Source organism: Artemia sp. Qi Xiang Cuo, chromosome 7 (assembly GCF_049724085.1).
Source record: "Artemia sp. Qi Xiang Cuo chromosome 7, ASM4972408v1, whole genome shotgun sequence".
NCBI classification, from domain to species: domain Eukaryota; kingdom Metazoa; phylum Arthropoda; class Branchiopoda; order Anostraca; family Artemiidae; genus Artemia; species Artemia sp. Qi Xiang Cuo.
The window spans coordinates 42,111,964-42,184,052 of record NC_142800.1 but is presented as its reverse complement, the minus strand read 5'-3'; the positions used below and the strand labels follow the sequence as shown (position 1 = coordinate 42,184,052).

The window sequence follows — 72,089 nt, the reverse complement described above, 5'->3', positions numbered from 1 at the left end:
AATTACTGCTAGTGCTCACCAATGGTCCATTAATAAATACATTAATTTGTTTGAACAGATTGTGATCTGGTTGGAAAACAGCTCTTAAGTTGTCTGATTCCGCTAACACATAGCTCATAACTAGTTGGTTTTGGACATGGAGGATTGTCTAAGTCATAATAACTCTTGAATTAGGTGCTACAGGAACTGTTTCTCTCAAAGTGAAATTCGATGAGTCTAGTTAAAGCCCTATGCTAATCTTGCCAGAGGGGGATAACCATTGGGATATATTGAATATTTCATGATTTAATTTTCCAAGCGGATGATACTCCTGAATCTCTGCTGTAGTCAACTCGCAGTCAGTATCATCACCTGATCGATATTGCTAGCGCAATGACTGTCCTCCCAACTCATTGCATGCCTTTGGTATCATTATCATAAATTGTTCTTAGCTTGCATAGTTGGATAAATTATTGCTAGTGCTCACCAATGTTCCATAAATTAATACATTAATTTGTTTGAACAGATTGTGTAGAATACAGTTTTCGTAGGAGAGACCATCGGTAACAGTTGGAGTTGTATTATCTGACTTTTCCTTCACCGCAACATTTAAATCAATAAATGTCGATGACAAATCAATGAAATAGTCTTCATTGGAAAATATTTGAAAGTGTATATTTTCCGAGAGGGGTTGCTGGGGGTGAAATGGTTCATAGTAGCCATACTTGACACTGACATCAATATTTTCAGCATTGAATATATTCAACGAAGAACTGATTGATGGATATGATGCCTTGAGGCGGAGATAAGTCATCTTAAGAGAAGAAATCCTTCTTTGATCTAACAGTCTTTTTCTTTTTCTTCTTCTGCTTATTGATGGTCTTTGCTTACTTCTTCAAAGTCATCGTTGATATCTTTCGCTTCCTACCTGGGTTGACACTGATGAGCGAATGACGTGAACGCATTCATTTCAACCCCCCTTTTTATGTTGAGATTTTAGTTCCTCGACTGATGCTCTTGCTGACGATCTGGTATTATCTTAAACACCCTCCGTGAAGTTCATAACTGAGCCCCCGTTTTGTGGTTTTAAGGTAGCGAAGTATGATGCATTTGCTACAGGATATTTTATGGCAGAAGGTAATCGAAAGTAAAACAGCATGGAAATACTGCTACCAGAACCATAACCAGATATTGCAGAACGCTGCTGATAATATTAAAAGCCATTGATAAATTGGTGTGGAATCCAAGCACCAACATAGCATTCGATATCGGGACAGACGAATGGATTTATTATATTGTTTATTTTAGGAGATGATGTTACCGACGATGGGTCAAAAATGACATGTAATTAATGCTAATCCTTTTGTTATTGATAGAGGATCACCTAATTCATTTCTTAGTGTTAATTGACAAAGTTCCAAATACGAAGCGTTTACAGGGACATACTGAAGATGCTTTATATTATAGTGATGAAGAAGTTCATGAGTTGTTTTTCGTTCAAGAACACGTAGAAGGGGGAGATTGGAATTACCAACTCTCGGTGTTCCCACAAAGGATGTATACAGAGATATACAAGAGTCAGAAGTAAAACTAGGTGGATAATTAGCAAAAATTACTTGATCAATCCCGTAAACGGTGCCAGCATTTTTCCCATTGATCATATTCTGATTAAAGCCAAGAACGTCTCTCAGATTATCATTGAGAATAATTATTTCAGTGTCAACAGGTGAGGTAATGTAAATCATATCGTCTTCCAATGAATAATTAAATTGAAATGTAGCATTCATGTAAGATAAGATGTTTCTATTGACTCTATGCTAGAAATCTATCATATCATCGAATTCAATATTTTTAAACTTGAAAAGTGGTTGTTCATTAGATTTAGGTGATTCAACCCATCTATTGTAGACTAAGAGTGACCAATCGAATGGTATAACTTTTATATCATACACACGATCCTTTCTCAGGATGTCAGAGGTATTTTTGAGAATAGAGTCGACAAGAGCCACTTCATACGCACCGTCAAATTTGACGGCGGGGGAGAGTTTTGTCCAAAAATCACTCGTCTTCTTCAAGTCGTTGTAGAGAGGATCGGAAACGTTGGACATTAATGTTACACAGAAATCATTGGGCATTGTCAGTATCTTCAACACTGATCCAATAATCAAAATCAGAGTTGTATCCTAACCACCGAACAAGTAACTGTTTCCTACCCCTGCGAGTACGAGTCTTTAATATCTTTTCAATTTGATAGATTTCACTATTATTTTTAACTTTTTGTAGTTCATAGTCAAAAAAACCGCCGAGAATCTCTTAATCTTTGGTATCATGCAAACGATAAGTTATGGCTTTAGTGTCTAGGATTTTTGCCTCTTTAGAAAGTTCTGTGGACCAAAAGTAATTCCCCTTTTCAAAAACATTAGTTGTTCTATTAATTCGAACAGTATCACCAACATTGAATTTATTTTTCTTCTTGACAATTGTTTCATTGGAATATTGTTTAAGAAAGGTGTCAATTGTATCATGATCAGAATGATGAACTTCCGCTGGGGTTGAGTTGGACAATGATCGATGAGGTCGTTGATTATAGATCAACATGATTTTATCTAAATCATGAATAACAGCCGGTGTATTTTTCAATGTACAATATCTTGAAATTAAAAGTCGAATAGTTCTTATCAATCGTTCGGCCAATGCAGCCTTTATAGGACTATGACTATGATAGAGCAGTGTACTATATTTCACTAGTACTTTTGCAACATGGGGATTTTAACAAATTCATTACCACGATCCGTTTGAATTTTTTTATACGAATCCTGTTCGAGAATACTTTCTATAGCCTGAGCAACTTCAACGCCTCTCTTCGAGCGCAATGGAATTGCATATGCATAACGACTATAAACACTGATTGCAAGTAGAATGTACTTGTACGGTGTATTGTGACGTTGTTGAATCTCATTTAGAGTTAGGAGTTCTGCTTGCATTATATGAAATGGGAAAAAGGCTTTAGATTTTCGATAATGATTAGCACGAAGTCTATGATTTCTATGCAGAGTATAACTTGATTCATTTTGTAGATGGTCTTGTACACTTTTAGTTTGAACACCAATGACTTTGGAAAGAGTGGCAGGGGAACTTAAATTCCCCGCATCACCAATATTTTCATAAACACCTTTCAGAACTTAAACACGTAGTGTAATGTTCTCGTCTCACGTACATGTTAGTTCCGGTTTGCAATGGGGGTGGAAACGACTTAAAACTCTATCATTTTTTTCTAGCTGTCAGTGGTATATACTTCCTCTTAACCGTTTTCAGGTTTCCACTAGGCTTCGTAGTACCTTCAAAGATTTATATAAAACCTTCTTCTTCTTCTTCTTCTTCTTCCTCTTTGTATTTTAATGGTGATGATGTTGTTGTTGTTGATGCATGTTCGTTTAATTTTTTTAGAATTTGTCTATTGCTAATCAGACTTTTGGGGAAGTTTAATGTACTTAGAAAGTTGGATAGATGAGCGTCAAATGATAATAGTCCTTTACGGTTTGTAACCATATCATAGATTAAATCAAGTAGATTATAGCTCTTACCCTGAATTATAATCGATTTCCCATTGCCATCAACTTGAATAAGATCTTGACCACTTTCCATCAGATAGGTTAGGAGTCGTTTAATTTGTTCCCGATAATAGTGCGGCCTTAGAGTTACTAATTTCGACACAAATGAATCCAAATACTTGTTCTTTAATTGTGTTCCAGCAGCAGCAGCAGCAGCAGCAGCAGAATCCTGAGGAGATGATTATTTTTTGTGATCAATACCACTGGCCTTCGCACGATAGGGCTCTCTTTATCCACTCGGCGAAGTGCATCTTGAAGTAAAAGCAGTTTTTTATCATCCTCAATATTCTCGTTGTCAATGAATTTAGTCAGATTGTTCTCAAAGTGTTCCACGGGTGAGAGAGCGAGTTCTATTGGAGTCAATTTATAGGGTTTTGCCAGTCTCTCTCTCTCTAGAGAAAACTGTTTACAAGTCCTGTAATTATTGGCAGTAAAAGTGTGAAAAAGCTACCGCCCGCCTGAAGAAGACGTTTCTTTTAAAATTCTTTCCTTTCTTTTTAGAGGCCAATGTACGTACAATAGAACGATGTTGCTTTGCATGTTGCTTAACTATTTCTGGTAGTTGAACATTACCCTCGGTCAAATTTAAACAAAGTTCAGATATTAAATTAATGAAATCATTGTCAATACCATGTTTGAGTACGGCTTTCCTAAGCGAGGGTTTTGAAGTGCTTAGAACTGAAAATGGATGTCCTTTTTCACGTAGTTTCTTCAATGTCATGATAGTAACTAATAGCATATTTTAGTGTTCACGGTGAGATATACTGTAATTTCATTGTCGAAATTATCTGTGACTACACGCAGATCCTCGGGTGTTTTTTGATTAAGATCTAATAGGATGCAGCCGTAGGGCTTATTAGTTGCCTGATTGTATGCTGAGAGCAGAAATTTAGGGGCGCCGGCGTATATCTGTTTATTTACTAAAATTAAACAAAAAAATGGGTTTTAATTTCTATAAAGCAGTGAATACAAAACACTTAATTAAACAAAAATACTCCGAATATCGGCTCTACATCCGGGAGCCTTTCTCAACGGAAAAACAAAAAAATTTTCTTACATCAACATACAAAACATACTAAACAAACAAAAGAAAAAATATAAATAAATAGGAAAAGAAAACTCATACATTAAATAAACAATTCCATTCACTAAGCATTCGATTTTGTTTATACGCCAGTGAATGGAATTGTTTATTTAATATGTGAGTTTTCTTTTCCTATTTACTTATATTTTTTCTTTTGTTTGTTTAGTATGTTTTTTATGTTGATGTAAGAAATTTTTTTGTTTTTCCGTTGAGAAAGGCTCCCGGATGTCGAGCCGAAATATTCGTAGTATTTTTGTTTAATTAAGTGTATTGTATTCACTGCATTATAGAAATTAAAACCCGCTTTTTGTTTAATTTTTTTGTAAATGGAAAAGCAGTGTGGTCTAAGAAATTATTTATATCTGTTTATTGAGAGTTATTATTGAGCTAGAATCGCTAACAACTCTGTATATGATATAGTAGGTGCAATTCAATGCAAGTGTTCCCATACATTTTCTCTGATGAAAGATATTGTGTAGAACCAGAGTAACGGAAATCTGTTCATGATGAGAGCGAACAGTGAACAGTTGTAGCATTTCCTGAGACCATTGTTCAATAGATTCAGCCAGATCGTCAATAATCAGCCAAGAGTTTGGTTCAATAATGCTGAAAACATCAAATCCCGGTATGAATTGTGTCTGAACCACCCCCATCTTGCCAATTGCTTTTATTTTATCGTATGACTCCTGCCAAATACTGTAACAATAGTAAATTTTTTTCGGCTTTTTCACAAACATTTTATCACAATTTTTAAACATTTTAGGTAAGAGTGTTGTTTTGCCTGACATTGACGGTCCACACAGAAACGATCTGAATGGTGTTTTAAATTGATACATGTACCAATCAACACTTCACCTGGACAACTTACTGTAGACTATAGCTGTCCAATGACAAAATAATTTCCCTTTTACTCGTCCGTTCAAGAATGATAAGAAGACGAATGAAGAATCATATTTTCTTCTCTTGTAAACGCATAAAAAAGTAACAACACTGAAAAAATACTACATTGAACACATGAAAGCATATTAAACATGAAAAAATACACTTTTTTTAAATTGATTTATAATCAAAATACAACATTTAAATAGGCACTAGAAAAAACACTTTAATAAATACACTTTTTTTTATTTATTTATAAAAAATACAACATTTATTAGAATATGCACACACACTCTTAAATTAATAATATCACTTTTATTTACAGTATTTTAAATTTAGTATGGAGTCCCCTGGGGGTAGCAGCTGCGGCGGCCGGGGAGCGGGATCCGCTGCGGCGGGCCGGGAAGCGCCGCGAGAAGTGCCGCGGGCCGGGGGCGGGGCTGGCATTAAATAATGGAAATTGCTCTGCCTTGCACACACACATACAAATTGAAAATTGTTTGCGATAAAAAAGAATTTAAAAACCTCCATTACCCAAAAAAAACCTCGCACTCAATTTATACTTTTTAAATGAATTTAAGTTGATTTTTGTAGACCGAGTGGTTTTCTGTACTCTACACATTAAACTCGGTCTGGAATTAAATAATGAACGTGTGGTAGTACCTTCACACCATCCTCAAATATATAGACTTTATTTGTTATGGCCAACATGGCGATTTTATCTACTCTAACTTTATAGTTTTAAATATTAAAGAGCGAATCGCCATGAATCTCGCTCTTGCGACTAAACTAGGTTCCACAAAGTTTCTATACACATTCATGTCAAAATTATTTTTTACAAAGTGTTTAGGTACCCCCTTGCAAACTTTTTTGATATCCTTATTGTGCATTTCCACACAGTATACCTTCGGCCCAGGAAACACGCCACTGGATATGAGATCGCTACCTGTTTCAGATTTTAACATTAACAATTGATTTGGGGCCTGGCGTTTCACTAGCTCTGGATAGCGGGATTCATCCCAATTAGTGTAGTCCATTCGTGAGCTAATGTATTCGCCATTTTCTAAATAATTCAATAGATTTTCAGTTTTGACTTTTAACAGGAGTGAATCAGTGTCCCCGTAATACACTTGATTTTGTCCCTCAATCGGCCATTGCACCTTGCAAACATCAAAATAAGATAACAACATTAATTTTTTAGATATTTCAGTTACTGCACTCCCGACTTCAACATATCTGTTTAATATCATGTTTCTGTTCTTGCGGTAAAGGAGCACTATATTAGAGTCTATGAGTGTAAACGATGAGAAGTTTGGATCCGCAATGATTGGAGCACAATCTTTGGGATTGGTTACAATGTCACATCGACTTCTGTTTCGCACGCTTTCGCACATTTTACCGAAAGCTGAGTTCAAAATTAGTTTATAGACTTTTTTTCAACTTTCGTTTTCTCTTGTGAACGCTTACTGACAAAGGTGTCAATAAACGTTTTCATGTTATTCTTTTGATCAAATTAAAGGGCTCTATGAATCATTGTGACTATGAAACAATTGGACACCATTCATTTCTATAGTAAAAGATGAACGACAATATTCTGTTTTCGGATGAGGTCGACAAATAGTTTTGTTTTTAAGGTGCCCAGTGCATAACCCCTTCCTCTACTAAAGGTAAATTGTAGGGGCTCAGAGAGTCCCTACCCAGCGGTCTTTTTATGCACGGAAAAACAAAGTCTTTTACCGAGTCATGGATTTCCATGGGTATTTCACCGTCAATTTAAAAAAACCACCCCTGTGCCCCATTCTCCTCAACACTAGCAATGTCGGGGAAATTCAAAGCACAAGGATTGTCAAGCCATTTATAATTGCCTCACGTCAAACAGTAGTGAGACATTGCCGATGGGTAAAGATAATTCATATCCAATAAAACTGCGTCCGAGTTTTCATCGGTGTGCTGTCCGGTCGGATCAGTTTTTATGATACGGTCCCCGTGAAAAACATACCCACCTCTCAATGATCTCTCTACAAACAGATGCTGATCCACATTGGCGATCAGACCTATTTCTTCTTTGCTGATTTTAAGTATCAAGTCCATCACCAGATGAGGAGTGGAAAAATAATAACCTAAATCCAACCCAAATTCCCCATAGATTTTATTCTTTTTTTGCACCCGATGTCCAGAAGAGTGAGTACGTCACTGGCCAAGTATAGTTTACAATAATCCCACCCATTTTTACATCTGTCCTTTGCCCAAACCCTCTTAGAAAATTCGTAGTCGCTAGTGGTACACTCACTCTCAGTAAGAAATTGTAAAAAGCTTCAATGGGCGGTAATTACACCTAATCTAGCCTCGAGACAGAATTGTAATAATCATATGGATATAGACCCTTACACTTTAATAAATCATACATTTCATCATCGGGAAGCGCTGTTTTAGGAGGGGGAAGTTATCAAAATTGTCACTTTTCTGTACCTGAATCAATTGACTTAAAGATTTGGGGAAGAAGCTGAAAGAGTCTAAAAGACTCTAAAAGCTGAAAGAGTTTTATTCAGGCACGTATTACCCTTGTCAACTGTTTTCCACATGAATTCTAGCAGCAGTAGCTTCTCTGATGATTTGGGTATGATATTATATGAAACAAAACCATCTATCCATGCGTCATCTACAACTCCATCCTTGGCAATGCGGGCCAACGCCGGTAGAACAAACTTTAAGTCGTAATTGGAATTGTGTATAAAAACAGGTACGAAATATTGCTGTCTAACGTTTAAATTGCACGACTGATGTGCTACCCCTCTAAAATGACTCCCCCCGATGTAATTTTCTGCCACAAATGATCGAGGTTGATCACCTTCCTCCTCCCTCCATTCCCAACCCCATCATCAAATTCTCCCTTACAAACCCAACCCATTTTACGACTTATAAGGAAAAGACTGTTATCTGGTGATAGGAGTAAAAGATATTTTGTATAATGAAGGCGCGAAATGACACCGTTTGCTGTTTTGATTAGACTGGTTAATACCGAGCACATGGAGTCTTTACCGTCACCCAACATCTCAACTAGAAAGAGTACTTGCATAGCTGTTCGGAAATTTTATTGCGCAATAGCTTGAAGGACCCCTATGGACTTATGCATTTCGCCAAATTTAGGACTGCCCAATTCGCACTTGCCTGACGGTCCCGGCTTAACATTTCAAGCGATCTGATTGCCCGGCGAGAGCGCGTTCTAGAAAGTTTTAAAACTTAAGATCGCTCTATCTCCGCTTACCGTCTCCACAGCCTGGTATCCATGACGTTTACAGTGTTTCATGTGATGCTTTAACTTTAAATCAGTCCAAAGAGAGGCATTTTGGACAGTAATAACGTACACCCCAACATTTTTTACCCTCATATAGAACCCTACTAATATCGGTAATTGGATCAAAATATCCAATTGAATCAGGCTCTGTGGATGGAGTGTATAGAAGCCACACCCGTCGTTCCACTGATTCAATTGAAGGAGCCCGCGCAGGATATAATGCCCATTTCTTGTCGGAACGGTGGCCCTCGTTAATCTTGATTTCATACTGCAAAACCGTGACAGCAATCTTTAAATATGCGTTACCCTGTTCAAAAATATCTATTCCTTTTAGTGTCACGGGAAATTGACCATTTAAACAATTAAAATCTACGATTGGGAACTCTGAACCCTCCCAACCATTAACTGCTAATTCACCTAACTTTTTCTTAGAGGTACCTTTTTGAATAGCTTTATATGTTACAATTAAAAATACGTTCTTGAAACACTGTAGCCTCGTATCGAAACAGATTTTTTATATCCCCCAACACCCTTCTTAATCTGAATGATTTTTAAATTCAATTGCCCTCTCCCCAGCCCCGCCTCTTAAAATAAAATACTTTTTAAATCTACAAATATTAACATTTAAACTTTTAATAAATAAAACCACCGACCCACTACCCCCCTCGTTAAAATTTTCCCACTTAGTTTGAATGCTATTAACCCAATTTAGAAAAACCTCCCCATAATTTTATAAATGCGGGCGAATTGCCAACATCTCTGTGTGCAAGTATTTGGAATAGAGCTCGCTCGCATGTTCATTAAAAAAACTTTTTTAGTGCTATTTATGCTTTTAAACTGACCCCACACCCACACCCCCATCTGTTGTTCAAGAAGGGCTCGAATCTTATTAGTACATAAATGTGTAATTGACAGGGGATCTGTTATTATATCCCCCGACACTAGAGCGTTAAATGGATCAGAGGATTTGGCGCTGTAGGCCTTTGTGTGGTGAAAGGCAGAGTTGGAAAGAAAAAAATCTGGAAGAGGGGGTACTTGTGTTGTTGTTGTTGTTGTTGTTATATCGTTACTACTACTACTACTGCCTGTATCATTAACCAGAATGGTGGGGGTGACATAGAATTGTCAATAGCACCACCCCCAGTCTGTTCAATTGCATTGCAGGGAGGTGGCATGAAGTCCCCTAAGTCAGTTAGTGTGTATTCCAGGGTATTTGGGGATAGCTGATCAAGCCAGCCTGTATTGTCTTCTGACGCAATTTCTTTATGAGGACCCGGTTCAGATGTACTACTAAAATAGCTTAAATGCTTTCGCATAAATCTATCTGTCCATTCCGGGTCCTCCACCATGTCAATGTCACAAGTTAAATCGTCTAGGCTAGCCATGTCCCCAAAACAATCATTTAGAAAACCCCTATGCCACTCCATATTGTCTAGAACTAATGTAGGTTCATCTATAAACTCCATTGGTGGTGCTAGGATTGGTTCAGCTCCACTAAAAGCTGATGTTTCATGACCCAATGAACATGGCGCTTCTAATTCATTAATGTATAGAAAAAAGGTTTATTTTCTATGTGAAATAACCATTATTTTATAAAGTTGAAAAACCTTGTTCATTTTTCACCCCACCCACAAAACTCAATTCCTCCTAACATTATTTAACTAAATACTTGCCACCACCCTCAGAAAGATCAGAAAGACGCAATACCCTATTTATGCTGAAGCATTTCTAGTCGTATGTTTACCAGGATATTGAATAAGTACCCTTTTTCATCCCACCCACAAAAATCAATTTCTCCTAACATTATTTAAACTAAATACTTGCCCCCACCCCCACCTCCCAAAGTTCCGAAAGACGCAATACCCATAATTATGTTGAAGCATTTCTAGTCGTATGTTTACCAGGATATTGAATAAGAACCATTTTTCACCCCATCCTCAAAACTCAATTTCCCCCTCCTAGCATTATTTAAGTAAATACTTGCCTCCATCCCCCCTCCCCAGAAAGTTCAGAGAGCCGCAATATCCGATTTATGCTGAAGCATTTCTAGTCGTATGTTTACCAGGATATTGAATAAGTATCATTTTTCACACAACCCTCAAAACTCAATTTCCCCCATCCTAGCATTATTTAACTAAATACTTGCCCCCACTCCCGCCCCAAAAAGTTCAGAAAGACGCAAAACCCTATTTATACTGATGACATTTAATAGGTAGCATTTTTCACCACCACCTCAAAGCTAAATTCCATCTAGCATTATTTCATTAAATACTTGTCTCCATCCCCTCCCCGGACAGTTCAGAAAGATGTAATACCCATATTTATGCTGAAGCATTTCTAGTCGTATGTCTAGCAGGATATTGAATAAGTACTATTTTTCACCCCACCCATAAAACTCAATTCCTCCTAGCTTTATTTTAAGTAAATATTTGTCTCCACCCCCTCCCCCAGAAAATTCAAAAAGAAGCAAAAGAGTGTTTTCTTTGACAATAAAAAAAAAACTACATTATATTTAGTTATATCTGATGGGGGGCAGAGAAATTTAAAACAATGGTTAGGGGAGTGGGATTAATATTTTAATATCTCTGACATACACTCTTAGAGTGTTGAAAAGAAAAGACTAAAAAAAGTTGGAAAGAATTAGGTAGATATTCCTATAATCAGAAAGAAGGTAGAGATAAAATATCTATATTTCTCAATTCAGACTTCACTGGTATGCCTGAAGCCCCCGGCAAAGCATGAAGGGTATTGGCCTCACTATCTTGAGCATACGAGGATGATTTAGTATGAGCAGCTAACTACTCTCTCTTGAATTTCCTGCCAGGTTGCATAGAGGTTTGCGCAGAGCGGATACTGGCATGAGAGAGTCCTAGTATTAAAATTTGTGTGGTCATTAGCTGGCCCAGAGCATTTGTAATGAAACCAGAATATTTGATGATGAAAGGTCTTGTAGCTTGCATCAATGTGGTATTGTTCCATCTTACTGTCTTTTGAGGGGGAGAGGAATTGTATGAATCCTCCTCCTTAAAAAAGAAGAAAATTTAGTGTGGAAAAACGATTTCCCTTCTTACACAAGAAAAAATGAAGATATTTATGCACACTTTCAACTAACTACGGCTAAGTTTGTTAAAGGCGAGCTATTTTCTTGCGAAAGCACAAAAAAAGCAGATAGAAATGCTCATTGTTCCTTTAGTAGCCACGCAATTAGACTAAAAATGCGAGCTAAAATCCAAATTAATACAAAACTTAAAATTTTTCCCAAGAAAATATATTTGAATACGATTTGGCTGTATATCAATTCTGAGTTTAATCTACTTTCTTTAATTAGCAACTTCCCTAATGATATAACTCAATGAATATCCATAGATATCCAAAATTATTATAAAACTTAAATTTCTTTCCAAGAAAATGTTTTGAATACGATATGACTGCGTATCAATTCTGTGTTTCTGGATAGAATTACACAATGCCCGTCTTAATAACCAACTTTTTGTTTTCATAAGTCATATAAGACGCTCTTGAAGTCTGGTTCCAAAAACGACCCTTTTTGTAATTATAAACACAGGTGGTTTCAGACCGGAAAAAGATTTTTGATAATGGGAAAAAGGATATATTTTGAAGGAAAGAACTATTTCTAAAGAATGAATTAAACTTGTAAACAGAGGGGTGGGGGAGATGGGGTTTACATAAGTGAAAAAGAGCATATTTTACGTGTTCTATTGACTATAATCTTCACATTGTAGAGTTTGTATTGTTGGGGGAGGGCTATGCCCCCCTGAAATTTGAACTTACTGAAGAGATGGTAAAATTATTCTGTTTGGAAATAAATTATGAAATTTACTAAGCTGTACTCACATTATAAATCGAAGTAGGCATAACTTCAACGTCAATAATATTTAGTGTATTATCCATGGTATGTTAAAACATTATGGAAATTTAATCGTAATGCATGGCCATTATATACAAAATCTCAAGGACTAATGTAAATCACTACTTTTTAGTTGAACCCAATCACCAATCAACTTACCGTATATTGAGCAACCTCCGCTGTCTCTGATTGGCCATAAAAAACGGATGTTGCCTCAAAAACCACTCTGGTTGTGTTATATAATTTCGACTATACTCTCAAAACATGTTGGACCACTTTATAGGTTGCCAGCTTTTTTTTAAATGTGCACGTGAAGCTACGCTGCACATTCTTGTACAGTTGATATCAATAACAAAAACCCAGTCTGGTTGTCTTATACAACCTTGACTATAGTTTCAAAACGTGTTCGATCACTTTATAGGTAAAGGTTTGCCAGCTTTTTTAAAATGTCCACGTGTAACCACACTGTATATTCTTGTAGGCGTGAATGTATGGTTGAATGTATGGTTGAAACGTATAGATACGTTACTACTCTACTGCCCTTTTTAATAGTCGAAAGTGATTGGAAGGCTTCAAATTTTTAAAGTAAAGATCGATGTGGGTATAATGCATTATTTTTTTGTTGTTGTTGTTGTTTAGACCAGGGCACTTCGTATTTAAGAATTTGTCGTAGGAACTTTGAAAAGGTCTCATTCGATTGAAAATAGAAAGGGCTGATGCCCTTTTTAATAGTCGAAAGTTATTAGAGGGAAACAAATCCCCCTCCCACGCCTTCCCAAGGCCAGAACATAATTTGTACTTTATTGAAAAAATGCAAAGGAACGTGCATTGTCAGTTTAATGTACATATACTGATATTTAGTAATCAAAATGTTAGTATTTTTTTATTTATTAAAGTTATAAAAGCAAAAACATTTATAATTTTTTCAGGTTTATGGGATCAAAACCCCTATGCCTTCCCAAGGCCAGAACATAATTTCTATTTTACTAAAAAAAACACAAATCAATTCGCATTGTCAGTTTAATATGCATATACTGATATTTAGCCATCAAAAATTTGATATTATTTCATTTATTAAAGTTATAAAAGTAAAAACATTTATATTTTTCAGTAAAGTACAAATTTTGTTCTGGCCTTGGAAAGGCATAGGGGTTTTGAGCCCAACTTATGTTAATTTCTGCTCGTTTTGAGTCTGACTAGGATATTTATTGTAATTTTTGTTCATTTTGGGTAACATTTATTTATCGATACTGATCTTTGGTAGTTTCACGCTTGGTAGATTATTTGATTTTATTTTTGGCAATTTTTTGTTTAATGGAGTTCTTTACTTTTCTTTGAAAAACTTATTTCGTGGGAAAAGTTTTTTAATTAATCAATTTAAATCGCCATTCAGATCCTTTCTTTGCGGACCGTCCATGTCTGGCAAAATAACCCTATTAGAGAAAATAATTCAAAATCATGATAAAATGTTCTTAGAGAATCCGAAAAATATCTATTATTGCAATAGTGTATGGAAAGAATCCTATGACAAAATAAAGAATATTGCACCAAGCATGAAATACATAAAAGGACTTGACGTGTTTAGTAGTATTGCACCAAACTCGTGGTTGATCATTGAGGATTTGGCTGAATCTATTGAAAAATGGTCTTAGGAAATGTTATAATTATTCAGAATCCAGTCACTCTCTGAAAAAGTTTTCGTAACTGTCTTTTCTCATAATCTATTTCATACAGAGTCAAGGTACGAATATATTTCCTATGACTTATACTTACTATATTATCTATAGAGTCGTTCGCGATTCAATTTCTCTTAAAACTCTAAACAAACAAATCTATCCTGGCGAGCAAAAATTTTACTTTTCGCGTACAATCAAGCAACTAATAAACCATATGGATACATTCTATTTGATCTGAATCAAAACACGCCCAAAGACTTGCATGTAGTTACTGATATTTTCGATAATGAAAGTGTACCTCATGAACAAATTTGTTATAAAAGACTCATGCAATACATATTCACAAAATCAACAGGGGATCCCATCACGGAGTCTCAAAATAAAACTATATCTCTGTTTGTTAAAAAATTGATTTTGTTGCTGTCGGCTAATGTTCTAAAATCATTACAAAGAAAGGAGCAAAGGGAAGCACCCAATTTCCATAGCTATGAGAGAGCTATTATTTTTTAGGTGACAACGACTGTAATATTCGTCTACCGTAGTCCCAAACACTAAAAAAATTCTTTAATCTCAAACAGAAATGGTTAGTAAAATAAGATGGCAGCGCTCTTAGACACATAGAAAAAATGCCCCTTTTTTGGGTGTCCGATTTCTTATCTAATGGTCTAACAAAATATTTTGGGAATGGGGGCAAGGAACTGTCCGATTTCTTAATCAATTTTAGATTTTAATCTAACTTCAATTTTAAATTACCTGCTTGGTTCCTTGAACGGGGATTTCCACTTAAAAACAGAAACATCGCTTGAAGACATAAAAGCTTTGAGGAATAACTTCAGACAGCCTTCTCATACACCCACTGTTATACTCAACTTGAGCTCACGGACTGTTTGATCTGGCTCAAGGACAAAAGAACACCATCCTTTATGGTCCCAGACAAGGAGCCTTCCAAAATGTAATATCACCTTCGTAAGCCACAGGTCCATACTTTCCGTAAAGGCTGCAGTGGTAAGCTACGGTGCGCACTTTACATAAGACACTTTTTTCTTCCTCGCAATAAACTAAAATTAAGCGTAGGGGTAAAAGCAGGACAAAAACAAAGTGTTACTCTCGACAAAATTACCAGAAAAATAGCATTGATATTGCTCCCATACTCTTAAAAGGGTGGCTAGTCACTCGCAATTTACGGAAAACTAAAGAGGTTTGAAAGGATGAGATCTTAATGAAAACTGTTTTGACAAACATTTGGTCTGTTTTAAACATTAAAAGTAAATGGTAAATCCTGAAACCAGAATGAACTTATTGAAATAGACGTTGAACTTCTCCAGCACAACTGACTGCATTTTGGAGTAAACTGAACTGATCTCCTGCATCACCAACATATATATTGCAAAAGAAGTTGGGCCTAGAAGAATAAATATTGGAAAATAACATTTCAATGGATGTACATACAAAAGACTCAGCTCCAAAGAAGGGGTTAGTATTAATGCCAGATTATATCTCTAGAAATTGGTCTAGCAAGATTCTAATTTGGCGAATAAACTTTCCGAAAACGTGCACGGAGAAAAATTTAAAAGCACAAAACTTGACAATAGGATATTTAAGTTTTGCAGCTTATTAGGTAGAATAAAATTTTAATAGATGAAATGCAAAATTAAGGACAATGTAAAGCCGATGCAGTAGATTTCGTTTAAATCTAAAAATTGAATGTAACTATACTATAAGATGGTTTTAAAATCCCAGAAAATAGGGTGTTTGTGGCAAAAGAGCGACTTTTATAGGATCAGGAGGTATTATATCAACCCATTATAGTCCATAAGTGTAGCCAGGACTAATCAATCATGGAAAGAGGAAGTACCCTATTAAAATATATATATAGTAAAATATTTAATGACGATTTTACGGGGGGAGGGGCGACGAGATGATGGTAAACTTTACCCTTAAGCACAATATGTGGTATGCATTGAATTTCCCATAAAAAATTCTACAAATAAATATCTTGGAAGCCATATAATGTACCTACACATTTTCCCTTCAGTGATAATTTGTCTTAAGAAAAACGATAATAACACGACCCATTGGTGGAATTTAGCTCCATGGACAGGGGAGGGTATTAGAAGAAAAACATTGATTTGTCGAAAGGTCATCCAAACTATTCTAAATAGTTGGAACCTAGAAAAAGAAGCAAGGTTTTTTGTGGAAAATACCACAGTGAAAGGTTCTAGACATTTGAACATTTGAGTAAAGTAAAAGTAAAGTAAAGATATCGATTTTCTATAAAACGTTATAATAACCGTGACATATGGGTTACAATCATTTTGGAAGTAAAATAGATGACTGTCTATCGGAAACAAAACAACAACTAAAGACCAAAATAAAACCCTAGCTAAAACTTATTAGAACTTGTTCTAATAAAGCTATATATTAGATTAATGTAAATACTTTGAAACCCCGACCCCTCCACCATCTGAGAAGTTTTATCAGGTATAAACCATATAAGACACAAATACAAGCCTAGATCTCATTTTCCCCTAAGTTAAGGTTGAGATTTGATCACTCATTACTACTACTACTACTACTAACAACTCACCGCAGCACCAAGCCGCCTGAGGCCAACACAGCTACGCACACTCCTCCTTCATTGAATGAAAATACCTAAGATAATTTTTATAAGGCTCCTTTCCTTCTCTTCATACAATTCAAATGATTATAGAAACTGAAAATTTATAGCTATAATTGTAACTTATGCTTTAGACAAAGTTTGATTGACGTCAAACACTCCCTTTCAGTTGATCCCCTGATTGCTATATTTTTGGTACAAATCCCCCAACTCCACAGAGGGTACGTTCGTTCCAGATCCTCAAAACACACAAGTAACGCAATATTTGTTACATCTCATTAAGTTTAGTGGAGATCAACCAACATCAGCTTGTAGATATCTATATGACCAGAATTTAAGCACCCCTAACGGAAGTTTCTGCCTATTTTCGACAAAAGCTGTTGCATCCGATAAAATATTCTGGTAGGTGTTATGATCACAAGAATTCAGCGCCCCCTTCCAGTTCCTCCGTACCCTAAAAAGGTGAAATTATGTCCAAACCCTGAAAACCATAAACGAAACACTAGCTTTTATTTCCACCCTAGTGTGATTGAGATCCCACAACCCTAGTAGAAGATGTTGTGTGAACGAGAACCTAAGCATGACTATTATTCCGTTGTTGCGTTACGAGCTACTTTTGAGCTACGTAATAAGATAGTTCTCGTTTGTCGCATTTCTAACTACAAAGTTTGTTGTGCATCATTTTTGTTTGCGATTCGTTATGATTCTTGCTGTTACTTGTCTTCAAACCGCAAATTTCGTTGTGCCTTATTTTCATTTATCATTACCTCTCACATTTTTTCTATGCCTTTGAATTCTAGATACAAAAAATGTTCGACACAATTGTCCCTGTAAAAATTGCACTCTTAAAGAGAGGAGATAGTGCACTGTTAAATCGAGATTTTAAAATTTGAAATATGTCTAGAGACCCCCCCCACAAAACAGTGAATACACAATTATTGAAAATGATGCGTCGTTGGAAGAGCAACAACGTGGACAATCAAATGTCCTGAAATACACTGGCACAAAATTTCAGGGCTATCAAAATTGAGTTCACTGTCAAATAATTTAATCACAATTAAAGGAATAGTTCAACAACCTGGACCATCCAAGGTGACAAGACCAATCCTAACAGCTAAAGCAAAATGCACTAAAAAAAAAAATATTAGAGGCAATGATGATACTTAATGAATCTCAATCCTATAAACACTTTGAAGACATGCGACAACGAGCATCACACCCAATCATAAACGAAAATTAGGTACACCGAAATTAGATACAGACGATATTTTAATCCCCGCCCTGTATTGGTTCTGAAACTATCGCTTTTCCTGAAGCCATAATAATGTCAATCATTTATGAAAAATTTGGTTCAATCTCGGTTTCAAAGTCTATACAGGGTTGCCACCCCTATTGATTTATCACAATTTATAGTGATTTTTTATGTAGACTAGTGATTTTTTCTAGCTAGTGATTTATAGTGATTTTCATTCTAAAACTAGTGACTTTTACCTAAATTTAGTGGTTTTTCACGATATAGCGCATAGATTCATGATTCAATCGAATTAATCATACAAGAAGCTAACTATTAAAAAAAAAAAAACACAAAAAATAGTGATTCACTACAGTTCCAAATGTTCCAGATTAGCATTTATGCAAATATACCGCCTTTTAAACTTCCGATTTCCCACTATATGTCCATATCAGATATGACCCCAGAGCATTATCATCAAGGTAATATGCGAACTAGTTAATCCTTAAATTGCAAAAATGTTCAATATTTACTATTTTACAACATTTGCTTAGGTCGAATTTCTGTCTTCATATTTATGTTGTTTTTGTTTTTTTTCTCTGTAATATATCAGTTTTAAATTAGATATTCTTCTGTTGAAACCTTTGAAAGTAGACTGAATGGTGGATATGAATACACCCTCTACATCTGCAAATTGAACAGAAATGGATTAAATTCATTAAATTGCCAATACATTAAATTCAATTAACTAAATAGAAAAAAGAAATTATTGAAAAATAAAATAGGACTTAGTGATTTTCATAAAAGGATTTGTAATATAAATATATCGGGTAAATCTATTATAGTTTGATGATTGAAGTCCGTTGGGAGTAAAGGGGGGGGGGGGTATCTATTCTTGGAATGGTCTAATGATAGTAGAGGAGGGGGTACCAGTCGTGTCACGCACCCCTGCTGCCACCTACAACTTTTTTTAACACCATATATGGTCATCGAACCACGTGGTTTATGGTTTTTTTGTCAATGAGAATGAAAAAACAGGAATTTTGTCACATTTATGTATGTTTTCATGGATGGTTATGTGTGTTGGTCGATTTATTTGATGTTTTTCATGGTTGTTTAATGGTTTTTGTCAGTGAGAATGAAAAAAAACAGGACCTTTGTCACATTTATGGATGTCAACAGCAATTCATGTCTGTTTTATGGTTTTCTCACTGAGAATGAAAAAACAGGAATTTTCTCACTTGGATTTACATAATCGGTAGGGGGAAATTATTGATCTACGGGGGGGGAATTGAGAAACAAACATGGCTTCATTGTTGTTTGGATAGCTTAACCTGAGAAATTGATCTACATAATCGCCCGGGGGAATCATCTATTCACGAAGGGGGAATTAAGAAATATTAAGGTTTCTTTAATCTTTAGGCCTGAGGGATTTATTTATTATTGTTGTTTTGGACAAGTGCATGCTAGGGGTGAATGTCAAGGTTAGGTTAGGTTTCTTATTAATTTGAAATGCATTAGCGCAGAGATGCCAAAAACAAAAGGAACACGCTGAATTACGTTTAGGGATTATTTGGGCGAAATTGTTTTAGACAGGTTATGGAACTATTTCGGCGAAACAGTTAGAGACATTTTAAAAGATGATTTTTGAAGAGATTTTAGAAGAGAATTTAATGGTGAAACTCTGTGGTCGTTATAATGCACAAGTTTCATTTGAACAGTGTTGTGAGGTCCTCGACCCCAACCTCAAAGGGTTCCAATCCTCCTACCCCGACCCCGAAGGAAGCCCCCGGTCCGCCAAGGCCCCCCCAGCTCCCAAAGGGCCACCGGTGCCCCCAAAGGCACACCCAGACCCCCAAAGGCCATCCCCGGGCCCCCCAAAGGCCCATCGAGCTCCCAAAGGACCAACGGGGTCCCAAAGACCCTCCACCGGTCCCCAAATGTCCCCCATGCCCCCAACGACCCCCCCGGACCCCCAAAGGCCCTCCCTGTGCCCCACAGGCCCTCCCCCGGCCCCCAAAGGTCCCCCGGGCCAGCGAAGCGCTGCCGGGATGCGCCGTGGGCCAGGAAAGCGCCGCAGGATGTTCCGCAGGGATGCGCCGCGGGTCAGGAAAGCGCCGCAGGGGATGAGCCGCAGGGAGGCACCGCAGGAAAGCGCCGCAGGATGCGCCGCAGGGATGCGCCGAAAAAAAAGTAAACTAAAATGTAAAAATTTCGAAATGTTATCCCCCAAACGCCCTCCTCAGACCCCCAAAGGTCCTCCCCTGGTCCTCAAAGGTCCCCCGGGCACCCCAAGGGTCAACCGGCCCCCCAAGGGCCCCCCGGGCCCCCAAATGTCCTCCCCCGGGCCCCAAAGAGTCCCCTCTCCATTTTTAATACTTTTTTATGGCTTTATTATATGGCTTTATCAGAATTGAGTAAACTTTTTTTTCTTTTTTAAGAAAATTTAAAAGAGAACTTGAACATTTTGCCCTTCTTCGAGAAAAATCAGAATTAAAATGATGCATCTTATATACATGTCAAATATTCAAAATCAATGTATTACTTTTTCTATCTTCTATGAAAAATTTGGAACAGAAATTTAAATTTTTCATCTCTTTGCAAAAAATCGGAACTGAATTTAAGAAAATTAGAATTAAAGTGAAACTTTTTATCTTCACTGGAAAATAATCACAATCATAGTATAACTTTTACTATCTTCTACAGAAAATTTTAGAACTGAAATTAAAATTTTTATGTCTTTGAGAAATTTTGAACTGAAGTGTAAGGTTTTTTCATTTTCATGGGTAAAATTCAGAATTGAGCTAACTTTTTTCTCTTCTTTAAGAAAATTCAGAAGAAAACTTGAACATTTTGCAGTTCTTCGAGAAAACTCTGAATTAAAGTGGAGTTCCTTATCTTCATGTTGAATATTCACAATCAATGTATAACTTTTTCTATCTTCTATAAAAAATTTGGAACAGAACTTTAAATTTTTTATTTCTTTGAGAAAAATCAGAACCAACTTTTTATCTTCCGGTAAAATATTCACAAGTATAGTATTACTTTTTATATCTTTCATCTAAAAACTTAGAATTGAACTTTAAATTTCTTTATTTCTTTGGGGAACTTAAAACTGAAGTGGAATATTTTTATTTTCTCTGGAGAAATTAGAATTGAAGTGTGATCTTTGGTAAAGTTCATAAGAGAACTTGAACTTTTATTCACTATGTAAATAAAATTTTAATTTAAATAGAAATTTATATCGTCCGTGAAACGGATCACTATGGTGGATTCACTTTTAATATTGCCCCCAAATAAATTTAGCATTTAACTTAAAATTTCTTGTTTTTATTTCGAACCATATAGATGTCTCTGAAGATTTTTATCTTCTGTGTTGACAGTAGGCTTCAACCGTGTCTCTTAGTAAAATTCAGATGAGAACTTGAACTATTCTTCACGTAGTTGAGAAAATTTTAAATTGAACGAGAACATTTAATCGTCCGTTAACATATTCACTATTATAGTATCACTGTTTCTAATCTTCCAAAAAATATAAGAGAATTGACCTTTAAATTTCTCTATTTACGAGTGAAATAAATAAATAAGGTGTAAAATTTTTGTTTTCTCTGGAGAAATTAGAATTGAATTGTGTTCTTTAGTAAAATTCAGAAGAGAACTTGAACTTTTCTTCACTTCGTTGAGGAAATTTTAAATTGAACTAGAACTTTTTATCTTCCGGGAAAATATTCACATGTATGGTATTACTTTTTCTATCTTCCACCAAAAATTAGAATTGAACTTTAAATTTCTTTATGTCTATGTGAAATAAAGAACTGAAGTGGAAGATTTTTATTTTCTCTGGAGAAATTATAATTGAATTGTGTTCTTTGGTAAAATTCAGAAGAGAACTTGAACTTTTCTTCACTTATTTGAGAAAATTTTAAATTGAACTAGAAATTTTCATCTTCCATGAAATTATTCACAAGTATGGTATTACTTTTTCTATCTTCCACCGAAAAATTTAGAATTGAACTTTAAATTTCTTTATGTCTTTGTGAAATTAGGAACTTAAGTGGAAAATTTTTATTTTCTCTGGTGAAATTAGCATTGAATTGTGTTCTTTGGTAAAGTTCAGAAGAGAACTTGAACTTTTCTTCACTTCGTTGAGAAAATTTTAAATTGGACAAGAACTTTTTATCTTCCAGGAAAATATTCACAAGTTTGGTATTACTTTTTCTATCTTCCACCTAAAAATTAGAATTGAACTTTAAATTTCTTTATGTCTTTGTGAAATAAAGAACTGAATTGGAAGATTTTTGTTTTCTCTGGAGAAATTAGAATTGGAGCATGTTCTTTGGTAAAATTCAGAAGAGATCAAAAACTTTTCTTCACTTTGTTGAGAAAATTTGGAAAATTATTTTAAATTTTTTCATTACCTTGAGAAAAATTGAACCGAAGTGGAAAATTTTTATATTATTTGGAAAAAAAAAATTGATTAAAAACTAATTTCTTTTTCATTGAGAGAGTGGGTGAAAAAGATAAGTACTTTAAGTTGCAAAATGGGTTTAGGAGGGACATTAAGAAAGTAACTTGCTCTGAAATGGTCTTTGAAAAGTATTTCTTAGTGTTGAGGTAACCAAAATGTTGTAAACTAAAGTTGCGGATGAAAAAATAAGTACTTCAAGTCGGAAAATTGGTTTAGGATGGACATTAAGAAAGTAACTTGCTCTGAAATGGTCTTTGAAAAGTATTTCTTGGTGTTGAGGTATCCAAAAAGCTGTATGATCTGGTTGTGGTGAAAAAGATAAGTACTTCAAGTTGGAAAATGGGTTTAGAGAGACATTAAGAAAGTAACTTGCTCTGAAATGGTCTTTGAAAAGTATTTCTTGGTGTTGAAGTATCCAAAAAGCTGTAAAGTATAGTTGAGGGTGAACAAGATAAGGACTTCAAGTTGGAAAATGGGTTTAGGAGGGACATTTAGAAAGTATCTTTTTCTTTAATTGTCAATGATAAGTATTTATTGGCGTTGAGGTATCCTAAAAGCTGTTATGCTGTGTTTTGGGTGATTAAGAAATGTACTTCTAGTTGGACAAAGGGTTTAGGATGGACATAAATAATGTAACATTTTCTGTAATGTTCTTTGAAAAGTGTATCATGGGTATTATTTAAACAAAAAGCTGTGGAATATAATCTAGGATTAAATTGTTAATAGCTTCATGTTGCAAAATGGGTTTAGGAGCGATATTAAGAAAATAACTTGTTCTGAAATGGTCTTTGAAAAGTATTTCTTGGTGTTGAGGTAATCAAAAAGCTGTAAAGTATAGTTGTGTGTTAAAAAGATAAGTACTTAAATTTGCAAAATGGGTTTAGGGGGGAGATTAAGAAAGTAACTTGCTCTGAAATGGTCTTTGAAAAGTATTTCTTGGTGTTGAGGTAACCAAAAAGCTGTAAAGTATAGTTGTGAGTGAAAAAGATAATTAATTCAAGTTGGAAACTGGGTTTAGGAGGGACATTAAGAGAGTAACTTGCTCTGAAATGGTACTTGAAAAGTATTTCTTGGTTTTGAGGTATCCAAAAAGCTGTAAGGTATAGTTGTGATGAAAAAGATAAGTACTTCAAGTTGGAAAATGGGTTTATGAGGGATATTAAGAAAGTAACTTGCTCTGAAATGGTCCTTGAAAAGTATTTCTTAGTGTGGAGGTATCCAAAAAGCTGTAAAGTATAGTTTCGGGTGAAAAAGATAAGTACTTCAAGTTGCAAAATGGGTTTAGGAGTGAAATTAAGAAAGTAACTTGCTCTGAAATGGTCTTTGAAAAGTATTTCTTGGTGTTGAGGTATCCAAAAAGCTGTATGGTATAGTTGTGATGAAAAAGATGAGTACTTCAAGTTGGAAAATGTGTTTAGGAGTGACATTAAGAAAGTAACTTGCTCTGAAATGGTCTTTGATAAGTATTTCTTGGTGTTGAGGTATCCAAAAAACTGTAAAGTATAGTTGAGGGTGAAAAAGATAAGTACATCAAGTTGGAAACTTGGTTTAGGAGGGACATTAAGAAAGTAACTTGCTCTAAAATGGTCTTTGAAAATTATTTCTTGGTTTTGAGGTATCCAAAAAGCTGTAAAGTATAGTTGTGGGTGAAAAAGATAAGTGCTTCAAGTTGGAAACTTGGTTTAGGAGGGACATTAAGAAAGTAACTTGCTCTGAAATGGTCTTTGAAAAGTATTTCTTGGTGTTGAGGTATCCAAAAAGCTGTAAGGTATAGTTGTGCTGAAAAAGATAAGTACTTCAAGTTGGAAAATGGGTTTATGAGGGTTAGTAAGAAAGTAACTTGCTCTGAAATGGTCCTTGAAAAGTATTTCTTAGTGTTGAGGTATCCAAAAAGCTGTAAAGTATAGTTTCGGCTGAAAAAGATAAGTACTTCAAGTTGCAAAATGGGTTTAGGAGGGACATTAAGAAAGTAATTTTCTCTGAAATGGTCTTTGAAAAGTATTTCTTAGTTTTGAGGTAACCAAAAAGCTTTAGGGTATAGTTGTGATGAAAAAGACAAGTATTTCAAGTTGGAAAATGGGTTTAGGAGGGACATTAAGAAAGTAACTTGCTCTGAAATGGTCTTTGAAAAGTATTTCTTGGTTTTGAGGCATCCAAAAATCTGTAAAGTATAGTTGTGGGTGAAAAAGATAAGTAATTCAAGTTGGAAACTTGGTTTTGGAGGGACATTAAGAAAGTAACTTGCTCTGAAATGGTCTTTGAAAAGTATTTCTTGGTTTTGAGGTATCCAAAAAGCTATAAAGTATAGTTGTGGGTGAAAAATATAAGTACTTCAAGTTTGAAAATGGGCTTAGGAGGGAAATTAAGAAATTAACTTGCTCTGAAATTGTAATTTAAAAGTATTTCTTTGTTTTGAGGTATACAAAAAGCTGTAAAGTATAGTTGTGGGTTAAAAAGATAAGTACTTCAAGTTGTAAAATTGGTTTAGGAGGGACATTAAGAAAGTAACTTGCTCTGAAATGGTCTTTGAAAAGTATTTCTTGGTTTTGAGGTAACCAAAAAGCTGTAGGGTATAGTTGTGATGAAAAAGATAAGTACTTCAAGTTGGAAAATGGGTTTAGGAGCGACATTAAGAAAGTAACTTGCTCTGAAATGGTCTTTGAAAAGTATTTCTTGGTGTTGAGGTATCCAAAAAGCTGTAAATTATAGTTGCAGTTGAAAAAGATAAGTACTTCAAGTTGGAAAATGGGTTTAGAAGGAACATTAGGAAAGCAACTTGCTCTGAAATGGTCATTGAAAAGTATTTCTTGGTTTTGAGGTATCCAAAAAGCTGTAAGGTATAGTTTCGGGTGAAAAAGATAAGTACTTCAAGTTGGAAAATGGGCTTAGAAGGGACATTAGGAAAGCAACTTGTTCTGAAATGATCTTTGAAAAGTATTTCTTGGTGTTGAGGTAACCAAAAAGGTGTAAAATATAGTTTCGGGTGAAAAAGATAAGTACTTCAAGTTGGAAAATGGGTTTAGGATGGACATTAAGAAAGTAACTTGCTCTGAAATGGTCTTTGAAAAGTATTTCTTGGTTTTGAGGTATCCCAAAATCTGTAAAGTATAGTCGTGAGTGAAAAAGATAAGTGCTTCAAGTTGGAAAATGTATTTAGGAGTGACATTAAGAAAGTATCTAGCTATGAAATTGTCTTTGAAAAGTATTTCTTGATGTTGAGGTATCCAAAAATCTGTAGAGTATAGTTGAGGGTGAAAAAGATAAGTACTTCAAGTTGCAAAATAGGTTTAGGAGGGACATTAAGAAAGTAACTTGCTCTGAAATGGTCTTTGAAATGTATTTCTTGGTGTTGAGGTAACCAAAAACCTGTAAAGTATTGTTGTGATCGAAAAAGATAAGTACTTCAAGTTTGAACAAATGTTAAGGAGGGACATTAAGAAAGTAACTTGCTCTGAAATGACTTTTGAAAAATATTTCTTGGTGTTGAGGTATCCAAATCTGTAAAGTATAGTTGTGGGTGAAAAAGATAAGTACTTCAAGTTAGAAAATGGGTTTAGAAGGGACATTAAGAAAGTATCTTGCTCTGAAGTTGTTCTGAAAAGTGGATCTGGAAAATAGGTTCTGGAACTTGTTCTGAAAAGATATAATAAAGCCATAAAAAAGTATTAAAAATGGAGAGGGGACTCTTTGGGGCCCGGGGGAGGACATTTGGGGGCCCGGGGGGCCCTTGGGGGGCCGGTTGACCCTTAGGGTGCCCGGGGGACCTTTGAGGACCAGGGGAGGACCTTTGGGGGTCTGAGGAGGGCGTTTGGGGGATAACATTTCGAAATTTTTACTTTTTAGTTTACTTTTTTTGCGGCGCATCCCTGCGGCGCATCATGCGGCACTTTCCTGCGGTGCCTCCCTGCGGCGCATCCCCTGCGGCGCTTTCCTGACCCTTAGTGCATCCCTGCGGCACATCCTGCGGCGCTTTCCTGGACCACGGCGCATCCCGGCGGCGCTTCTCTGGGCCGGGGGACCTTTGGGGGCCGGGGGAGGGCCTTTGGGGCACAGGGAGGGCCTTTGGGGGTCCGGGGGGCAGTTGGGGGCGTGGGGAACCTTTGTGGCCCGGTGGAGGGTCTTTGGGACCCCGTTGGTCCTTTGGGAGCTCGATGGGCCTTTGGGGGGCCCGGGAATGGCCTTTGGGGGTCTGGGTGGACTTTTGGGGGCGCCGGTGGCCCTTTGGGAGCTTGGGAGGCCTTTGAGGACCGGGGGCTTCCTTCGGGGTTGGGGTAGGAGGATTGGAACCCTTTGGGGTTGGGATAGAGGACCTCACAACACTGTTCAAATGAAACTTGTGTATTATAACGACCACAGAGTTTCACCATTAAATTCTCTTCTAAAATCTCTTCAAAAATCATCTTTTAAAATGTCTCTAACTGTTTCGCCGAAATAGTTCCATAACCTGTCTAAAACAGTTTCGCCCAAATAATCCCTAAACGTAATTCAGCGTGTTCCTTTTGTTTTTGGCATCTCTGCGCTAATGCATTTCAAATTAATAAGAAACCTAACCTAACCTTGACATTCATCCCTAGCATGCACTTGTCCAAAACAACAATAATAAATAAATCCCTCAGGCCTAAAGATTAAAGAAACCATAATGTTTCTTAATTCCCCCTTCGTGAATAGATGATTCCCCCTGGCGATTATGTAGATCAATTTCTCAGGTTAAGCTATCCAAACAACATTGAAGCCATGTTTGTTTCTCAATTCCCCCCCCGTAGATCAATAATTTCCCCTACCGATTATGTAAATCCAAGTGAGAAAATTCCTGTTTTTTCATTCTCAGTGAGAAAAACATAAAACAGACATTAATTGCTGTTGACATCCATAAATTTGACAAAGTTCCTGTTTTTTTCATTCTCACTGACAAAAACCATTAAACATCCATGAAAAAACATCAAATAAATCGACCAACACACATAACCATCCAAGAAAACATACATAAATGTGACAAAATTCCTGTTTTTTCATTCTCATTGACAAAAACCATAAACCACGTGGTTCTATGACCATATATGGTGTTAAAAAAAAGTTGTAGGTGGCAGCAGGGGTGCGTGACACGACTGGTACCCCCTCCTCTACTAATGATTTTAATTTCTACTTCTAATATCTAATCCAAATTCCAGTAATTCTCCAAATTCTCTTTTTTGTAATTGAAACACCCAATAAACGGAGATAACGTCCTATTCTATAAGTTTTTGGATTTGTGTGCTGATATATCAAACAGTATGCGGTAACGAACTGTAAGAATAGAGCTACAAGGCTCAATAGTAACCGAAATTCTAGAAACTGAACTTTGACATCAATCAATATATCATCGGCTTTTTACGTTGATTCCCAATAAATCAGATTCATTAAGCTTAGTTTTACCCATAAAAGGCTAAGAAACTGTGAAAATTTGCCTGATTTTTGAAAGAGTCAACCATTAGATTAAAATCAAACCATAAGATTTGGTGTATCAGAGAACCCTGCTGTAGTGGTTTCAAGCCCCTATCTACAAAAGTATTGAATCTTGTATTATTTGCCAGAAGAAAAATCACGGATGCGCGTTAATTTTCTTTTTACCCAGGGTTATCGTATCGAAACAACGGTTCTAGAGCATCGGGAGAGGACTCATTTGAACGGAAGTTAAGATTTCTGGTTTCTCTTTTATTTGACCAAATAGATTGAACGGCTACTAATCCCCCTCTCACGTCCTTTTTTCCCCCAATATTGTTCGATTAACATTTTGAGATTGCCATTTTGTTTAGCACTAGTTGAAAGGTTCCAAAACTATACCTTTAGATTTAACATGACCCACGCAGCCCCTGAGGATAGGTCTTGGGATGAAAGTATGCTAAGGATAATATAGCCCAAATTATGTTATTGTATAAACTAAAGTGTTATTTTCTTCATCATATTTTGGCATATTTCATTAGGATTAACGTAACTTAAGTTTTTGGGTGTGTTCCGTATAATTAACAAGTGCCTCTTTATTTTTAAGAACCAATAAGACCGATGCTTATTGAAATTTGTGAAGAGTGGGACACATTTTTTCCATGGAATTATACAAAGGCCATTTTCAAAATTGTCGCTGGTGTCCCTGTAATTATACTAGCTCGAATAAAGTAAAAAAGAAAAACTGTTTCTAATTTTTTGGGGAAAAAACTGGGGTTTTGGATCGACAAGGAAAAAAATTGAAAAGAAAAAGCAAAGATTTCAATTAGATCACCTAACTTTTTGGGTGTGTTCCGCATAAACAAGTGCCTCTTTATTTTTAAGAACCAATAAGACCGATGCTAATCGAAATTTTTGATGAGTGGGACATATTTTTTCCATGGAATTATAAAAAGGCCATTTTCAAAATTGTCGCTGGTGTCCCTGTAATTATACTAGATCAATTAGAGTAAAAAGAAAAACGGTTTCTATATTTTTTGGAAAAAACTGGGGTTTTGGATCGACAAGGGAAAAAATTAAAAAGAAAAAGCAAATATTTCGATTAGATCACCGAACTTTTTGGGTGTGTTCCGCATAATTAACAAGTGCCTCTTTATTTTTAAGAACCGATAAGACCGATGCTTATCGAAATTTGTGATGAATGGGACACATTTTTTCCATGGAATTATAAAAAGGCCATTTTCAAAATTGTCGCTGGTGTCCCTGTAATTATACTAGCTCAAATAGAGTAAAAAGAAAAACGGTTTCTAAATTTTTTGGGGAAAAAACTGGGGTTTTGGATCGACAAGGAAAAAAAATTGAAAAGAAGAAGCAAATATTTCGATTAGATCACCGAACTTTTTGGGTGTGTTCCGCATAATTAACAAGTGCCTCTTTATTTTTAAGAACCGATAAGACCGATGCTTATCGAAATTTGTGATGAATGGGACACATTTTTTCCATGGAATTATAAAAAGGCCATTTTCAAAATTGTCGCTGGTGTCCCTTTAATTATACTAGCTCAAATAGAGTAAAAGATAAACGGTTTCTAATTTTTTGGGGTAAAAAACTGGGGTTTTGGATCGACAAGAAAAAAAAAATAAAAAAAAGCAAATATTTCAATTAGATCACTGATAACCAATTTTCAGTGATCGGAGTATAAGCTAAGGGCACCGATTCGGGAAGAGGGAGGAAGCAAGGATTTTGTTCCATTCTCCGTTTAAAGATGCAAAAAAGGCATTTCTCAAAATTTCAAGGGTATTTTTCGCTTGAGCAAAAAAAAACCATCAAATTAAAATTATTTTTCCACATCTAGGGTGTAATTTTACTCTCTTCCTGTATGTGGGCATGGTAATGAAACAAAACAATTATTAATTACAATGATAAAGAGTATTATAATTTTAGTGATTTCTGGTCAATAATCTAGTGATTTATGTGCTGATTCAGTGATGTTTTTCACGAATCTAGTGATTTTTTTCTCACCGGGTGGCAACCCTGAGCCTATAGCGAAATAAAGGTTGAGATGGCTAGGATTTGTTCTCCGAATGAATGATGACAGATTGCCAAAGGTTATCCTTGTCAGCCAGTAGAATGTATCTATGGAATTCTAGTACTTTACGTTCCTTGGCACCTTTCCAGAGCATGTACCTATGGGATTCCATAGAAATTTGCTCAAGAGTGTAACTGATATGAACCGTACAAGGAAAACCACGCATGAGGCACTACATTATCACGTGAATATAGCCAAAAAGTTGGCAAGGTATAAACTGGTCAATCATGTTATGAAACTATAGTCAAGGGTTTATAAGATAATTAGACGGTTTTTTTTGTTATTGATATGAATCGCACAAGAATGTACAGCATGGCTTCACGTGGACATTTAAAAAAAAGCTGGCAGTCTATAAACTGGTCCAACATGATTTGAGAGTATAGTCGAAATTATGTAACTCAACCAGAGTGGTTTTGAGGATACATCCGTTTTTAGGGGTCCAATCAGAGACATTGGAGGTAAATTTCAGGGGCATAGCCCCCCTCCCCCCCAACAATCCCCAACCGACCCATTGATGACGAGAGTCGCTATAAAACATACAGGACACTTTTTTTCTAATATGTAAATAAAATACCTACACCTCTGCTCTGTTTACGAGATTAATTCTTTAGAAATAGTTATTTCCTTCACAATATTTCTTTTCCTATTATCAAGAATAGAGTTTCCGCTCTAAAAGCATCTGTGTCTAATCCTGTTAGCAAGAGTGACAATTTTCAAAAAACCTTTTACAAGTGTTCTATCTGAAATTATTAATACCACATGTTTAAGAATAGCGGTGATGGTTTCCTTGACAAATAGATTCTTTTTATGGTCAAATTAAACGTGTGTAAAGCCTTTGAAATTTGATGCATAAGTGATGTTTGAACAATGTTGTCAATTTAAAATAGGGTCTAGCGTTATGGTATACTAAAAAATTGATATTAAAATCATTAATTAAAGAATACTACACTAAACTCAGAATTGACTTTAGGGGGTAATTTATGTCATGGGAAGATGTTTTTGAAATCCCCCTTCCCCCTACAAACTCAAAATTTTCCAAAATTTTACTTTAGAATCTTTTTTAAATACTTCTAAAGCGCTAAGACATAGTGCGCTACAAACATCAGAATCAATTTTAGAGGACAAATTATGTTATGGGAAGATGTTTTTGAAATCCCCCTTCCCCCCAAACTCAAAATTTTCCAAAGTTTTACTTTAGAATCTTTTTGAAATATTTCTAAAGCACTAATAGATAGAGCGCTACAAACATCAGAATCAACGTGGGTTGCTATTTTTGACTTTTCTGAGCTGGATTTCTTAGACTTTCATAGGTGTGTGTTGTCTGAAACCTATGATTGGGGATGTGTGGGTTGCTATTTTTGACTTTTCTGAGCTAGATTTCTTAGCCCATCATAGGAGTGTGTTGTCAGAAAATTAGGATTTGGGATGTGTAATTTGCTTTTTGAAGTTTTCAGAGCTAGGATTCATAGTCCCTAATAGGTGTTTGTTATCTGAAACCTATAGTTAGGGATGAATAGTTTGCTATTTCAGACTTTTCTGGGCGAAAGTTACTTATTATTTAATAGATGCGTTTTGACTGAATCCTACGATTTGGTATAGCTATGGTATTATTTCCGATTTTTAAGAGTCAGATTTTTTATTATTTATTAGGCGTGCGTTTCCTTAAACCTATGAGTTGAGACGTTGAAATTACTCTTTAGGTCTCTTCTGCGAAAGATTTCTTAGTCTTTCGTTGGTGTGTGTTGTCTGAAACCTATGATTTGGGATGGGTGGTCTGCTATTTTTGACTTTTCTGAGCTAGATTTCTTAACCATTCATAAGTGTGTGTTGTCTGAAACCTATGATTTGGGATGGCTGGTTTCTATTTTTGACTTTTCTGAGCTACATTTCTTAACCTTTCATAGGTGTGTGTTGTCAGAAAATTATGATTTGGGGTGTTTAGTTTGCTATTTCCGACTTTTCATAGCCAGATTTCTTAGTATTTCCTAGGTGTGTGTTGTCTGAAACTTAGGATTTGGGATATGTAAATTACTATTTCAGGCTTTTCTGAGCTGGATTTCTTAGCATTTCATTGGTGTGTGTTGTCTGAAACTTATGATTTTGGATGGGTGGGTTGCCATTCTTGACTTGGTGGACCAAAGTTTCATAAAATATCAGAGGTGTGTGTTGTATGAAGCATTCGGTTGACGATGTGTAGATTGCTATTTGTGAACTACATGAGATGTATTTCTTATCCTATCATATGTGTGTATTGTCAGAAACTTAGTAATTGGGATGTGCAGTTTGCTTTTTGGAATTTTCAGAGATAGGATCCATAGTCCCTCAGAGGTGTTTGTTGTCTGAAACCTATAGTTTGGAATGAGTAGTTTGCTATTTCAGGCTTTTCTGAGCTAAGGTTTCTGAGTATTTCGTAGGTTTGTGTTGTCTGAAAATTAGGATTTGGGATATGCAAATTACTATTTCGGGCTTTTCTGAGCTAGATTTCTTAGTCTTTCGTTGGTGTGTGTTGTCTGAAACCTATGATTTGGGATGTGTGGGTTGCTATTCTTGACTTTGCTGAGCAGGATTTCTTAGCCTTTCATAGGTGTGTGTTGTCTGAAACCTATGATTTGTGATGGCTGGTTTCTATTTTTGACTTTTCTGAGCTAGATTTCTTAACCTTTCATAGGTGTGTGCTGTCAGAAAATTATGATTTGGGGTGTGTAGTTTGCTATTTCCGACTTTTCATAGCCAGATTTATTAGTATTTCGTAGGCGTGTGTTGTCTGAAACTTATGATTTGGGATGGTTAATTTGCTATGTCCGGCTTTTATTAGCTAGGTTTCTTAGTCGTTCGTAGGTATGTGTTGTCTGAAACCTATAAAAATAAACTATTTCGGTAAAATCTGAGCTAATAAGGGTTTTTGACCGCAAACTCTAGTTTTGTGTAAGAAAATTATGGAAAATACATTTCGTTGACTCATAGGTGAAACTTAAGCCCAGTTGTGGATCGAAAAAAAACTATTTCTATAAAATCTGAGCTAATAAGGGTTTTTGACCGTAAACTCTATTTTTTGTAAGAAAATTATAAAAAATACAATTCTCTGGTTCAAATGTGAAACTTAAGTCCAGTTATGAATTGAAAAATAAACTATTTCTGTAAAATCTGAGTTAATAGGGGTTTTTGACCGTAAACTCTAGTTTTTTTTTGTAAGAAAATTATGGAAAATACAATTCTCTTGTCCAAATGTGAAACTTAAGTCCAGTTATGGATCTAAAAATTAACTATTTCTGTATAATTTGAGCTAATAAAGGTTTTTGACCGTAAACTCTAGTTTTTTGTAAGAAAATTATGGAAAATACAATTCTCTGGTTCAAATGTGAAACCTAAGTCTATTTTTGGATCGAAAAATAAAACTATTTCCGTAAACTCTGGTTTCTTTTAAGAAAATTATGGCAAATACAATTCTGTAGTTCAAATGTGAAACTTAAGTCCAGTTTTGGATACTCATAATGATGAGGACTGATAGTTCTAATTCAATATTTTTTTCATAAAAACAAACTATTTTTTTTAACCTCGAAATTATTCAACTTTATTTATTTTTAATTTTTTTTTGTATGTATCTTAAAATGACAAAATATGCTTACGGCTCTAATAATTGTACTCTATGATTGGTCAGAGACATGATGTGGCTTTCCAACTGGTATTCCATGTCTGGTTATCGACACTACCTAGTCTATTGCACGCATTAAGTCAGTATTTTTAACGCAGTAGAACGATTAACACATAAGTCATATCTTTAAAAAGTGAAGATGGAGCAATTGAATAAAGTGTGTTCACATAACAAGGTTATTGTAGCATTGAATGCCGACAAGGAGAAGTATTTAAACTATGAAACAAGCACAAGTGGTAGCACTATTGGAAATGTATGCATGCATTGTCATGACAGTAAGGAATTAAATTTCTTTGGAATACCGAAAAAATTCAACTCTTATGTTGGTGGTTATGCGAGATTGAGATCTCCAGAGATGATTGCACTCAAAGAGAATGTCAACATAAAAATAATCGTTGATGATAGAGGACAACTCCTTGCTACTCTTGCAGGTAACACATTTCCTACTAATACATCCAATAGTCACCTGTCGGGTATTAGCATTCAACGGAAGATCAATAAAAGAAAGGCATACTCTTCTACTAATATTGTAAACCATATCTTGTGTACGTGCCGAAACTGTTACCTGTGTAGAAATAATAAGTTAATAAAGAGAGAAATTGCCAGAAAAATAAAATGGGCAATGGCAGGAAATATCACAATGAAATATAAAGATGAAACGATGAAAAACAAAGAACCAGGAAACGTTACTACCACTGATCAAACAGTCAATGACCCAAATAATACCAAAGACGAAAAGGATATTGAGCCTGTTGATGAGACACCAGTAAAAATTGTGTATGACTCAAATTGGAATAATGATTATTCTACTGATTACGAACTAAGAGAAGACAATAGCTATAATATCAAGAGAGAACAAGGCGAACTATTTTATGGAACAGATTCAAAATGTCCAAAGTTAATCATTGATATTAATAATGTATCATAATATATTTTTTGTATTAATATTCTACATAGCATTATGTCATTAAAAATATACTATGCATTACATTGTTATGTGTTCATTATTTTTAGAGTAAGCTAGCATATGAAATTTTTAGAATGTCTAATAAAACGTCGGAGATGTAAGAAAATGAATTTGCATACATCTATTGTCAAACACATGGGATAACATTGACAAAATCTTCGTATCAGAATGAATAAATTATTTATCAACATCCGTTGTTGGATATGTCATTATGAAAAAATTGTAAGTAAGTAAGTAACAAACTCTTTCTTGAATTCACCTCTTGGAAACACAATACAGAAATTTAATTAAGGAAATTAGGAAAACAAATTGTAAGTAAGTAACAAACTCTTTCTTGAAGTCACCTCTTGGATACACAATGATGAAATTTCATTTAAGAAATTATCAAAAAATTGTAAGTAAGTAGCAAATTCTTTCTTGAATTCACCTCCTAGATAAATAAAAAAGACATTTCATTCAAGAAATTATGACAAAATTCTAAGTAAGTAACAAACTCTTTCTGGAAGTCACCTCTTGGATACAAAATGCAGAAATTTCAATTAAGAAATTATGAAAAATTGTAATAAAGTAACAAACTGTTTCCTGAAGTCACCTCTTGGATACACAATGCAGAAACTTCATTTAAGAAACTATGAAAAAAATTGTAAGTAAGTAACAAATTCTTTCTTGAAGTCACCTCTTGGATACACAATACAGAAATTTCATTAAAGAAATTATGAAAAAATTGTAAGTAAGTAGCAAATTCTTTCTTGAATTCACCTGCTGGATAAACAAAAACACATTTCGTTCAAGAAATTATGACAAAATTCTAAGTAAGTAACAAACTCTTTATTGTTTTCACGTCTTAGATACACGGTGTAGAAATTTCATTCAAGAAATTATGAAAAAATTCTCAGTAAGTAACAATTTCTTTCTTGAAGTCCCCTCTTGGATACACAATACGGAAGTTTCATTCAAGAAATTATGAAAATATTTGTAAATAAGTAACAAACTCTTTATTGATTTCACCTCTTGGATACACAATACAGATACTTTATTCAAGAAATTATGAAAAAATTGCAAGTAAGTAACAAACTCTTTATTGTTTTCACCTCCTGGATACACAATACGGAAATTTCATTCAAGAAATTATGAAAAAATTGTAAGCAAGTAACAAGCTCTCTCCTGAACTCACCTATTGGACACGAAATGCAGAAACTTCGTTTAAAAAACTAATGGTAAAAAAAATAACAAACTCATTCTTGAATTCGCCGTTTGTATGCACAATACAGAAATTTCATTCTATGGAACCTCTACACGTGATCAAATACGTTTTGAAAATACATGCTATTTGCTTGCCTTTCCTTGGTACCTTTCCAAACGAGCGGGGACTCCCCACTGGTTCCTATACATTGCAAAAGAGTGAGCAGTACGAACGGGGATTCCCCACACAAGTTTATTTCAACTCCATGTTTTCAACCAGACTGGTTTTTTAGACAACACCCAGTTTTTAGGGGCCAATCAGAGACAGCGGAGGCTGCTCAATATACAATAACTTGATTGGTTATTGGTTACACACCACGACGGCACATACATAGTCAGAGAGACATGCAAAGTCGACATAGCTTTATTTTATTTGTAAGGTTAATTTAGACGAGGTTACGTGCGCGCACGTAACCTCGTCTAAAATAACCTTAAAAATGAAATAAAGCTATGTCGACTTTGCATGTCTCTCTCACTATGTATGCGCCGTCGCGGTGTGTATTCAATCACCAATCAAGTTATTGTATATTGAGCAACATCTGCTGTCTCTGATTGGCTCCTAAAAAATGGGGTGTTGTCTTAAAAACCAGTCTGGTTGAAAAAATGGAGTTGAAACAAATTTCTGTGGGGAAGCCCTGTTCGTACTGCACACTTTTTTGTAATGTATAGGAACCATTGGGGAATCCCCGCTTGTTTGTAAAGGTACCAAGGAAAGGCATGCAAATACCATGCAGTTTCAAAACGTATTTAATCACGTGTAGAGGTTCCATAGAATAAAATATCTGTATTTTGCATGCAAACGGTAAATTTAAGAATGAGTTTGTTACTTACTTAGAATTTTATCATAATTTCTTGAATGAAATGTTTTTTTTTGTATCCAAGAGGTGAAATCAATAAAGAGTTTGTTACTTACTTTCCATTTTTTTTATAATTTCTTGAATGAAATTTCCGTATTGCGTATCCAAGAGGGGACGTCAAAAAAGAGTATGTCACTTACTAAGAATTTTGTCATAATTTCTTGAATGAAATTTCCGTGTTGTGTATCCAAGGGGTGTATTCAAGAAAGAATGTGTTACTTACTTACAATTTTTTTATAATTTCTTAAATGAAATATGTGTGTTGTGCATACAGGAGGAAAATTCAAGAAACAGTTTGCTACTTACTTACAATTTTTTCATAATTTTTTGAGTGAAATTGCTGTATTGTCTGTCCAGGAAGCGAGTTCAAGAAAGAGTTTGTTTGCAATGTTTTTCATAATTTCCTGAATTAAATTTCTTTATTGTGCATCCCAATGGCGAATTCAAGAAAGGGTTTGTGACTTATTTAGAATTTTGCCATAATTTCTTGAATGAAATGTCTTTTTTGTTTATCCAAGAGGCGAATTCAAGAAAGAATTTGTTACTTACTTACTTACAATTTTTTCATAGTTTCTTAAATGAAGTTTCTGCATTGTGTATCCAAGAGGTTACTTCAGGAGAAAGTTTGTTACTTGCTTACAATTTTTTCATAATTTATTGAATGAAATTTCCGTATTGTGTATCCAAGAGGAGAAAACAATAAAGAGTTTGTTACTTACTTTCGATTTTTTCATAATTTCTTGAATGAGATTTCCGTATTGTGTATCCAAGAGGGGACTTCAAGAAAGAAATTGTTACTTACTGAGAATTGTTTGAAATTTCTTGAATGAAATTTCTACACCGTGTATCTAAGACGTGAAAACAATAAAGGGTTTGTTACTTACTTAGAATTTTGTCATAAATTTTTTGAACGAAATGTCTTTTTGTTTATCCAGCAGGCGAATTCAAGAAAGAATTTGCTACTTACTTACAATTTTTTCATAATTTCTTTAATGAAATTTCTATATTGTGTATCCAAGAGGTGACTTCAAGAAAGAATTTGTTACTTACTTACTTACAATTTTTTCATAGTTTCTTAAATGAAGTTTCTGCATTGTGTATCCAAGAGGTGACTTCAGGAAAGAGTTTGTTACTTGCTTACAATTTTTTCATAATTTCTTAAATGAAATTTCTGCATTGTGTATCCATGAGGTAACTTCAAGAAAGAGTTGGTTACTTTTGGTTACTTACTTAGAATTTTGTCATAATTTCTTGAATGAAATGTCTTTTTTATTTATCCAGGAGGTCAATTCAAGAAAGAATTTGCTACTTACTTACAATTTTTTGATAATTTCTTAAATGAAATTTCTGCATTGTATATCCAAGAGGTGACTTCAAGAAAGAGTTTGTTACTTGCTTACAATTTTTTTTCATAATTTTCTTAATTAAATTTCTGTATTGTGCATCCAAGAGGTGAATTCAAGAAAGAGTTTGTTACTTACTTACAATTTTTTTTATAATTTCTTGAATGGAATATCTGTATTGTGCGTCCAGGAGGAGAATTCAAGAAACAGTTTGCTACTTACTTACAATTTTTTCATAATTTCTTGAGTGGAATTGCTGTATTGTCTGTCCAGGAAGCGAGTTCAAGAAAGAGTTTGTTTGCAATGTTTTTCATAATTTCCTGAATTAAATTTCTGTATTGTGCATCCCAATGGCGAATTCAAGAAAGGGTTTGTTACTTACTTAGAATTTTGTCATAATTTCTTGAATGAAATGACTTTTTTGTTAATCCAAGAGGCGAATTCAAGAAAGAATTTGTAACTTACTTACTTACCATTTTTTCATAGTTTCTTAAATGAAGTTTCTGCATTGTGTATCCAAGAGGTGACTTCAGGAAAGAGTTTGTTACTTGCCTACAATTTTTTCATAATTTATTGAATGAAATTTCCGTATTGTATGTCCAAGAGGAGAAAACAATAAAGAGTTTGTTACTTACTTGCGATTTTTTTCATAATTTCTTGAATGAAGTATCTGTATTGTGTATCCAAGAGGTGAAATCAATAAAGAGTTTGTTACTTACTTACAAATATTTTCATAATTTCTTGAATGAAATTTCCGTATTGTGTATCCAAGAGGGGACTTCAAGAAAGAAATTGTTACTTACTGAGGATTTTTTCATAATTTCTTGAATGAAATTTCTACACCGTGTGTCTAAGACGTGAAAACAATAAAGAGTTTGTTACTTACTTAGAATTTTGTCATAATTTCTTGAACGAAATGTAGTTTTGTTTATCCAGCAGGTGAATTCAAGAAAGAATTTGCTACTTACTTACAATTTTTTCATAATTTCCTTAATGAAATTTCTGTATTGTGTATCCAAGAGGTGATTTCAAGAAAGAATTTGTTACTTACTTACTTACAATTTTTTCATAGTTTCTTAAATGAAGTTTCTGCATTGTGTATCCAAGAGGTGACTTCAGGAAAGAGTTTGTTACTTGCTTACAATTTTTTCATAATTTCTTAAATGAAATTTCTGCATTGTGCATCCAAGAGATGACTTCAAGAAAGAGTTTGTTACTTACTTTGAATTTTGTCATAATTTCTTGAATGAAATGTCTTTTTTATTTATCTAGGAGGAGAATTCAAGAAAGAATTTGCTATTTACTTAAAATTTTTTGATAATTTCTTAAATGACTTTTCTGCATTCTGTATCCAAGAGGTGACATTAAGAAAGAGTTTGTTACTTACTTACAATTTTTTTCATAAACTCCTTAATTAAATTTCCGTATTGTGTATCTAAGAGGTGAATTCAAAAAAGAGTTTGTTACTTACTTAATTACAATTTTTTCATAATGACATATCCAACAACGGATGTTGATAATTAATTTATTCATTCTAATACCAAGATTTTGTGAATTTTATCCCATGTGTTTGACAATAGATGTATGCAAATTCCTTTTCTTACATCTCTGACGTTTTATTAGACATTATAAAAGTTTCATATGCTAGCTTACTCTAAAAATAATGAACACATAACAATGTAATGCATAATATATTTTTAATGAAATAATGCTATGTAGAATATTAATACAAAAAATATATTATGATACATTATTAATATCAATGATTAACTTTGGACATTTTGAATCTGCTCCATAAAATAGTTCACCATGTTCTCTCTTGATATTATAGCTATTGTTTTCTCTTAGTTCGTAATCAGTAGAATAATCATTATTGCATTTTGAGTCATACACAATTTTTGTCTCATCAACAGTCTCAATATGCTTTTCGTCTTTGGTATTATTTGGTTAATTGACTGTTTGATCAATGGCAGTCACGTTTGCTGGTGCTTTGTTTTTCATCGATTCGTCTTTACATTCCATAGTGATATTTTCTGACAATGCCCTTTTTATTTTTCCGGCAATTTCACTGTCTATTATCATATTATTTTTACACAGGTAACAGTTTCGGCACGTAGACAAGATATGGTTTACGATATTAGTAGAAGAGTAGGCCTTTCTTTTATTGATCTTCCGTTGAATGCTAATACCCGACAGGTGACGATTGGATGTATTAGTAGGTAATGTGTTACCTGCAAGAGTAGCAAGGAGTTGTCCTCTATCATCAACGATTATTTTTATGTTGGCATTCTCTTTGAGTACAATCATCTCTGGAGATCTCAATCTTGCATAACCACCAAAATAATAGTTGGATTTTCTCGGTATTCCAAAGAAATTTAATTCCTTACTGTCATGACAATGCATGCATACGTTTCAAATAGTGCTACCACTTGTACTTGTTTAATAGTTTAAATACTTCTCCTTGTTGGCATTCAAAGCTACAATAACCTTGTTATGTGAACAAACTTTATTAAAATGCTCCGTCTTCACTTTTTTTTAAAAGATATGACTTATGTGTTTATCGTTCCACTGCGTAAAAAATACTGATTTAATGCGTGCAATAGACTAGGTAGTGTCGATAACCAGACATAGAATACCACTGGAAAAGCCACATCGTGTCTCTGACCAATCATAGAGTACAATTGTTAGAGCCGTAAGCATATTTGTCATTTTAAGATACGTAAAAAAAATAAAGTTGAATAATTTCTTGGTTTTAAAAAAAAGTTTGTTTTTATGAAAAAAAATGTTGAATTAGAACTACCAGTCCTGATCATTATGAGTATCCAAAACTGGACTTAAGTTTCATATTTGAACTAGAGAATTATATTTGCCATAATTTTCTTATAAGAAACTAGAGTTTATTGTCAAAAAACCTTAATAGCTTAGATTTTTCGGAAATAATTTTATTTTTCGATCCAAAAATAGACTCAAGTTTCACATTTTAATCAGAGAATTGTATTTTTCATAATTTTCTTACAAAAAACTAGAGTTTACGGTCAAAAAACCCTTATTAGCTCAAATTTTACAGAAATAGTTTATTTTTTGATCCAAAACTTGACTTAAGTTTCACATTTGAGCCAGCGAATCGTATTTTCCTTAATTTTTTTACAAAAAAAACTAGAGTTTACGGCCAAAAACACCTATTAACTGAGATTTTACATAAATAGTTTATTTTTCGATCCATAACTGGGCTTAAGTTTCACCTATGAGTCAACGAAATGTATTTTCCATAATTTTCTTACACAAAACTAGAGTTTGCGGACAAAAACCCTTATTAGCTCAGATTTTACGGAAATAGTTTATTTTTATAGGTTTCAGACAACATATACCTACGAACGACTAAGAAACCTAGCAAATAAGAGCCGGAAATAGCAAATTAACCATCCCAAATCATAAGTTTCAGACAACACACACCTACGAAATACTAAGAAATCTGGCTATGAAAAGTCGGAAATAGCAAACTACACACTCCAAATCATAATTTTCTGATAATACACACCTATGAAATGTTAACAAAAGTAGCTCATAAAAGTCAAAAATAGAAACCAGCCATCCCAAATCGTAGGTTTCGGACAACACAGACCAATTAATTGCTAAGAAATCTAACTCTAGAAAGTCAAAAATAGCAACCCACACATCCCCAATCATAGGTTTCAGACAACACACACCTATGAAAGTCTAAGAAATCCAGCTCAGAAAAGTCAAAAATAGCAACCCACGTTGATTCTGATGTTTGTAGCGCTCTATCTATTAGTGCTTTAGAAATATTTAAAAAAGCTTCTAAAGTAAAATTTTGGAAAATTTTGAGTTTGGGGGAAGGGGGATTTCAATATATCTTCCCATAACATAATTTGTCCTCTAAAGTAGATTCTGATGTTTGTAGCGCTCTATGTCTTAGCGCTTTAGAAGTATTTAAAAAAGGTTCTAAAGTAAAATTTTGGAAAATTTTCAATTTGAGGGGGTAAGGGGGAGTTCAAAAACATCGACCCATGATATAACGTACCCCCTAAAGTCACTTCTGAGTTTAGTGTAGTATTCTTTAATTAAAAATTTTAATATCAATTTTTAGTATACCATAACGCTAGACCCCATTTTAAATTGACAACATTGTTCAAACATAAATTATGCATCGAATTTCAAAGGCTTTACTCACGTTTAATTTGACCATAAAAAGAATCTATTTGTCAAGGAAACCATCACCGCTATCCTTAAACATGTTGTAATAATAATTTCAGATAATACACTTGTAAAAGGTTTTTTGGAAATTGTCACTCTTGCTAACAGAATTAGACAAATATGCTTAGAGCTAAAACTCTATTCTTGATAATATTAACAGAAATCTTTTGAAGGTCCTAACTATTTTTCAAGAATTAAGCTCGTAAAAAGAGCAGAGGCGGAGGGATTTTATTTTTATAATAGAAAAAAAGCGTACTTTACGTTTTCTAGCGACTATAGTCCTCAGTTTATAGGGTTTTTATTGTTGGGGGGGGGGGGAGGGGGGCTATGCCTCTGAAATTTACCTCCAATGTCTCTGATTGGACCCCTAAAAAACGGATGTTGCCTCAAAACCAGTCTGGTTGATTTACATAACTTTGAATACACTCTCAAATCCTGTTGGACAAGCTTATGGGTTGCAAGCTTTTTTTTTTAATGTCCACGTCAAATTATGCTACACATACTTGTGCAATTCACATCTATAAAAAAAACCAGTCTGGTTGCCTTATACACCATTGACTATAGTTTCATAACATGCTTGACCACTTTATACCTTGCCAGCTTTTTTGCAATGTCCATGTGATACTGTAGTGCCTCAGGCGTTGGTTTTTCTTGTAGGATTCATATCTATTACACTTTTGAGCATATTCTTATGCAATTCCATAGGTACATGCTCTGGAAAGGTGCCAAGGAACGTAAAGTACTAGAATTCCATAGATACATTCTACTTCAGCCAACCGTCTAGGGCTAAACGAAAAGCAGATCGTCCCCAAATTGGGTGGGAGGAACTCGTAAGGAACGATTTGACGGAAATTGGAACTTCTTGGGAGGGTTTAAAGAGGGGGACTTTGAACAGATTGATATAGAGGAGGAGGGTAAGTAGTTGTATTGGCCTCAGGCGGCTTGGTACTGCAGTGAGTAGTTATTAGCAGTAGTACTAGTGGTAGTAGCGGTATTACACAATAAATTTGTATCTAATCTGCAAGGAATATGATGACCGGTGTTTACCCCCCCCCCAATGGATACCCCCCGTGAAAAATACCCTCCCCCGTGGAAATACCCCCCCCCCGGAATGTAACCCCCGTGGAAAAAAACAGCGGAAACTACCCCCCCGGAAAATATCCCCCCAGAAAATACCCCCCGTCCAAAATACCCCCCCCCCCCCAACGAAAATACCCCCCAGGAAAATACCCCCGTGGAAAGTACCCCCCCCCCCAAAAAAAAAAATATACCCCCATGGAAAATAAGGCTTTCCAAGTCTGAGAATTTTATTTGAGTTTTATTTTTCTAATTTCCGTAGGGGGATGGAATTTTGGTACTTGTGTATTATGCGCCACTCACTCAAGTTTACGCAGTGTAAAATTTGAGAACACACCGGTTTTTTTTTAGTTTCTTCCTTACTATAGAAATAAATTTGCGCAATAGATTTGAACATTAAGGGGGGGGGTAAGCATAACGGGTCTGTATGCAAAATGTGTTTGGTACAATTATTCTGCATGTTAGATGGATAGACAAATAAGTGTATTTTAAAGCCAAATATACGGCCATGAACACAGTAAAATAACATAAATGAATATAGTGAATGGGTTGGGGGGGGGGGTTTCACCCCCAAAAATACCCTCCCATTTTTTTAGTTTCCGTAGGGGGATTGAATTTTGGTACTTGTGTATTATGCGCCGCTAACTCAAGTTTACGCTGTGTAAAATTCGAGAACACACCGTTTTTTTTTGTTAGTTGCTTCGTTACTTTAGAAATAAATTTGCGCAATAGATTTGCACATTAAGGGGGGGGGGTAAGCATAACGGTTCTGCATGCAAAATGTGTTTAGTACAATTATTCTGCATATTAGATAGAAAGACAAATAAGTGTATTTTAAAGCCAAATATACGGCCATGAACACATTAAAATAAAATAAATGAATATAGTGGCTGGGAGAATTTTATATAGTTTCCAGGAGATAAAATTTTAAGAAGAAATTTTACGCAGGGTGAATTTGCAAGAATTCATATACGAAATTTCTTTACATGTCTTGCTTTCTCTTTACCAATTTAATTTTACGCGTGGGGATGTTAAGGTTAATTGTCCGGGGTAAATTTTCGCAGGATTGAATTGTCCAGAGGATGTTTCTATGGGGAGGGGTTTTTTCGTGGGGGAGGGCATTTTTGGGGGGTTAAACACACTCCCCATTCACTATATTCATTTATGTTATTTTACTGTGTTCATGGCCCGTATATTTGGCTTTAAAATACACTTATTTGTCTATCTATCTAATATGCAGAATAATTGTATCAAACACATTTTGCATGCAAACCCGTTATGCTTACCCCCCCCCCTTAATGTGCAAATCTATAGCGCAAATTTATTTCTAAAGTAACCAAGAAACTAACAAAAAAAAAACAAAAAAAACGGTGTGTTCTTGAATTTTACACATCATAAACTTGAGTGAGTGGCGCATAATACAGAATTACCAAATTTCCATCCCCCTACAGAAATTAAAAAAAAAATAAAACTCAAATAAAACTCTCAATTTTGGAAAGCCTTATTTTCCACGGAGGGTATTTTTTTAGAGTGGGTATTTCCAAGGAGGGATTTTCCAGGGGGGAGGTATTTTCTGCGGGGGGGGGGATTTTCCTAGGGAATTTCCGTGGGGGGTATTTTACAGGGGGGTATTTTCCGGGGGGGGGGATTTGCCGGGGGGTTATTCACCTAGAACCAGATAGGTAGTATATATGCTAGTATGTATGTTTGAAGTATTTAGGGGGGTGGGACAACATTGTTTAGTTGATGCTATGTCGTATCTTGCATTGCAATGACATTGACCTATAGCTATCAGAAGTGCAATTGACTAGAAGGGTTAAATATTTTTGACCCTTGAAAAATGAAATTTTACTTTTTGTTCTTATGTTTAGTATTACGAGGTCCTTGGCACTCCACTTTCTCATTGATAACAATAACGATCTTCTCGCCAACAAAATTATAAGTTTTAGCGTTCAGTATCCATTCAGTAAGGGGGCGGGGTCATTTTTGACAGCATCAATCATTATTTTTTTAATAAGTATTTAATGGAATTCAAATGAGCCTTTAAAAAGGACTAGCGGAGTAAAAAAGGAAATAAACATATAATGTAAATATTTCTGTGGCTCGTTTGCCACAGAAGTTTTTTAGTAGAAAATTTGGGTATGACACTCCTTCTTAGAACTCTTTAGTACAACGGTATAAAATATTTCCCACATAGATAAAAGCCTTTGGCCTTTTCTTTGCCGGAACCTAGTTAAGAACGTTCCATAGGGAATCAGGCAACAGAGTCACTTAAACATGACATCATACCCCAGAAAAGTAGCTTTTCAACAAAAATGTGTCTTATATTACCTTGTTAAAGATAAGTGTTTTAAATTGTCTTGTATATGAAGTTGTAGTTTTAGTCAAAATTTACATTTATTTAATATTAACTTTTTTTTGAATATTAATTTCACCTATTAAAACCACGTAGACATAACGATGAGCTTTCAAATGAACCCTTTAACGTCTCTCTATGATGCTTCAGTGCCCCATTAGTGTCAAAGAAATAAAAAAGGAGAAGACAAACAGACAAGGGACATTTCCGTGCTTCCAGTACAAAAAAAGTGAGATGGGGGACTATAACAAAAGATTTTTGCCTATGGTAGTTTTAGTGGTGTAGTTTTTATTTCAACCAGACACCGCTTTTAAGGGGTTTCAGGCTAATTTTCGGAATTCACAGTCTTTTTTCTTTTACCAGTAAGATTAGCTGAAGCAACAACTACCATCCCTGAATCAGATTCAAATGGCAATTTTTCTTCACGGGCTACGGGCTAGAGTTCGTTCTTCACCAGGTTGCATCCGACGCTGCAACCTGATAGAGCTCTGGCAACTTCTTCTATTTGATATTACGCTCAAACAGACTTACAAAATTAGGGACCCTGGCAGTCAGACTGGATACCAACATAGGAAAGGTAAAACAAGAACTCTATCTATTTAGTACACTAGACATGTTCAGTTGCGATCTTACAATAATATTATAAACAGTAATTTTATTCTTCCTTGTGGATAGGGAGTAACACTTCTTTGATTCTGCTTGTGTTTCGAAGAAAAAAGAATAAATAAGATGAACAAGTAAAAAAAAGCTTTCATTCACCATGTTTTTAATGTCTATTAAAATTGGACAAAAAACTAAACCATGATACTTTGTGAACAATAATCAATGATTATTAAAGTCTTTTTCAATAAGACATGTAAATAACCGTTTAGCTAAATTTTTAATATCTAGAAAACAGAGTTTTGTTGAAAATGGCTTTCTGATATATTCATGTGTTCTTTTTTCTTGTACTGTCCAATTTTTTTATCGTACTTTCGAATTTCAGCTTCAATTTTCTTTAAAAACTCTTCATAGAATTGCGTCGTTTTTCTTATCTTTTCGCGGCTTCTTGCCGCATAAACATTTTTTTTTTCTCTTTTTTCTATTTCTGTTTAATACATTGATAACAAATCAAGAGAGGTTTTACATTTTCGTCCTCTTTTCTTAGGCTTTTTCTCATCTTCACCTGCGGGAAAAGGGCAATTTTCTATTGTATTCATACAGTTTTTACCAACCCCTGACTCTGCATAGGTACTAGGGAGTTGTTTATCAGTATTAACAATTTCAGCTATATTTCTTCTATTGACGTTCGCAGACTTACTCTTTATGCTCATAACAGGGTTCTCAGATAAATCATTTTTTTCTTGTTCCATTTTAAAATCACAATCCTCTTTGGAATTATTTATATCATTGTTATGAAACTGTGATGTGTTAAATTCTTCAGGATTTTTAAGTACACAGTACTCTGAATCAGAACTTGATGAACTACTATTATCATCACTCTCAGATTCCTTAGAACTCTCCTCATCGTCACTAGAACTCTCAGAACTCGAAGAACTAAACTTTCTTTCTTTTCTTATTTTAAGATTAAAATCTTCTTTAGAATTTTTTCTTTCATTTCTAAGTGTGTAATTTTCTTTAGGGGTTGGTACACAATTGCTTCCTGGATCAAAAATTGAAGAAAAGTGACCATAAGAATCACACGAATCATGTTCAGCGACAATACCCTTTTCTTTCGAGCTATATTCGTCTTCAGAGGTCAAAGCCAAATCGTCCCGTATATCTCCAGTGTCGGGTTTGTCATCGGTTGGAGTTTCTTTCGAGCTGTCTTCAGAGCTCAAAGCCAAATCGTCCCATATATCTCCAGTGATAGGTTTGTCATCGGTTGGGGTTTCTTTTAAACTACCTTCATCTTTTGAGCTCAAAGCCAAATCATCCAATAGACCTTCAGTGGTAGGTTTATCGCCAAAAAATCGATCTATTGGGACTGTGAGAGGAATACTAGCCTCCGCTACTCTGGATGGCTGAGAATCACTGTCAAATGTATTTTTGACACATCTGTCTATAACAAAACAATCGACTTTGTTATTTAGAGTCAGTGCACATAAATTATCTGACCGAAGTATTTCACTTTGAGGTTCGTCCACGTTTAATCTATTTATCTTGTTCAAATTTCCATTCTGCTTTAATCCTAAAATCTCTTCCGATGCTTTTCTTTTAGCTGAGTTTCTTTTAGATTCGTTTCTATTTAATGCTTCTTCTCCTGAAACAATTGGAACACTGTTATCATTATTGCGTGTTTTAACTAGATCATGATTACTAGCCAAGTTTAATTCTTCATTATTGGAACAAAAATTTGTGTTTGATCCACGCATAGTAGCGTCATCTTGGTAGAAGTTATGATTAGACCAATCATCGTATACAAAAATTTTGTTCGGCTTGTCTAATTCCTACTCTGGCCCCAACATCCAACATTTTATCTCCTGAAAAAAAGCTATCGCAACATTCGTTTTTATTTGACGCTGCTTTTTCTGGAATGATTGCTACATTAGTGTTGTTCCTTGACTCTTCCCCATTATCAAAGCCCTCAGAAAACTTGGTCTCATCAACACAGGGCACATTGGTGCTTGGCGCATAATCGGTAATATTACTTTCAAAGACATTATTTTCTGAAGAATACGTAGCTGTAAGATTTTGTCCATCTTGTAAAATTTCAATGGTCTTTTGGTTGTTTGTTATGAAATTCATCTTTAATTCCTTTAAGCTGAGTTAGATTATGCAAGATTATTTAAACGGAAGCGCATTTTACTGACCAATATGCTAATTGAAGATTTCATATTTGATGATAGTTGTTTCCATTTAGTTTTTTGTAATAGATGTGTGATAGCTGGTCAAAATGTTTTTGAGCTTTTTATAATAACAGTTAAGATTGTTAACGAAAGAAGTTAATGCATAACTGCTTTATGGTTCTAATGACGTAATAACATGAAGGCACTTGGGCAACTGAATTATATCAAATACTTTAACTTCTTGCAGTGTCTAGAGAGAGTATCAAATATTAAAAAAAATTGTTGAAGTCCATTTTTCGCCCAGCAAGTGAAAGTTCATCACCAAATGACTTGTTAACTTCCTCACCAACAGCCTAAAACTATCCATCGATATAGACAGCCTATTGTAATTATTTCTTCTCGTTTTAAATTTGACTTGACTGTTCATTTTAATTTCTGTGCGTTCTAGGTTTCATTTGTTAATTTATACGGGTATTAATTTTTTCCAAGTGACTTGATTAACCGTTTTAATTTCTGGCTTCTTTTCTGACGTTTGTATAAATGAATTTTAATTGATCATTCATTTATATTCAATCTTTTATAGATTGTTTCTTTTCGTTTGAAAATTATCTCCCTTTCACTATTTTAGTTTCTGTTTTTTAAAGGTTTCATTTATTCATTCCAAGTGATATTAGTTATTTTTAAGTTTGACTTGATTTGACTTCTTAATTTTCGTCCGTTCTTCCAACTTTTGTTAAAATCAAGCATAAAGTTTCACTTATTCATTCATATTCAATACTGTTCGTTACAAGTTTGACTTTACCATGAAACTTTGGTTCTCATCGTTTTAGGTTTTAATATCACTCTTTACTTTTTGTGTTAAATAATTAATTTTTTTTAGTTAATGTAGATAGGTCAACAGAGAAGAGAAAATTCCAAGCATTAATTAATTTGTTTTAGCGTCTTCTCTCTACAAATTGGGAAAGGCTTGATAGTAAGCCGTTTTCTTTATGTGTATACCATGTTTTTTTACTAAAAAAAAAAAAAAAAAATTACACTCTAAACCCTGATATATTTTTTTAATAAAACAGAAAATACAGGTATAGGTAAACGGCGGAGTGCAGTAGAAATAATAAAATATATACTTGTGGTCGTCAGGCTGTGCTGGATGCTGGTGGTCATTTGCCAATTCCGAATGACCATGATGACATTTGTGTCATACAGGACTCTGTAGTAGGTCCTCTTTTCTACAATGTGACAATGGGATTTTTGGGAGTTTATTTGATGCCATTCGTTGGATATGACCAAACCAGCAGAGTTGCTGACTTCTAATTTGGTCCATGATAGATCAGTGGAGAGCAGTGGAGAGTTTACAGAGGTCTTCATTAGATACTTGGTCAATGTAGGTGCTGCATGCTATGGGACAGAGGTGAAATGCATGTAAATTTGTTTCAAATGCGGAGATTCGACGATCGTTATCAACTTTAATTGATCAAATTTCGCTTGCATACACAGCAATGGGAATAATGAGAGAGTTAAATATCATCAGTAACATCAATACTCTTATGTTTCGATTGACTAATAAACTAAAGCTATCATCTTTAGGGACTAAAAATTCAGGAAATACATTGTGACATATTGCTGGTACATCCCTTTCTATAAATGCGAGTACGGTTCAGACTGTCGAAAATGAAACCTCATGATTTGGCCTTTGCAAAATTCGCAAATTTGCCTTGGTGCTCTGTAAGACTCTTGAGTGAGCTATTTCCTGGGGAGAGATTTTTTGTCTTCTCTTACAGGGATATGGAAATTGCAAATATAGTAAAGACCAATTTGCTAGATTTTGAAACTAATAAGGCTGCCTGCAGCTCCAACAAATATCCGGGTATAAAGAAAGCCATGACTACACTGAAAAGTGAGCCTGGTTGCTATATATAGCCTCCTTCTGTCCCTTCAGGTGTTCTGATAGAAGTTAAAATCGTAGAGGGTGAGCTAAAAGCTCAACATGCGTTTACTTCTTACTTTGATAATAGGCCTATTGGAAAAACTACAGTCTCCTTTGTATCTCCTTCTTCTTCTGTAAGGTCTTATCTTAAACCACCTTAAAATAGGCTTTGGAGCCTACCTATGCTTTCTCGAATTCTTGATTTCTTTATTCCATATTTTTTTTCATAATTTTTTTTTGGTTTTAGGGCAAAGCATCATGCATATGCAACTCTTTTGAATTATTCAAATACAGCTCTTGACTCTAGTCTGTTACCTGCTGCTCTTTTTCTGGATGTACGAAAAGCATTCAAGTCAATAACACATGCGATTCTTCTTTGGAAACTATCCCATGTTGGCACACAAGGGAGTACATATTATTGGTTTCAATCACAGTTATCTGGGCAAGTCAGCTCGATTGATCACGCTCTTTTCTGACCCGTCTGAAATAGAGTTTGGTGTCACGCAAGGAACTGCGATTGGGCCGATATTCTTTTTAATCTTTGTTAATGACCTCATAAATGCGATTAAAAATCTAAAATCTACCACTTTCTGTTGTCTTTGTCAACCCGCATCTGCCACTATTTGTGATAAAAGCTTGTCTTTCTGGATAAACTTATTGCTTTTGCTGATGACACTACTCTTTCCATAGCCGGTAAAACTGAGTCTGGTCCCGTTCAAAGATGATTGTGCTTTTTGAATGATTTATTCAGTGCTTTGATAGTAATTACTATTCCTTTTTCTCATTTTCTCAAGAGTTCCAAAGGCTTGCTCTGGTTTAAATGAAATAACCGTATCGAGGTGTTTCCTACGTAGACAAAAGGATTGATGCGTTCGATTACTATACATTTTGTTCGATGGAAATCTTTCCTTTCTAGCACCATATTAGCCTGATTCAAATAAAGGGCTCCAGAAGCCTCGGGATCCTTAGAAAATTTAAACACATATTTTCAGAGTGAATCTTGAGTATCCTGTTTTACAGCTTAGTTCAGTCTTATGTTTCATACTGTTTTATTACTTGAATGTCGACTTTTCCTTGTCACTGAAGTCAGTTCCAAATCTTTATGATAAATCAAGGACTCCTGTACAGGAAACTAACCGTTCCTTACTTCAACCCTTCAACTTCAAATATCTTTATTTTCTGTCTTGTGCTTCTTTCACTTTTTCAAGTAACATGGTCACCTTTCTGCTGCCCTATGTAGTAAAACATCTTTAACTTCGGAGTATTCAACTGATCATATCTACATTTCCAGTAAATTACAGATCCCCGGTTTTCCTTGGAGTTGATGTCTCCGGATAAGGGTTACCGTTTAATTGAGCTGGTAGAATCATGCACTACTCTCCTGAGTAGCTTGTGATTTTTGGCATTGTTTAGGTTAGCGACTGGATTATGGATTGTGTGTGTGTGTGTGTGTGTGTGAGTGTGTGTATGTGTGTGTGTATGTGAGTGTGTGTGTGTGTGTCCGTGTGTGTGTGTGTGTGTGTGTGTGTGGGTGTGTGTGTGTGTGTGTGTGTGTGTGTGTGTGTGTGTGTGTGTGTGTGTGTGTGTGTGTGTGTGTGTGTGTGTGTGTGTGTGTATGTGCGTTGCGTCTCTTGAGGGTGTGAATGCATTATGCTAAAAATATTTCTTTGATGTATTTGTTTCAGTCTGTTTCCCCTGTTTTTTCCTGGCCATAGTGTCTTATCTTACGGGGGTGCGTAGGTTGAAGTGGTTGTTGTAAATTTATTTATAAATAAATCTGAATTCTGATCTGAATTCCGAAAGATCTAGGTTTTTGATTAGTTATCAAATACCGCTCATCTCAAATAAATACATATTGACGGAAAAAATCCTAATCGAGTCATTTGGACATAACGAATATAATTTTGAGAAGGAAATTGTTTAATTTTATACAATGAGCTCTGATATTTTAGCATAAGCTCTTTATATGATCTTATTGTTTTTGTTTTATTTGCCCACGTTTGGTCACCACTCGTGCACCGCTTACCCCGAATTCCTTTTTTCTCAATTTTTTTTTCTTTTCTTCTTTCATTTTCTCTTCTTGACTTTCATTTTCATGCTTTGTGGTATCATTTTACCTGTTTTTTAGTTTTTTATTTCTTTTGATTGTTTGACGATGTGTTCAATCCTTACGTTTGTTACCCCCAACCATTACACACTCTGCTCTCCACTGGGTTGTATCCTCATTTTTTTTTTGTGTTGTTTTGAGTTTAGGCAATAAATTCTTGTTTATAAACTTTTTCTCATTCGTTTCCAATCTGTCTGTAAGTAAAACCTTACAAAAATAAGATCAAAAATATATTTTTTTTTTCATTTATCGACAATACAGAGAAAAAAAAATAAAATAACTTACCTAAAACTTCTTTTTAGTTCAATTTTAAACATTCCAAAGCGTTTCGTAGGATCTTTGGGCTCCAAATCAGGTCTTACTAAAACTTTACAGAACCTATGTAGTTGATTATTCAAACCACGAAATATTTTTGTTTGTTGTATAACCCTTCCGACCACTCTTTGTTCAAGCTTCCTAAAAGTAAGTAATGAGCAACCAAAAAGGTCAATCAAGTTAGGTCAAATTTCAACTAAGATTCTAATCATCAGAAAACAGAACATTCGGAACTAACAAATAATCAACCTTAAATCATGCATGCTCCTTATTTCATGGAATTTAAGTTCTATATTTTCTACAGCTTAAAGCCATATTTTAATAGTTTGATATTCCCCAACAGATATCGTATCGCAAATTTTACACTGGTTCACTTCTCATACTACTCTTCAGCCAAGCTTTGGTGGGCGTTTTTGAGAAAACATTTTCCCACGTTTCACTTTTCCTCAGCTATGCTAACCCTGAGCGGACACCAGATATCAATCGTGATGTCATTTATCCGTAGTAGTGATTAAACTCTATCGCTGATTTATTGAAATTTATTTTTATGGGAAAATTTAGGTAGTCTAATCAGGTGTATTTCTGAAGGTTTCAATTTTATCACGCAAATGTTAGAAACCACTAGAACAAACTGCTAAAACCAAGACGAAACAAATGTACGATAGGTACATTGGTCAATGCGGCTCTTGAGTTTTATAATTAACAAAGAATTCCTAAACATATAAGGCAGGGGCTAGAGGCTTGTTTAGAGCTACTAGTATCCCATCTCTGCTTTCTGGATGTCAAGTACGAGATAAACACGTGGTTTTTTTATTGTACCGATGTTTATGTGTATGGATGTCTATTTTTTATTGTATTTGAGGTTTGATTGATTCTTATTACTTGATTGTTTATGTGTATGGATACATGAATGTTTATTGTCTATTGTATTGTATGTATTACGATATTTATTTTATTGAAATATTAATGTCTGTTGTTAGTTGTACGGGTGTTTATTTGATGTTTATTATATCGGTGTTTGTGTGTATTGATGTATAAATGTTTATTTTTTATTGTATGGTGTTTATTTGGATGTTTATGTGTATGAAGGTCTATTGTTTATTGTATTGGTGTTTATTTGGTTATGGGTGTCTATTGGTTATTGTATTGGTAGTTATTTGATGTTTATTGCATGGATGTTAATCGGTATAAATGAATGTATCAGAGCTGCTTACTTTATGATTCTTTGGGTTAGTGCGTGTGTATGGATGTGGGAATGTCTATTGTTTATTGCACCTGTAGCTATTTGATGTTATTTGCACGAATGTATATTGGTATTAATATAAAGATGAACATCGTTTATTGTGTGAATGTATGGATGTCCATTTTTTATCGTGCTTTTGGTTATGTGATGTTTATTGTATAAATGTTTTTGTGCATGGATGTATAGATGTGAATTGTTTAAAGTATTGTGTTTTTTAGTATGTTTATGTGCATGGATATATAAATGTTTTGGTATCGGTATTTATTTGATGTTTATTGTATGTATGTATATATATGATGGGACTTATGCGAAACGTACAGAAGGAACTTTAGTTTACAGAGCCAATTGCTTTAAATTTGTAGCTAGAAATAAAGACTAAGAGATGCTTCAAACGTTTCTCTGGCTGAATTGCGCATCTTTGGTTAGAAAAAACCTAGTTTTGGACAAAAATAAGCCATATCCATAGAATAGCTCTTAATAGAACTCTTTTAAGGCTGAACTCCAATTTTTGCAAGAAAATTATAGAAAACACGGTCAAGACACATTTCTCTGATTCAATTGTGTATCTTCGGTTAGAAAAGCTAATTGTGGAGAAAAAAAGAACCATTTCTATAGAAATAACTCTTAATGGAACTTTTTTAAATGTCAAATTCAATGATTATGTGGAAATTTTTGCATGTAGAATTTGGTCTAAATACATTTCATTGTTTCGGCTGCTCAACTTTGGTTATACTACGTCCAGTATTGGATAAAAAATGAGCTATTTTCGTAGAAATAGATATTAACACGTCGACTAAAAGTGTAACATCTAATGTTTGTGAGGAAATTGTAGAGAGTTCGATCAAAATACATTTCTCTGATTCAATTGTGTATTTGCGGTAAGAAAAAGCCTAGTTTTGGATATAAAATGAGCTATCTCCATAAAAATAGCCTTAAATACAACCTGTTTAAGTGCCAACTCCAATTTTTGCCAGGAAATTATATAAAATACGGTGAATATACGTTTTACTGATTTAATTGTGTATCTTCGGTAAGAAATCGCCTAGTTTTGGATAAAAATGAGCCATTTCCATAGAAATAACATCTGATCGAACTTTTGTAAGTGTGAACTCCAATTTTGCAAGGAAGTTATAGAAAATGCGGTAAAAATACATTTCTCTGGTTCAATTATGTATCTTCGGTTGTAAAAACCCTAGTTTTGGATCAAAAATGAGCCATTTCAATAGAAATAGCTGTTAAAAGATCTTATTTAAGTGTGGACTTCAATTTTACATGGAAATTATAGAAAATATGTCCAAAATACATTTTACTGATTCAATTGTGTATCTTTGGTCAGAAATGCCTATTTTTGGATAAAAATGAGCCATTTCCATAGAAATAGCTCTTGATAGAACTTTTTTAAGTTTGAACTCTAATTTCTGCAAGGAAATTATAGAAAATACGGTAAAAATACATTTCTCTGATTCAAATGTGTATCTCCGATTAGAAAAAGTCAAATTTGGGATCAGAAATGAGCTATTTCCATAGTAATAGCTCCAATTTTTGTAAACTCCGATTTTTTAAAGGAAATCATAGAAAATATTGTCAAAATACATTTCGCTAATTCATCTGGGTATCCCCGGTTAGAAAAAGCCTAGTGTTGGATCAAAATAGAACCATTTCTATAGAAATAACTCTTAATGGAACTTTTTCAAGTGTTAAGTCTCATTTTTGCAACGAATTTATACAAAATATGGTCAAAATATATTTTTCTGATTCAATTATGTTTCTCAGGATAGAAAAGCCTAGTTTTAGGTAAAAATGAACCATTTCTATTGTAATAACTCTTGATCAAACGTGTTTATGTGTGAACTTAAATTATTGCAAGGATATAATAGAAAATACGGTCAAAATATTTTTCTCTGTTTCAATTGTGTATCTATGGTTAGAAAAAGCTTTGTTTTGGACCAAAATGGAGCCATTTTCATAGAAATAGCTCTTCATAGAACTTTTTTAAAGTATGAACTCCAATTTTTGCAAGGAAATTATAGAAAATACGGTACATTTCTTTGATGCAATTGTGTATCTTCGGTTAGAAGAAGCCTAGTTTTGGATCAAAAATAAGCCATTTCCATAGAAATATCTCTGAATAGAACTTTTTTTCATGTCTTAAAATGACATGCAATCTCTGGTGAACCTAATTTTTTGATTTTTTTTCTTAAGCAGCCACCCTCATGATTTTTACAATTTGATCATAGTTTCTATGGTTTGGTCTTGTTGTTGAGCTTAAGTTGATAGGATTTAATTCAATATTACCTAGATTAAAATTCAGATTTGTTGCTGTAAATGAAAAAGATGGCAGCACTTGAGGTAAGGAAAACGTTTCGCTGTCTAGAATTTTAATGTAAAACTCATTGAAATTTTTTTTTATTTTTTCTCATGCGGTCTCTCTACTGGAACTCTATGGCTGGTCATCGACAATACTTGTGTTATTGTATGATTTCGATCATTATTTATTGTGCACTGGAAGGATAAACGTATATTTCTTATTTTAAAAAAAGTGAAGATGAAGTATTTCAAGAAAGTGTGTTCACTTGATACTGTTATTGTAGCATTGAATACTGACAAAGAAAAATATTTGAACTATGAAACAAGCACTAGTGGTAACACTATTGGATAAGTATGTTTGCACTGTAATGACATTAAGGAATTAAATTTCTTTGGAGTACCGGAAAAAATCAACTCTTATGATGGTGGTTATGCGAGAGTGAGATCTCCAGAGATGATTGCACTCAAAAAGAATACCAAAATAAAGATAATAGTTGATGAAGAGGGGCATCTTCTTGCTAGTGCTTGTGGTAACATGTTAACCAGTGTTAAACCCTATCGCCAGCTTTCGGCTATTAGCATTCAACAGAAGGTCTAAAGAAGACAGGCTTACTCTTCTACTAATATCACGTGCCGGAACTGTTACCTGTGTAAAAATAATATGGCAATAGACAGTGAAATTGCTGGCAAAATAAAAAAGGGCATTGACAGAAAATATCACTAAGGAATATGAGTAGATAAAAACAAAGTGCCAGCAAACGTTACTAGCATCATCGACAGTTTATCAATAGATACAGTCAATGAATTATATAATACCATTGACAAAACTCATATTGAACCTGTAGCTAAAACCCTGTTAAAAGCCATGTATGACAGCGAAATGGAATAAGTGCCATGTCAAGAGAAAACATGATGAACCATTTTATGGAAGAAATTCAAAACATTTAAATTTCTAACAAGATATTAATAACATGTAGCATTATTTTAATAAAAAATCTCATTGCTTTACTTTGTTATGTTTCCATTATTTTCTTAGCGTAAGCTAGCAATTCCATCGAGTGTCTGTCTGACTAAATCCTGATAACTGTTTTGTTAGGTTTCACCTTAAAAGTTGTTTTTTCGAAGTGTTTTCTGTTTTGTTAGGTTTTACCTTAGCGTTTTTTTCAAAGTTCTGGACAAGTGTCTTACAAGTTCTGAATGAATTCATAGAAATCAAAAGCATTGCATAGAAATCTGCAAAAATTCATAAGAATCAGGGTCAGCTCTAGAAATCCAGATTAAACCAAAGACATAAAGACAAAACTGTAGGAATCATGACGAATACACTGAAATCCTAACGAATTCATCAAAATCAAGACCAAACCCTAGAAACTAAGACCGCCCTCTTAAAATTCAGAAATATTCATAAAATTCATAACCAAACTGTAAAAATCAGGGCCAAACCTAGAAATCCAAATCAAACCATAGAAATGAAGATCAAACTGGAGAAATCATGACCAACCTCTAAAAAATCATAACCAATTGAGATAAATTTTGTCGAATTCATTAAAATCAAGAAGCAACTGTAGAAATTAAGGTCATCCTCTTAGAATCCGAACATATTCATAAGAAATCAAGACCAAACTGTAGAAATCAGGACCAACCCTATAAATCCAGACCAAACCACAGAGGTCAAGACCAAAGTGTAGAAATCATGGCCAACGTCTAAAAAAATTCATGAATAATATCCTACGAATTCCTACGAATTCATAAATATAATAAACAATTGATAGAAATCTAGAAGGATTAATAGAAATCGTACACAATGCATAGAAATCCACTCAAATTCATAAAAATCAGGGCTAATCTTAAAAATCCAGACCAAGCCAAAGACATCAAGGAAAAATTATATCAATTCATAGAAGAAATCAATACATTGAAATCCTGATGAATTCATAGAGATCAAAATCAAACTGTGAAAATTAATGGTATCCTCTTAAAATTCAGACATATTCATAAAAATCATGACTAAACTGTAGAAATTAAGGCCAATCCTTGAAATCCAGACAAAGCCACAGAAATCAAGACCAAACTGTAGAAATCATGGCTAAACGCAACAAAGTTATGACCAATATATAGAGATCCCGTCAAATTCATAAAAATCGAGAAAAAACTGTAAAAACAAAGGACATCCACTTAAAATCTGGACATATTCATAAAAAAGCAAGACCAAACTATAGAAGTCAAGGCCATGCCCTAGAAATCCTGACCGAATTATTAAAATCAAGACCAAAGTGTAGAATTCATGGCCAACACAAAAAAAAATCATGACTTATTAATAGAAATCCCGACAAATTCATAGAAAACCATAACCAAACCATACAAATCCTGAAAAGTCCCATAGAAATCATACGCTATACATAGAAATCAATAGACATTCATTAAATTTAGTGTTAATCCTAAAAATTCTGATCAAGCCAAAAGACATCGAGACAAAACTATAGAAATTATGACTGCTCCATACGAATCCACAAGAATCCCATAGAAATCATAACCAATGCCCAGAAACTCAGAAAGATTCATAGAAATCATAACCAATGCATAGAAATCCAAACGAATTCATAAAAATCAGAGCCAACCCTAGAAATCTAGACAAAACCATAAAATTCAAGACAAAACCATAAAATTCATGACCAAACCGTAGAAATCATGGCCTACCTCTAAAGAAATCATGACCAATACATTGAAATACTAACAAATTCATAAAAAACAAGACCATGCTGTAGAAATTCAGACCAAGCTCTTGAAATCCGGACAAATTCATAAAAATCAAGACCAAACTGTAGAAATCAGGGTCAATCCTAGAAATCCAGACCAAACCATAGAAACCAAGACCAAACCGTAGCAATACAGACCAAACTATAGAAATCAAGGTCAACCTCTAAAAAACTCTGACCGATACATAGAAATTCTTACGAATTCATAAAAATCATTACCAATACATAGAAATCTGGTAGAATTAATATAAATCATACGCAATATATAGAAATCCCCACAAATTCATAAAAATCAGGGTCAAACTCAAAAATCCAAACCAAACCATAGAAATCCAGACCGTAGAAAACACGACCGGTCCATAGAAATCCAGAAAAATCATAATTAATGCAGAAAATTCAGGAGAATTCATAGAAATCATAACCAATGCATAGAAATCCAGACGAATTCATAAAAATCAGGGCCAACTCTAGAAATCAACACCAAACCACAGATATCGAGACCAGACCTTAAAATCAAGAAAAACCATAGAAACACAGACCAAACCAAAGATATCAATACAAAACTATAGAAATCATAGTGAATCTCTGAAAAATCTTGACCGATACATAGAAATCCAATCGAATTAAAAAAAAATCAAGACCAAGTTGTAGAAATTAATACCATCCTCTTAAAATCCGTATATATTCATAAAACTAATACCAAACTGTAGAAATCAGGGCCAATCCTTGAAATCCAGACCAAACCATAGAAATCAAGACAAAACTGATATAACTATGATATAGCTGATATAACTCTTTAATTTCCTTGCAAAAATTGGTGTTCAAACGTAAAAAAGTTCTATTAAGAGCTATTTCTATGGAAATGGCTCATTTTTTATCCAAAACTATACTTTTTATGACAGAAGATACACAATTGAATCAGAGAATGTATTTTGACCGTATTTTCTATTGTTTCGTTACAAAAATTGGAGTTCACACTTAAAAAACTTCTGTTGAGAGCTATTTCTATGGAAATGGCTCATGGCTCATTTGTTATCCAAGACTATGCTCTTTCTAACCAAAGATCCACAATTGAATCTGAGAAATGTATTTTGACCGTATTTTCGGTAATTTCCCTGCAAAACTTGGAGGTCACACTTTAAAAAGTTTTAATGAAAGCTATTTCTAGAGAAATGGTTCATTTTTTATTCAAAACTGAGCATTCCATAACCAAAAATGCACAACTTAAACAGAGAAATGTGTTTATACCACATTTTCCATAGTATAGTTGTAGTAATTGGAGACAACTAATAATACTTAAATAAGTATTATTAAGAGCTATTTCTATGGAAATGGCTCATTTTTTATCCAAAACTGGGCTTTTTTTAGCCGAAGATGCAAAAATGAATCTGGGAATGTATTTTTACCGTATTTTCTATAGTGTACTTGCAGAACTTGGAGTTTAAACTTAAAAACCTTCCGTTAAGAGCTATTCTATGGAAACGGTTTATTTTTGTCAAAAAATAGGTTTTTTCTCACCGAAAATACACAATTGAATCAGAGAAATGTATTTTGACCGTATTTTTAACAGTTTAGTTGCAAAAATTGGAGTTCACACTTAAAAGTTCTATTAAGAGGCATTTCTGTAGAAATGGCTCATTTATGATCCAAAACTAGGCTTTTTCTAACCGAAGATGCACAATAAGTATCCCCTAGTCTTTATCGCTAGCAACACATTTAGAGCAATTGGCTCTGAAAATAAATATTCCCTCGCGTTTCGTATCAGTCCTACCATATATATACATCCATACAATAAACATCAAATAAACAACAATACCATAAACATCCGTACATTAATACGTGGAAAAATTCATACAATTAACATCAAATAAACACCCACGATGCAAACCGTGAACAATACTACATTCATTCAAAAAACCATTCAAATACGCACCATGCAATAAACGATAGACATCTATATATCCTTCTAAATGTACATTCGTACAATAAAAATCAAATAAACACCGATACAATAAACAACAAACATCCATACACATAACCGTCCAAATAAGCACCATACGATAAACAACTAAGATTTTTATATCTATATACAAAAGCCTACAGATAAAAAGCATCTAACTAACACAAGCACAACAAACAGTACACTTCCATATATCCATACGCAAAAATCACTCAAATAAACACCATAAAATAGACAATTGACATCCTTCAATCCATAACCATTTACATCCATGTAATAAACATCAAATAAAGACCAATACAATCATAGGCAGCACAATAGTGCTGCCTAAGTAATGAACAATGTTGGCGCAATGTATTATTTTTTTTGTGTGCGCACCCGGGCATTTCGAATCGAAAGAGTTGTGGTAGAAACTTCGAAAAGGGCTCATTCGATTTAAAATTCGAGTGGATAGTGCCCTTTTTAATAGTCAACAGTGATTGGAGGGCAACTAGCTCCCCCAAGCCCATCATTCCCCCAAACACATCCAATGAAAATTTTGAGATAACCATTTTGTTCAGTGTAGTCGATTTCCAGATAGAAAATATCTTTTTGAGGAGGACACTCCCCCACAACCCTCGGGGCAAGGGTTTTAAGTTATGCCCTGAGGGTATATAAGAACGATGTTGGCACAATGTGTTATTTATTATTTTTTTTCCTTTAGAGCAGGGCACTTCATATCGAAGAAGTTGCCGAAGAAATCTCGAAAAGGGCTCATTCCATTGGAAATTGGAGTGGCTTGTGCCCTTTTCAATAGTCGAAAGTGATTGGAAGGCAACTAACACCCCTTTCACATCCACCAATTCCCGAAACACATCCAATCAAATTTTTGAGATAGCGATTTTGTAGTTGATTTCCAGATAGAAAATATGTTTTCGAGGAGGACACTCCCTCACAGCTTTCAGGGCAAGGGTTGTAAGCAATGCCCTTGGGGCATATAAGGTTCTTATAGAAGGCGTTGTCGTAGAACTTCAAAAAAGACTCATTCTATTGGAAATTCAAAGGGCTAGTGGCCTTTTTAATAGTCGAAAGTGATTGGAGGGCAACTAGCCCCCTATGTACACCTATCATTCCACCAAACACACCCAATCAAAATTTGAGATAGAAATTTTGTTCAGCGTAGTTGGTTTCCAGATAGAAAATTTGTTTTTGAGGAGGAAACTCCCCCACAACACTCAGGGCAAGGGTTTCAGTTATGCCCTGAGGGCATATAAGAACAATGTTGGCACAATATATCATTGATTATTTTTGCCTTTAGAGCAGGGCTCTTCGTATCGAAGAAGTTGTCTTAGAAACTTCGAAAAGGGCTCATTCAACTGGAAATTGGATTGGCTTGTGCCATTTTTACAGTTGAAAGTGATTGGAAGGCAACTAACAACCCTTCCGCGCCCACCATTTCCCGAAACACAAACAATCAAAATTTTAAGATAGCCATTTTGTTCAGCGTAGTTGACTTCCAGATATAAATTATGTTTTTGAGGAAGAAACTCCTCCACAGCCTTCAGGGCAAGGGTTGTAAGTTATGCCCTGGGAGCATATAAGGTTTATATAGAAGGCGTTGTCGTAGAAACTTCAAAAAAAGCTCATTCGATTGGAAATTTGAAGGGATAGTGTACTTTTTAATAATCGAAAGTGATTGGAAAGCAACTAACCCCCCTCTCACGCCCACCTTTCCCCCACAAACATCCAATCAAATTTTGAGTCAGCCATTTTATTCAACGTAGTTTTAAGTTCTATAAAATAGGTCTTTGAGGATTACAACCCCCTCACAGCCATAGGGCAAGGGTTGTAAGTTATGCCTTGGAGGTATATAAGGTTATAGAACGTGTTGTTGTAGAAACTTCAAAAAGGGCTTATTCGATCAGAAATTGAAATGGCTAGTGCCCTTTTTAATTGTCGAAAGTAATTGGAAGGCAACTAAAACCCCATCCAAACCCACCATTACCCCAAACACGTCCCATCAAAATTTTGAGATAAGACAGTTTGTTCCAAGCAGTTTAAAGTTCAGAAAATTATACCTTTGAGCAGGACACTCCCCCTACAGTCTTCAGGGCAAGGGTTATAAGTTATACCCTGTGGGTACATGAGTTTTTATTGAAATCTTTGTCGTAGAAACTTGAAAAACGGCTCATTCGATTGGAAATTCAAAGGTCTTGTGCCCTTTTTGATAGTCGAAAGTGATTTGAGGGCAACTAACCCCCCTCTCTCGCCCGCCTTTTCCCCAAACACATCCAATCAAAATTTACATACACTTTTTGTTCAGCGTTGATGATTTCCAGATATAACTTATACCTTTGAGCAGGACACTCCCCCCACAGTCTTCAAGGCAAGGTTTATAAGCTATGCCCTGGAGGCATATAAGGTTTTTATTGAAATCTTTGTCGTAAAAACTTGAAAAAGAGCTTATTCGATTCGAAATTCAAAGGACTAGTGCCCTTTTTAATAGTCGAAAGTGATTTGAGGGCAACTAACCCCCATCTCACGCTCACATTTTCCCCAAAAACATCCAATCAAAATTTTTAGATAGCCATTTTGAAAGTTTTGGAAATTAGGTCTTTAAGGATGACCACCCACCCACCCCCCACAACCCTCAGGGTAAGGGTTGTAAGTTATACCCTCGGAACATGTAAGGTTTTTATAAAAAGCGATGTTGTAAAAACATCAAAAAGGGCTCATTCAATTGAAAATTGAAAGGGCTAGTGCCCTATTAATAGTCGAAAGTGATTGAAGGGCAACTAACCCCCCTCTAACTTCCACCATTTCTCCAAATACATCCAATAAAAGTTTTGAGATATCCACTTTGTTTAACGTAGTCGTAAGTTCTGGAAATTAGGTCTTTTAGGATGATAGACCCCCAAGAGCCCTCAGTGCAAGGGTTGTAAGTTATGCGCTGGGGGCATATAAGGTTTATGTAGAAAGTTGTTTAAAAAAAGGCTCATTTGTTTGGAAATTGAAATTGCCCTTTTTAATAGTCGAAAGTGAGTGGAGAGTAATTGACCCCCCTCTCACGCCCACCTTTTCCCCACAAACATCCAATCAAATTTTGAGTCAGCCATTTTATTCAACGTAGTTTTAAGTTCTATAAAATAGGTTTTTGAGGATGACAACCCCCTCGAAGGCCCTCAGGGCAAGGGTTGTAAGTTATGTCTTGGGGGCATGTGAGGTTTTTATAGAGAGTGTTGCTGTAGAAACTTCAAAAACGGCTTATTCGATTAGAAATTGAAAGGACTAGTGCCCTTTTTAATTGTCGAAAGTAATTGGAAGGCAACTAAAACCCCTTCCAAACCCACCATTACCCCAAACACGTCCGATCAAAATTTTGAGATAAGCCATTTTGTTCCACGCAGTTTAAAGCTCAGAAAATTATACCTTTGAGCAGGACACTCCCCCCACAGTCTTCAGGGCAAGGGTTATAAGTTATTCCCTGGGGGGATATGAGTTTTTATTGAAATCTTTGTCGTAGAAACTTGAAAAAAGGCTCATTCGATTGGAAATTGAAAGGTCTAGTGTCCTTTCTAATAGTCGAAAGTGATTTGAGGGCAACTAACCCCCCTCTCTCGCCCACCTTTTCCCCAAACACATCCAATCAAAATTTAGATACACTTTTTGTTCAGCGTTGTTGATTTCCAGATATAAATTATACCTTTGAGCAGGACACTCCCCCCACAGTCTTCAAGGCAAGGTTTATAAGCTATGCCCTGGTGGCATATAAGGTTTTTATTGAAATCTTTGTCGTAAAAACTTGAAAAAGAGCTTATTCGATTCGAAATTCAAAGGACTAGTGCCCTTTTTAATAGTCGAAAGTGATTTGAGGGCAACTAACCCCCATCTCACGCTCACATTTTCCCCAAAAACATCCAATCAAAATTTTTAGATAGCCATTTTGAAAGTTTTGGAAATTAGGTCTTTAAGGATGACCACCCCCCCCCCCCCCCCCACAACCCTCAGGGTAAGGGTTGGAGGTTATACCCTCGGAACATGTAAGGTTTTTATAAAAAGCGATGTTGTAAAAACATCAAAAAGGGCTCATTCAATTGAAAATTGAAAGGGCTAGTGCCTTGTTAATAGTCGAAAGCGATTGAAGGGCAACTAACCCCCCTCTAACTTCCACCATTTCTCCAAATACATCCAATAAAGTTTTGAGATATCCACTTTGTTTAACGTAGTCGTAAGTTCTGGAAATTAGAACTTTTAGGATGATAGACCCCCAAGAGCCCTCAGTGCAAGGGTTGTAAGTTATGCGCTGGGGGCATATAAGGTTTATGTAGAAAGTTGTTGTAAAAATTTAAAAAAAGGGCTCATTTGTTTGGAAATTGAAATTGCCTTTTTAATAGTCGAAAGTGAGTGGAGAGCAATTGACCCCCCTCTCACGCCCACCTTTTCCCCAAACACATTCAATCAAAATTTTTGATAGCCATTTTGTTCAACGTCGTTGGAAATTTTGCAAATTATGACCTGAAAGATGACAACCCCTCCTCCCCCCACAGCCCTTAAGGCAAGGGTTGTAAGTTATGGCCTGGGGGCTTATAAGGTTTTTATTGAAAGCGTTGTCGTAGAAACTTAAAAAGGGCTCATTCAATTGGACATTGAAAGGGCTAGTGCCTTTTTTCAGAGTTGAAAGTGATTGGAGAGTGAGTAACGCCCCTCTCACGCCCACCATTTTCCCAAACTTATTCAATCAAAATTTTGAGATATTCATTTTGTTCAACGTAGTTGAGAGTTCTTGAATTTATGTTTTTAGGATGATGAGCCCCTCAGAACCCTCAGTGCAAGGGTTGTAAGTTAAGACCTTGGGGCATATAAAGTTTATATAGAAAGTTGTTGTGGAAATTTCAAAAAGGGCTCATTTGATTGGAAAATGAAATTCCCCTTTTTAATAGTTGAAAGTGAGTGGAGAGTAATTAACCCCCCTCTTATGCCCACCATTTCCCCAAAAACATTCATTCAAAGTTTAGATATAGCCATTTTGTTCAACGTGTTTGAAAGTTCTGGAAATTATGTATTTTAGGATGACAAAAACCCCAGAGCCCCAAGGGTAAAGATTGTAAGTTATGCCCTGGGGTGCTGAGTCTGCCATTTGCCACTTCGGTCTTGGAGCTAGATATAGCAGGGGATCAAGACTTCTTCACTTTGCCATGACGAATGATTTGGTCATTACCAATACCTTATTCCAATACCTTATATATAACACCATTTATATACATATATATATATATATATATATATATATATATATATATATATATATATATATATATATATATATATATATATATATATATATATATATATATATATATATATATATATATATATATATATATATATATATATATATATATATATATATATATATATATATATATATATTATTGCTAAGCAAAGGAAAGCAAGGGAAAATGTTATAAAAATAACAACATACCTTCTAAAAACGCCGTAAAGCATTACATCAGCTTTGAGCCATCTCTCCAGTAATATTTTTTGATTTGTAGTTAGCTTGTACTTCATATCCTTTTGTCTTTCAAGTATAGGGACATATAACATCTGTCCAATATGCGTTCCAAGTAAATTGTTCAACAGGATTATTGATTCATCAAAGTATTCTGTTATCATTACTAAATGGAAACTGTCATCAACTTGGTTTATGAATGCATTGATAGCTGTCTCATTATCAAAAGATTCCTCTTCGAGTCCAAGTGTATAAGAAATTTGGTTTTGTCCGAAAAGTGCCGTCAATCTGTCTTTCCTAATTTTATCTTCCTTTAAATTTTGGATGAATTCTTCAAAAGAAGATACGTTATAAAATTCTCTCATATCCATAAAATGAAACATAGATTCAAATTGATCAACAGGGTTTCGCATAATTGTTATATAAAGAGAATCCTCTCCTAGTATTTTCTTGACATTGGTCAGATTCCACCTCTCATCTTCAATAAATACATTAAATTTTGAAACATTGGCGGGAATGGAAGGCTCTAGGAATGCGAACGCAATTGACTTTGTTTTTAGGTCGAAATGTTGCCCATAGAAGTAGGATATCCTTAAAAAAATAAAATTTTATATAAATTTGATCATGATAAAGTTCCAGGTTCCCCCCTCCCCTCTATTACTTTAGGGGTATCTGAAAAATGGACAGAATCAACTCTGTGACGCAGCGTTGTACAGAGATATCCGGGCCAAATGGAGACTTTCAAAAAGTTCATCCTACCACACCATGTAACGCCTCATTAGACAGCTTTTTCCTAACAACTGCCCTCTTTTTTAGAAGAAATCGCTACTGCACAGATTCCAATTACTATGATCATCGACCAAATATTCCCCTTTGCACTATCACTAACAGATAGGGCCTGACGACTCGCAATCCTTCTGATTCTCAGCCAACAACTCTCTATGTCTTAGAACTGAACGAAAACCGAAACTTTCAATAAGCACCCTTGTTTATTCATATCTGTTTCATAATTTATCTGGTAACTTATAAAATAACTTTTTCTTTTGAACTTATCTGCATGTTTTTTTCTAATAACATAGATTTTACCTGTGCTTAACTAGTTTCATTGATATATTTGTTTTTAGAAGTATTGATTTTCAACAAATTCAATCTAATTCTGCCTCAACCTGGAATCTGTGGGCAATATACTATTAACTTAAAACTCAGTATTTCATTCAAATCAGCAGACCATATAATACAAAAAAATGATCATACAACAAAAATAAATAAACATTAAAGATAAAAAAAAATCAATAAATAAACCTACCATTTCTTAGAGGCTCTTTGCCAAATAGGCAGCATAAGACAGAATATAGTGGCACATGAAACTTGAAGCTTGAAATAAACAAAAAGTAGTTTGCATAAGATGTGAGACCACCAATGAGCAGTGACTACTATGAATGAGAAAATAAAAATTAAAACCCAAAAAGTAATTAAAATGAACAAAGAAACCAAATCTTAAAGAAACACTAATTACCAGCGTGGAGCAAATTAAAGACGAAACAGCATTAGATAGGATGGTTGTTGCCAGCTCTCTAACCCCCCAAAAGGCTAGGTGAATTATATACGCTTTACTAAAAAGTAAATAGATTGCTCAAGCAGAAAGTTCTACTTAGCAAATGTTTTTTTCAATATGTTTGAAAAAGGAATTTTGAAGGAAAAAACGATAAAGTTAAAAAAAAACTTTTCCACGACAGTAAAACTGAATGAATTGTCATTAAGGCTTTACGTGGAGAAATATTTACTACTAATGACGGTAGTGTTTTATGTCACGGTGAAACAAAATCATGCACTTTGTAGGCATTGTATTATGATGAAATTCATTCTGATTCTTGCAGTTGCTTCTCTTCTAATCGCAGAATTCTCTGCACATAATTTTCGTTTACGATTTGATGTGATCCTTGCTTTCGCTTGACTTCTAACCACAGATTTCATTGTCCATTTCCTTTGTAATTCTTTGTGATGCTTGTTGTCGCCTGTCATCTAGCCAGAGATGTCGTTTTGCTTCATTTTGGTTCACCATTACCTTAGACATTCTTCTATTCTCTTTGCTTTAGCTGTTCAGAATCATTCATCTTGTGTAATTTCGTATGATATCATAGGTAAAAAAACACTCTTTTTCCGCTTTTCTTCAGTGATTAAATTTTTATTTTAATTAAGTTTTATATAATTCAATAGCATTCAAGCATGTTCCATTGCAAATACCCTCTGCAACATCTAATTTGAGAGTCAGCATAATTATCGTGTCATTCTTTAGTTTTAAGCCATAGGATGGCAAGTTAGGAATTTCAATCGAATTAAGGAACTCTGGCGTGAATTTAATTCCTCCTTCCTGTTCATACTTCACACAAACATTACTTTTATAGGATGTATATTCTCCTGGGAGGTGATCGACAATCTCTTGTAAAATTTCGCATGACATCATAGAAACCAAAAAAAAGTTTTTTTCTCATCTTTTCCCCAGTAATTGTAAGTTCAATAACAACCAGGCATGTTCATACCCTATTGCTATTTTATTATTATTATGGTATTGTTATTGTTAGGTATGTTATACAGTGTCCATAAGAGGTTTTTGTTTTCTTGTTGTTTTTGCCATGGCTCGAAGAAGCCTTTTGAGCAATGACTTCATTACAACAATTCACCATTACTTTAAACATTTTCTGTGCTCTTTGCTTTAGCTGTTCGGAATCATTCATCATCTTGTATAATTTCGTATGATATCATAGATAAAAATCATTCTTTTTCAGTCTTTCCCCAGTAATTATATTTTTGTTTTAATTAAGTTTTACATAATTCACTAGAATTCAGGCATGTTCCATTGCAAATACCCTCTGCAATATCTAAATTGAGTGTCAGTATAATTATCGTGTTATTCTTTAGTTTCAAACCATAGGATGGCAATTCAGGAATTTCAATTGAATTAAGAAATTCTGGCATGAATTCAATTCCTCCTTCCTTTTCATACTTCTCACAAACATAACTTTTATAGGATGTATATTCTCCTGGGAGGTCATCGACAATCTCCTGCAAAATGTTGCATGACATCATACATACCAAATAAAAAATATACATGTATATATATATATATATATATATATATATATATATATATATATATATATATATATATATATATATATATATATATATATATATATATATATATATATATATATATATATATATATATATATATATATATACATATATATATATCTATGTATGTTACCGTGAATGTCCGCAAATTGGTAAATTTGTGAGTGTCGACATTTACTGTTGAATAACTGAAATACCAATTTTTCTCCTTGGATCTAGTCGGCGTTGCCAGTCAAATTTTTCAATTTAATGCAAGGTTTGATGATGGGAGGTTAGATTACAATAGATTAGGTTTGGTGAGGTTGGGTTAGGCTACCATAGACTAGGTTTTTAACCCATTACTGATATTTATGACCAAATTTAACCTAAACTAATCTAACTTGACCTAACCTAAACTAACATAATCTAACCAAACCTAACTTTAACTTTTACCATCATAGCTTGAATAAGACTGAAAAGCCTGACTCGTAAAGCCAATTTAATCCATGCAGAGTAAAAAAGTTTCAAACTTTTGGTTTTCTTTTTTAAGATTTTTGAATTGTTGTAATCCCTTGTTAATATATACATATACTTTTGCAATTACCAATGTTTTGCTCTTTACGCAATTTAATGTCTTTTCACTTTTCATACTGTTGTCTGTTCAAATATATTTTGTTATTGAATCTAGTCCAATTTCTAACAACGATATGTACTAGGTTTCAAACTTTTGGTTTTCTTTTTTAAGGTTTTTGACTTCTTGTAATCCCTTGTCAAATTAGAGAATCATCATTTGTAATAGTTGCAAATTTCCGTTTTTTTGGCCTCCCTTCTGACAGTATATAATTGGTTGCGTTTAATTCTTTTTTAAGGTTTTTGAATTGTTTTAAGCCTTTGCTAAAAAATCCATATATAGAAGCCTCACTGTAAAGTTACCTTTTTGTTGGGTTTCTTTAATTTCATTGTTTGTAAGAGTTTCTTGGCTCTTTTCTCCAATAACAAATCAATTACAATTACAATTCCATTAACAACTCATTAAAAAGCTAACTATTCAAAAAAGAAGTTCCACCTAAACAATTCTGATAATGTCATTGTATTATTTACTATCCATCCACCTAAGCGAAGTTTTTTTTTTTTAATTAAAAAAATCCCACCTCCTCACCTCTCGGTGAAATAATAATCTTTTTCACTTAATTTCAAACTTTAATGTCACCTACACTAATTTAAAAATAACTTTTTATTCTTTGAAATTTGGATTTGTGTTGCCAAACGTAATTGACAAAGACATGGTATACTACAAAAAAATTCAAATCTGCAAAAAAGTACCATTCCCGGTTTAGCAGGGTGCCCTTCTGCCATAGGGTACCCCTTTTACCGTGGAAATACATTAATTATAGACAAATAATTTTCATAAGACCTTGTTCTCAATAAACTATACTCTCCATCCTCCCAACGTTCCCTCAACCCGAAAACAAACCTAGAAGGAATAGAAAGTTCTGCCCTTACAATATCTTTAGACACGCCATTATAATCCTTCTTTTAAAACACACAAATAAACTACTAAAACCATTTTTATACCCATTTGGCTACTAAAAAATCAAAGAAAAACCAACAAAAAATAAATTAATATGATATATTTTAATACTGACACAAATTCCTCAATTTTTTTTTTTTTTTTTTTTTTTTTTTTTTTTTTTTTTTTTTTTTGTAGTATGCGTAGCTTTAAGCCAACAGGACAATATAAAGTGAATAAAGATAGGGACCTATGATTCTCCCAACTTACATACAATTTTGGAGTAATACAAAAAGTTACCCTTGTGGTAGTGTAGTGGAGCTAACCCTTCCAACCGGTCGGGGGATTTAAGGTTCAATCCCACACGCCGCAAGGGAACTTTTTCAAGGCTATTAAATAATTATTGTTTTAGTTCTTTTTAATGTATATATGCTTCATGTGCAATTTTGCCTGCATCATAGAAACTAAGAACGATAAAGCCCCTACTGAGGCAAATATGACGCATATATGCTTTTTGAGTGTATTCATGGTGGCTGGCGTTTACCCCTCCCCCCGGAAAATACCCATCGGAAAATACTCCCTTAATAATACCCACCCCTCCGTTTAAAATACCCCCCAAGAAAATACTCCCCGCGCAAAATAAACACCTCCCGTAACCCCCCCCCCCCCCGGA

At 34.5% G+C, this 72,089-nt stretch overlaps 1 protein-coding gene across 1 annotated transcript; it reads right to left on the bottom strand.

The window, feature by feature from the left end:
• Window positions 1–14,632: 14,632 nt before the first annotated feature.
• LOC148950288 (galactose-3-O-sulfotransferase 3-like) lies at window positions 14,633–68,854 on the bottom strand. The gene is made up of 5 exons (XM_089091825.1): window positions 68,755–68,854; window positions 68,099–68,225; window positions 66,766–67,383; window positions 53,009–53,179; window positions 14,633–15,794 (listed from the first exon to the last, which is right to left on the bottom strand). Exons 1-5 carry the CDS (start codon window positions 68,852–68,854, stop codon window positions 15,689–15,691), a joined length of 1,122 nt encoding a protein of 373 aa, XP_088947951.1. The 3' UTR covers window positions 14,633–15,688.
• Between the last annotated feature and the right edge of the window lie 3,235 nt (window positions 68,855–72,089).

Coding starts and splice junctions, on each gene's coding strand:
- LOC148950288 (XM_089091825.1), bottom strand. CDS start 68,854: ATGGTGAACCAAAATGAAGCAAAACGACATCTCTGGCTAGATGACAGG. Junction 67,384..68,098: donor CAAAGAGCCTCTAAGAAATG/GTAGGTTTATTT, acceptor TATTTTTTTAAG/GATATCCTACTTCTATGGGC. Junction 53,180..66,765: donor CTTTACGGCGTTTTTAGAAG/GTATGTTGTTAT, acceptor ACTTACTTTTAG/GAAGCTTGAACAAAGAGTGG.